Raw genomic sequence first — 52,224 nt, forward strand, 5'->3', positions numbered from 1 at the left:
CACGGTAAAAAAATTCAGACACAACCAAAATTTGATTTTGAATGAAACTCTAGCCAAATTACACATGATTAAAATTTAGTCTACCTTTCGGTGTAACCAAATAGGCCATTGAACCACCTTCGTCCCCCGTGGAAAAGATGTCAGGTTGGAGATGGCTCCCTTTTGACAATGATAGGAGAGACATAGGAAATATGTTGAGTTGACGCTATCGGTTGAAATTGAGATCTCGGTCCTTCTCTTTTACTTAAGAAAAAGGTTGTAAAGGGGAAAAGAAAAGGAGTGGGTTGGTGGTGTTATTCATGCATAGCCGCATAGGATTGTTGAAGATATTTCCGCCATTTCACACGGATATAAAAAGCACATGATTTAAATACTAATCAATGAAATTGAACCATATTTGATACTACGAAATGACTTGTTTCAACTTTATCTATATCATTAACTAGATTTGGCAATGGCATTTTAGATCTCCTGGAGCTTTCCAACAGCACTAAAACAGGTCTGTAACTCCGTACTATATATATGTGCATTAGAATCGGATCCTCTGACTTTACCCGTCGGTGAAGTCAGGTGACTTCAAACCTCCGTGGATCGTTAGACCGTGGATGGATGGATCAAATGCACTGCTACAGCGTAACGAAACAGTAAAATTGATATGGTAAATCAACGGAACCGGTACCACAGTACTTTGCTACAGTAATTAACGTCAGGAAACTGTTTATCTACTTACAATTTTCTATTCTCTCGTAACTTCATACCCCTGAAGTCAGGGGATTCGGATCCATGTGCATCCCGTTGGACAAATAACATGAAAAAAAACTTGTAAGAGACATGTAGGGAAAATATCTTAATAAATAATGTGACATCTGGGAGTTTTTTTTATATCGACACCAGCGAGTAACCCAACTATGAAACAAAAAATATATATGCAACAACAGAGAAGTGCGTATGCTATCCTTTTATTCACTCATAAAGTTGTGCCATACTAATGAGAAGCCTACATACATACATCCATTCATACATACATATATACATACACACAATGAGATTATTTTGCGCATATGTGCATAGTAGACTTGCGATGCGCGTTACCGACCGATTGAGCCAGCTTCTCCCTGCGTACCCCAGCCCTGCCTTCCATGAGTCAACAAACTAAGAGAGCTAATCCACCGAGTCATTATATATCCAACCCACCCAACAGAGCATACATATAGGAAATCTTTGTTGATTTTAATCGTTAAAATGTAATATCTCTAGAACTACGGATCTAATTTTCGATCCGTTTGAAACATATTATTATAAAAAATATACTTAATAAAATGAATCCATAAAGACTATATTTTGATGAAGTTTTAGTATTATAACGGAGTTAATGACAAATACTACAATTACAACATGACGAACAATACAATTACACAGTAGATTAGTTACAACATGTTAGACACTTTAGTTACAACATAATAAACACTATAGTTATAATATGTTAAACAATACAGTTACAACATTACTAATTGTAACATGATCACGATTAGTTTACTATCAGTAAACTTGGACAGTTAAGTTACAATCTCACTATGTATATAATTATAACCACTCAATATCTATAATTATAACTAATAGTTATAATCACTCTCTACTATATAATATAATTTGTTTATGCACGTAATTGCAATTGACTGCAATTGGCTGGCGCGCACATGGGATGCTGTTGGCTTGGTTGCTCGGTCCGCGCGCGGTTATGCGCATTCTACTACCTGCGAAATAATTTTTCACTATATACATATACGTGTGTGACGCAAGGAAAAGAGGACTTTGAGCGTCCCTTGGGCCAAGGAAAAGTCCCGGAGCCTGGCTGCTACACAAATCACAAATGACTCGCATAGGAGGCAGCCTGAACGGTGAACAGGAGGCGGCGTCCAGAATCTCTGTTTGAGATGCAGCTAAATCGCCGAATGCTGAAGGGGCACAAACAGATTGAAGGGGGACACCAAACAAAAAAGAACGTTTCGAAGTCACAAGGGTCTAAACTTGACCCATCCCAAGGGCCACTTGCCCCTTTGCTGCGTTGCAGCGCCACTGCGGCCAGCTCCAGGAGCTTCTGCAAAATCGAGTCTGCCCGCAAACGTCTTCGCAGCAGAACCCTTTTCACGCGCTACAGCGATGCGGAGGCAGCTAGCACAGTGCTGGCATCGGCAAATACGAGACACTCCCTCGTTCCTTTTAACACTATTCACATTCATGTGTCTTACATATAATTGTTATAGATAATACTTCATTCGTTCAGAAATAATAGACGTATTTTTTTTAAAAATCAAATTTTATGTACTTTAACTAATATTTAATCAAATTATAAGAAATTATATAACTAGATTCGTAATTTAAAATAACTTCATATTATATAGATTTTGTAACTACAAATGATATATTTTGTGAGAAAATTTTAATCAAAATTTAACTTCGAAGATGGAGATTAGAAAACAGCTACTGTTTCTGAATGGATGAAGTATATTGTATGAGTTGTTTTTATTAGTACCTAGAAATGACGTAGATGAATTTGAGAGACAACACATGTCTAGACCACTGTACATACCGTAATAACGATGGTTAATCTTGATCACGATGAGCTGTTAGACATAACCATCATGTGACCGGCTGACTCGTTTCCGGTGCCCCTAGTGACAGCTCAAACAGCAGCACCCAGATGTTAAGTGCAACTTCCTGTTACAGTGAGATGGTCTTCTGTTCAGAGTTCAGCCTTTTTTAGTTGCTTCCAGGGACCTTTTCTGTCAGTTGCAGAGAGGTTCTTCCGGCTGACATCCTCGATTCAGCTTTTCCACATGCACCAGAATTCAGGAGCGGAGGAACTGTCAGTTGACGGAGTATTACTGAAGCAGATGTGCACCCAGAAAAAAAATGAAACAAGTTGAGAAATGCAGAACTGGTTAACTAGATCGATTTACAAACACTAAATCGCACTGCAACCGTTGATGTCGTGACCGCTAAATCTAAACCACACAGGGGCTGCTAAATCCAAACCGCTTTTACATGCAGCAATATTGAGAGAAAAAAAGAAAGAAAAGAAAAGAAACGGAGAAGGAAAACAAATTAGTGTAGATGCAACAATGCAATGGCGCTGCTGCGTCTACCACGGCTTGAGGTCGCTCTCGAGCCCCGCGTTCCAGTCCAGAACCTTCTCCCCGGGCTTGAGGAACACGCCCTTGCCGTGCGGCAGCTTGCGCGCGAGCCCGTTCAGTATCTGGTGGAACGCGTCCCCGGGCCTGACGGGCTGGTGGAAGAGCAGGGCCTGCTTGACGGACGCGCCGGCGAGCAGGCGCTGCTTGCGGAGTATGTCGTGGAGCGGGATGGAGGTGAGGATGGAGTCGAGGCGCGGCACGTCGCGCTCGGCGACGAAGACGCTGATCTGGTCCCAGGGGATGGCGTCCGAGAAGGGCAGCACGATGTCGTCGGCGATGATGACGGGGATGCAGCCGAACACGACGGCCTCCACCAGGCGCGGGCTCCACGGCGCCCACCCCAGCGGGCACAGGCAGAAGATGGCGCGCTGCATGTCCTCGTAGTACGTCGACGGGTGCTCCGTCGAGATGTCGAACAGCGGGTTGTCCTTGAAGTTCTCCCACACCGACGCACGAGCGCCCCTGCATCCAATCCATCTCACAAATTAATACCAAACGCAATGCATACAACAGATGGCACCATCACTCATGCATGATTCTTGGCATCAACCAGGAGGTTGCTTAGTTTATTGATCAATGATCGATAGCGCGAGTGACGATTCTTGAGTCTGTTACCTTGCGTAGTAGCCGCCTTCGGGGTCGTTGCCCATGTCGTAGAAGAGGCCACGGAAGTAGACGAAGATGGAGCGCGGCGTGCCGGGGTTGATGAGGTGCGCCTGCATCTTGTGCGGGTTGGCGTAGGGCGGGATGGTGATGGACCCGTCCTGCAGGCAGACGTGGTTCCTCTGCCCGAACGTCTGCACCAGAGTCGCGCGCCGGAGCAGCGGCAGGATCCCGCGCTCCATCGCCCTCTCCTCCTGAACCACATTTCAAATGCCAATCAGATCACCATTTCAGTCTTGCATCCTGCATCCGGCAGCGCACTCTGGCGCACCTGATAGTGGAAGCATGCACCAAAGTCGTGGGGCGTGAGGAAGAAGTGGTCGGCGCCCTCCGTCCTGTTCCAGAACGGCCACGTCGTGGCGACGTACTGGATGGCGCTCCGCATGATCCGTGGTGCCCGGAACGGCAGCGGGAAGCCCTGCGGCGTTAGGTCGCAGGTCGTGTACACAGGCGTGAAGAACCAGTCGGCCTCCTCGGGGTGCAGCGTCCGCACCGCGCTGGACAGCAGGAACTGGTGCATGAAGATCTCGGCGGCGAACATGTGGTGCAGGCACCGGCTGTCCTTGGCCAGCAGGTTCAGGTTGTACTTCCGGGGCATCTCATACACGAACACCTTCAGCTTCCCCACCGGGTCGTCGTCCAGCACGCCGCCGGCGTTCCCTGACATCGTCCATTCACGTTAGGAAATCGTTTCATGAGATTCTTTCTTCAGAATAATAAATCGATTCATGTCGAAATCGCAATCGATCGATGCAATGCCCTAAGATTTGCAACAATTAAAGATGGGATCTTTACATGACCAGTTTCAGCACTGACTGTGACTGGAGTGCAGACTTCAGAAGTGGGTAAAATGAAGATGATAAGTTCATACTGCAAGAAATCAGTAATGCTGAGTACAATTGTTGGTGGAGTTGTTGATTTCAGCAGTCCACCAACCACAAATTTTGAACTTTAACCAATAAAAAACAATCCCTTTCAAGTGGTCTCTACTTTAATGATACGTTATTCTTATCCCCTTCCTTTATCAGTACTATTCCGGTAGTTGCCATGTCCGGTTCAAGAAAAAAAATTGAAGCAACCAGTGGTTAGTTGAGTGAGCGGATGGCCACCGCTCGATTTAGCTGCCACTTATCCTTTCTTTATAGTTATACCATTTCCAGCTCTTGCAGGAACCAAAATGCAGCTAATAAAACCCCAATTGTGCGAGTTAGGCGACACTCTCCAGTACTGCTCCTTACAAGAAACGCCAATAATGGCAACCATTGCGTGATTCTAGCTTGAAGCAACACTACGGATGCTTCATTGGGAAGAAGATGACGCTGAGACACAGATCTGAATCATGATCCAACCAAGCATGATGAAATGCACTGTAGGATCAGAGAAAGCTACAAGCTTCACTTCACCTACCGACCCACCGGTTCTGGAAAGCATTGCTTGATCCATACCATTCCAGATGGAAGCATTTGCTCTTACTGAAGTAGCAGTTCTGACAGGTGGTTACTTACTACTAGCTGCAAGCCTGCAACTAGTGCAGGTACAGCTCCTTACAGTTGGTGTCAGGTAGTGGCACATGGTGGATCACAGGGAGTGAGCGGCACACTGGAACCGTTGGCGACAACCCCCACGATTGATTGATCCCAGAAGGCTGTTCCAGCTGCGCGCCCGGTGGAAAACAAGCGATCGGGACCAGAGAAATGCGGTGGCAGCAAGCACAAAATTCGGATCAAATCAAAGCTTAGTTTTTTTTTCTGGATACAAAATTTGAGTGCAGATTGGCAGTAGGAAGCACTAAGCAAGCAGCTGCATTGCAACTTGCGGGAGTTGAAGCTTCTCAAATCTGAGTATCGAGGGGCGGATTGTCTCCTGCCACCCTCGCGCGCCGCCGGCTACGAAGTAATTCGAAAGGAATCCGGGAAGAGAAGAGGTAGGCACCTGGGATCCTCGGATGCTTGGGCTGCAGCGGCGCCGCCGCGACGCAGGAGACGACGAGAAGAAAAGCCGCCGCCGCGGCGGCGGCCCACGGCCTCCGCTCCCTCCCCATTGGTCTTGATCCTTCTGTACTCTGGCTGGCGCCCAAGAGTTGACCGAATCAAGCAGAGCTCTCTCCTCCCCTGACCCCCCTCGATTCCGCTCCAGCAACTCGAAAACTATCGAGCGCCGAGCGCTGCTGGCCTGCCGCTGTACGTGGACGATCGAGCACCGAGCAGCAGCGAGGCGCTGCCGGTTGCTTGCTTCAGTGCTTCTCCTGCGTGCGGTAGCCTGTCCCTTTCAGGAACTGATGGAACGGCCGAAAGGAGAGATCAGGAGGTGGTGGCGATGGATAAGGCAAGGCGGTGGTGATGGCGAGCCAATGGAGATATCAGATACAGAATTCGAAACTCTCTCCGCTCTGCTGTTGCAGCACGCAGCAAGAAGAAGAACGGGGAAGAAAAAAAAAAAAGGAGAGGTGGAGGTGGTAAAGTACGTGTCTTGCACGAGGCAGGTGGCGTCAACGAGCCGAGCTCGGGAAAGGCCTCAGGCTCGAGCTCGGTACAAAATCGAGCCGATCTCGAGCGAGTCTCGGCTCGACCAAATCTCAAAACGCCTCGAGTTCGGCTCGTATCAACGAAATCAAGATCCCAAAATATCAGGCAATGAAGTCACAAAGCATGAAAGGAATACTGCACATTGCTAGTATCCTCGCTTGGAGTCGGAGGTGAACAGGTGGAGGCGACCGGCGAGCTATGGCGCAGACATGCTTCCACCTAAACCTTGGAGTGGCGATGGCCATTGTAAACGAGCAGCCCAAGCAGAGCGGTGAAGCTAGTGGCAGCAGAAGTTGCGGGAGTAGATGCAGCCATTGGCGGCGCTAAAGAATGCTGAGAGATTTTATAAATAATATAGACTATGTCTACCTCTTGCGGATGATTCCGATTCAAATCCCACTCGAATTTTGGACCATCCGATCTTCCTTCTTTTATCTCACCAGCTTGATCCAATCTCCTTTTATTCTACCTCCTCCGCTCGATCTCGCCCGCCACCAAATCTGCTCAATCTCACTAGCCGTCGGCGAGATCACCCTCGTCCCGCCCTCCTGCCGTGTCTCCGGCGACTCCCTACCGCCGGATCCACCTCTGCCGCTCGCTCCCTCACTAACCCCTCCTGTTTTGACGCCCTCGCCGCTGACTCTCTCCACCGGTGTCCTCCACCACCCCGGTCAATGGCGCCCTCGCCGCACCGCCCACCAACCGTCTTCTCTACCGGACCAGCCTCCCTTCACAACAACTCTTTCTAAGCCCGAGGACCCCGAATCCCAGCCTCAAAACTCTAAAACCCAAACCCCGGCTCCGAAACTATAAAACCTGAAACCCTAACCTCTCGGCCTCACTAGAGCTCGTCGGAGGGGAGTAGATCGGGACGTGTCTCGCCGGAGATGGAGGAGTCGGGGGTAGATCTTGTCGGAGATGGAGAAGTCGGTTCGCCGAAGATAGAGAAGATGAAGGAGATAAAGAGAAAAATTCAGATGAAGAGATGCTTCAAATTATCCAAATAAGATATAGCAATCCCGACAATATTACGTTAAATATGTCATATGAGACCGGCTAGAGCCAATTGCTAATGCCTCCGTTGATCGGGCCTCGAACTTGGGCTTGGGTTTGCGTACGGGCTTAGCCACCCTGGTGATTACATACATGCATGATGTATCAAGGGCAAGACTGCTAGAGCTTTTATCGAATAGCTCGAGCTTGGCTCATGAAGCGAGCGAGCCGAGCTGGAATCAAACATACAACGAGTCGAGCTCTGCTCACGAGGCTCGAGATTTTTGACAACTCTTCTTGTTAAAAAACAAGCGACCGACCGGCCGGGTCCTTGCCTCTTTTGCACATGGTTTCTACTAGTGCTACTCAATTACTCAAGTTGCTACTAATCATGTGGCTACAGCCAGCCTTGAGTAATCGAGTCAGCCTACGCAGCTACAAAAATCTTGTTGCTACATCGGTTGCGGCCTCTAAGACGCAAATGACGCTTAATATTTGCCAAAAAAAAAAACCAAAAGCGTAATGATACATAGTGTTTGTAAAGGCGAATTTTTAGACACCATGCTTACGTATTCGAAATATTTATTAACTACACGTGCTGGAAACAACACCTTTTGTCTTTCTGAAAAGAGGTGCTCGTTTCGATTTGATTACTATTGGCCTTCTCAATCACACATGCAGCTCGTGCAGGCAGGTATGCAGAGCAGAGGCAGGCACGGCGCGGAGGCGTGCCTATGCGGTCACCTGCTCCTGCTCCTGCTCCCTCTCCCACCATGCGTGAGCGTGAGGCGGAGCTGTAAAGAAGAAAGGGACCACCAGTGTAATACGCCGTGCCGTTCGGTCGGGGTGGTTAGGCTACTCTAACTAAACCGCCGCGACCACCAGTGTACTCCATCCAATTCGGGTTAGTTTAAAAAGGCAGCAGCCGTGATCGAAAGCAAATGTTATAGGACTCTATTTTATAAAATATTCTCTTATGATATATATCTATTTTCTCTTTTATTTTTAGTTTAACTATTAGATCACGTGATGTATGATATGTATAGTGTCTCGTGAAAGTTTTTCTAGACAAAATCCTATAGAATTTGCTTTTGTCGTCATCTATGATGCATGTACTGCCGTTGATGACGCGCGCCCCTCAGAGTTGAGATGATGTTTTCTTATCTCTTTTGGAATATTCAAAATACATAATATTTTATAATTTTCAGATAATTTTAGCTCATATTTTTCAATGAACTCTCCCTATTAAATAATTTCTTTTCTGATACAAATCCTACTTTTTATACAATAATGATATTAAAAAATAAGATGATTATTTTTCTTTCATCTTTAATGTTTATAATTAATTTGAAAATGTCATCAAATTTTAAAATGGAAGAAGCACCACCCTAGCTTCCCTGCCGGTTCGCTTGCATCGCACAACGCAGATCACGCAGTCAGCGTCGTACTGCTGGAGTAGTAAATTTTTCTGTCGGTTCTCTGTATCGCGCCTCGTTGTGCAGCGCACAGGCTTGTTGCATGCGTTTGTAACCAGGAGTATGAATTATGAGGTCATTTGTATAATCTAGTTTTTAATTAGTTGGATTTTATGTTAAGATTGTAAGAGCAATTCTAATTTGGCTGTTATTTCTCCTATTTCCATGAGTAGAGAGTTTTCTACTCATATTCCCCTTCCTACTGTACAGTGTGCTTCAACATCTTAAATTTATTTTTTTATATGCTAATCAGCTCTATTTTATTATTATCTTGTAACCCGCTAGTAACCATTTATTTTAAATAATATTATTTCGACAACTATATTTTAAACGGCCAGTTTTACAACGACTATTTTTCAAATAGTTATTTTTTCGAACGACTATATTCTAATGGCTAATTTTGCAATGATTGTTTTTCTAACAACTATATTCGAACGGCTATTTTTCACTTCTATATATACATATGCATTCATCTAGTTGCTACACCAAATTATTGTGCTTGTTCTTTCTTCCTTGTCACCCAAATAAGTCATCAATCTCTCTTATATTTGTTGTCACCGGACAATGACGACGATAAACTCATTCTTGCTACACTACACGAAGCGCGCACACAATATCAGCTTATGAACGCTCTACGACCTGGCGGTTCTGTATCTGGATGTCAGTATATTTATAGCGATAGAGAAGCCAGGCATTAGAGGTTGTACAATGATTATTTTTCGGATGCTTCTACGTACGGTCTAACTTTTTTCTATGTAGGTTTGTAGTTAATCTATTTTTTGTTTGTCTTTTTTGTTAATTTATACTCTTTCTTCGTACATGTTTATTTATTGCTCTTTTTTAACTCAGATTTAGAATGAGTCATTCTCTATTTCTTCGTATTGTTTAAGCTACGGAGTAACATGATGATTATTTTATATAAAAAAAATAGAATTAGATGTCTTGGATTATCTACTTTGCAAAAGATTACTGTAGTTTTCATCATGATAGTTTATGTATTACCAGCGAACCATACGGATAAATATGTTGTATTAGTGAAAGTACTGCAATAGAGAAGTACCTTCATTAGATACCACTCTTCTCTCCTTTCTCATTAATTCTACGTCGAGTACATGGCAAGGTATTAATTCTATATTTGATACTACTACCACCGCAAGTAATCTAAGCTACCTCGAGTGCCATTAACGCATTAACTCCGTTCATGTGCTAACGCCTACTCCATGTACGACACGCAGGACGGTTTTAAAGGGGGGAAACGGTGTACGAATCGGCCACCTAATTCCACCATTCGTTGTCTCCACTCCTTTCGGTTTTCAAAGATTTTCTAACACCTTTTTTCTTTACGTTGTGTTATCTGCCTCTACTTTTAACCGCTTCGCTAATTTTCTTCCGTTATCTTCCAATCGCCTAAAATTACAACTATGTAGCTCGAAATTGCAATAGTACGTGAGTTGTTGGGTGTTAGAGTCTATTTGGTTCACTACTATAGATTATCGTATTTTAAGAAAATCATATTTAAGTGTAACGAATAAATTGCTCATCACATTTTAAATAAAATTTGATAAAGAAATTAATCTATGATAGGTAGAATCAAATGCTAAAATATTATGACACGCTAAAACTGTGACAGCAAACCAATTAGCTGTCAGAAAAAGTCTAATAAAATGCGGCAAAGTGGGTTAGCGAACCAAATATGTCTTTAATCTAGTAATTAAAAGTAACACTTTAAAATAACACTTAGAAAATTAGACGCTTCTCTCTTCCATGACGAGTCGGTGACCGTAGGGATATAAGTGGATACTCAATAGATAATTCTAGATAACTACTTAGTTTATTTTTTAATTAGATATGAGTGAATCTCTACTAGTTCATTTTTTAATTTTGGATCGATCTAACAATTATACAAAATTTACATACCTAGGTGATTGGCATTATCAAAGATGGTGATGACATTTTGCTGGAATGGGGATGGGCAGAAGATACAAAGATTGATGCAACACATCATAGTATATCAGCGGCACAAAAAGTATGACTATTTTTGGAACGGCAGAAAGTATATAATTTTTGGGAAAACTAGGAAAGGGGTAAGGCATCCTAACCTTTCTGGAAGTCGTCAGGTGACAGGTTGATTGGTCTAGTCCTCCTAACCTTTCTGGAACTCGTCAAGGCTGTGACCGCGCAACAAGCACAAGTATAACACAAAAGTCAAGAACATCATGGGTTGGTTTTGATTTTGTGTAGTTTAGTTAGTCTAGGAAAAATAGAAAAATAGATAATATATATTAGTGTATTTGTTAAAATAGATAATATATCAACGTATTTGTAAATTTAGCATCTATATTCGGTAATTTAAAATCCAAAAATCCATTTTTGACCTGAAACAGCGAAAAAAGACTGGCCCGGCCGTATACGAGAGGTGCCGAATACGACCTGCATGCTTTCGACACACATGGTGTTGTCCCTGCTTTCGGTGCCCTGTCAAATCGGTCGAATCGTGTCACTTGTTGTCTGTCTACTCTTCACTATAAAATGAGGGCAGCAGGTGATCATGCATCAGGGCAGCTACAACGCAAAGCAGAAGCGCGAGAGGAGAGCAAAAGCACAAAGGAGGAAGGATAGGAGAAGCAGCAGCTCAACGTGCGTGGAGAGGAGAGGAGAAACAGCACGAGGTGAGAAATAGCAGCAGCGTGAGGAGAGTAGAATCAGCATATGGCGAGGAGGAGCAGCAGCACGCGAGATACAATAAGTACTTAAATTATATTTTTAACTAGTACTTGCATCAATAATAGTAATTAGAGTGTTTAACCCGGTAATTATATTTGTTCAATTATTTGCTTAGTTTGATTATATGAATTTGATTATTTGCTTGTGTAGTGTAATATTAATTAGCATGAATTTGTATAATAATAATTAGCGCGTTGTTGTGTAATAGTAATTATTTGCTTCGTTTAGTAGATTGTATAATAGTAATTAGCGCGAAATTGATTAGTAAAAAAACTCGGGGCACCTTAGCTCAGCTCACTCAGAGAAAAAAAATCTACGAATAGGTTAATAGTGTAGTGTCAATTTATAATGAGATTGAATATTTGCTCAATGTAACTTTCAAGTTAATTTAAATAATATTTTAATTCAATATTAATTATTAATTATTTCATTTTTATTTAATAATAATGATTTAATTAGCATTGTTAATTATTTATATATTTAGCACGTGTATCATGCAAATATATAAGCAGTAATTTTATTAGATATATCTTTGTTTACCAGATACGATATGACTTTCCATATTTATTATGGAGAACACCCTGCAGTTTTGCACGAGAGGTTCGTAACAATTCATAACTACCAACACATAGAGAGTTCGGTTAAGATATTTAATAACATAGAAGATCTGAAATCATATGTTATGAGTCTTTTGCGTGTAAACTAGCAATTACATATTGTTTTTCTGGAGGGTATGCGGCCACGGGTTATTCCAAACAGCTTGGTCGTTGTCCATACGTTATTCAAGATAAGAAGAAACAACGCATGGACTTTGTACTCATGTAAGGTATTGGAGGAGAACTTTGATATGGAGGTGTACGTAAACATACTGCCATGACTGGTATATGGTGATGTAGTGAGTATCGTGTAAGGATCAGGCCAGAAGGTAATGCATGAAGATGATGGAGGGCATGTCGGGGAGGGCAATTTCGGTAGAGATGGAGCTAGAGTGGATCATTCTGATGTAGATATAGGATGCAAATAATCAAATCATTCCTCTCGTCTTTGCAATGATTGAGAGTGAGAACAATGATAGCTGGTTGTGGTTCCTCACTTTGTTGAGGACACGTGACATTCTGCATATGTTGGACGTGATGTACGATAGTATAAACTACTCTATTGCTTGGCCTGATATGGAGAGAATGTAGTGCATGCGCCACTTGAAAGCAAACATGTACACAAGGTACCGTGACAAGTCTTTTGTAAAGATATTCAAAGATTTGTGTCTGTAGAACTAGCAGACAAGTTCAATGAGATATGAAGAGAGTTAAATGAGATCACTCATAATATAATGGAAGATCAACAAGAACAGGAGGAGATAAAAACGAAAAGCAATGGAACTCGAAAAAGAGGTTTATGGCAAAAAGAATAAAAAGAGAGATAAAAATAAATTGTATTGATCTGATTGGATGTTGGATCCCTTCAATCAGTCGTGGCCCTATATATTTATTGGGAGGGATAGTTATGCTCCATTTTAAGTCAGAATCTATCAAAAATTTCCATTCAAATTTGACTATATATCTTCCCAAAATCTCATATCTGAGTTCGATGGAATGTTACAATTGAGAACATCAAAAGTTCTGATTGTACCAGAATATTCGGGTTTCCCCTAACATGATGCTCTCGATTTGATTTTAAATATTTAATTGGATATTTTGATCCTACAATTGGATGTTTCGATAATAGCCGAAAAGTCTGGTTTTACTTAAATATCGCCCTGTCGGTTTGGTAAAAAATATTTACTCGAAAATTTTGATTAAAAAAATTAAAAGTTCTATTCAACCGAAATATCTGATTTCATCCGGACATGAGGCTCTTAGATTGGACAAAGATATGTAACCGATAAAAAACTATATGTTCCGATAAAAACTCAAGTGAGAACAAATTTATAAACACCGAATGGTGTTAAAAATTGGGAAGTTCCGATATTACGACGAAATGTTCCGACCTGCTGAATTCTCCGGTTCCGAAATTCTTCGTACTATGTTAAATTTGGTTATCAACAAAGAGATAGACGGCAAAGATATGTGTGCGCAGAGGCATGATCCGCACGGGGAGTCCGCCCTTCATCCTCAGCGTCACCGTCATCTCGTACGGTGGAGGCGCCTCCATGCTCGCCGGCTGCACCGTCTCCGCGACAAACCTCCTGACCACGGCGGCCACCACGGCTTCATCTGCACGTACGCCATTTCCTTCCCGTGGCACGCCCGCGGGGAAGGCTGGGTACCTCGTCGCGTCCACCGCCACTAGCTCGCCGCCTCTGTCGAGCCACCGCTGGGGCCGGAACTCGCGGCAGTCGTCGCCCCACAGACGCGTCAGCCTCCCCATCGCGTACGCGGAGTAGTCCGCGAACCAGCCGGCGCGCACCGTCGTGCCGTCCGGCAGCACGTTCCCCGCAGCCGCCACACACGCGAGTTGATGGGCACCGGCGGGTACAGCCGCATCGCCTCGGTGATCGCGGCGTGCAGGTAGTGCATCACCTTTAGTTCGTCGTAGCCGTCGTCGTCGACACCGTGGTCGTCTCCGTGACACGACGCCGCCTCCTCATACACGCGCCGCTTGCAGCACGGATTGGCAGCGAGGAGCCAGAAGAACCACGTCAAACCGGAGGACGTGGTGTCCTTCCCGGCAAGCTCGAAGCTGACCACGATGTCGCTCAGGAACCGGCGCTTCGCCTCCGAACATGGTGCCGAGCTCGTTGCCGTCGTCTTCCTCCATCGCCGCCGTGAACCGCGAAAGCAGGTGCTGCTCGTCGTCGTCGTTCCCGCGCAACTGCTCTGACTCCATAATCGCCATCACGTACTCGTCGAAGACGCCGATGGCCTCGCGGAGTCGCCGCTCGCTCCCGACGTCGGCGAGCCTCATCGCCTTCCACACGACGGTCGCCGGGTGGAACATCCGGGCGAAGGAGATCTTGACGGCTTCATCGAGCGCCTTGAAGAACGCCTCGTGTCGGCGTCGATCCCCGCCTCCTCGAGCAGCGTGGAGCTCGCGTTCGTCCAGGCGTTCGCGCAGGGGCTGACGGAGAAACAACAACCACGGCAGGCGGCTCCCTGTTCATCGGCGGCACAGTTGCTCAAAATACCAGAAAAAATCGTGGACAATGGGAATTCATCGCAGAAGGATCCTGCAAAATTTCAGGCTCTGATTTGATCTGTGGACGGAGAAATGAAAAACAGAAAGTTTTGTCGGGTGGTCGGTAAATGAAACAACGACAGCCCCACGACCACCGAATCGCCATTTACGGGTAACACAGGCGCGCAAAAATCCCAGAAAAATCGTGAAGAAGGGAAATTAAGTTCCTTAAAATCTCAAAAAATATCAAGCTGTATTGTGATATGTAGAAGGAGAAACAAAATGGAGAATTTTTTTGGTTGGGGTGGTCAGTAAATGAAATAACGACCACCCCACGACCACATAATAATCCCCATTTGACGGTGGTAGAGGTGTGCAAAAATCCTAAATAAATTCATGCTGATGCAGGGTGGAGTCCCTTAAAATCTGACAAAATTTCAGGCCCTGATGTGATCTGTAGAGGGAGAAACGAAAGTGAGAAGCTTTGGCCTAGGGTGACGGTAAATGAAACATCGACCACCCCCGATCACTGGATAATCCCCATTTGCCGGTGGAACAGGCGCGCAAAAAATCATAGAAAATTCACGCAGATAGAAGATGGAGCGCTCAATTATCCTACGAAATCCATGCTCTTATGTGATCTGTAGTGAGAGAAATGAAAAGGGGAAATTGGGCATAAGAACTTGAGTGCAGATGCAGAACGGCTGAACGAGCAGCAGTAGCCTGCAGCAAGCAAGCAGAAGACATTGGCTCTACCAGTGAAACCGATAGGCTTTACTGACGCAATCTAGTTATATTAGCTGGTTTGCATTATGGCAATTAGTGCTTCAATTACTTTGAGATCAGCCCACTGGTCAGCCCTACGAAATCCAGAACGTTGCATGTGCATTAGGAATGCTCAACATTTTTTCGCTGAAGTTTTCATGATAGGGGGCAGATGGGCATGGTTTTCATAAGAACGAGTGAACTATATATTTTAATTGGCTAGTTGAGTCAATAATCAGTCTGGTAGAGAAGCTAGCTGACTGATGTTACAGGTAGTGCATTTCTGTTTTCTTGCTTCTTGTTCGATGGAACGTAGGCTTCAGTTCTCCTGTTGTCAACAACTTGTTTCGGAAACTGACGGATAAACATGGTACTGCAGCGAGGTTACCATCTTCACCGAATGGGATGCTAAATTAGGATAAATTTGATCCTTTCAGTATAACAATAATGTTTCGTGGTTTGTTAGGCACAACAAATACAAAAGGATATGCATTTGTAATCCAGCAATGTTTATATTATGGCTAATTGATCATTCTGAGTATTGATTGGTAGGAGAACGATACAAGATTCTTGTCTTGTGAAAAGAATGAATCCTGAACCCTCATGGAAGGTGTCTGAATTCAGGTGGGCTAGGAACTGGCTACTGAAAAGGCTCCAACTCATGGGCCTCAGTGTGCTAGTGCAAATGAGCAACAGTAAGTATTTCTAAGAGCTGTGATGAAGCAAAATTCTCTATTTTCTAGAGCAGTAATTGGATAGAGTGCCTTTTTTTGGAGAACAGGGTTTTTTATTAAGCTCCGACTTCTGTTGAAGCCAGACGAGCCAGCAAGCAAGGTTTGTTTACAAAAGCAAAATACAACCTAGCAATAATCCAACCGACCCACGCTAACAACGTGGCTAACATCGCCATAATATTTTGTCATAATAATTTTTTATTAAAAAAATAGTCTTTTAATTTTTAATAAGGTTAGTGTCATTTAGTTACAAAATAGAGGAAGAAAAACTTATTTATAGCCAAAGTATTTCCTCGGCTAGTTTTGTGTACTTGTTAGTTTTATGTACTCACTTCGATTGCAAATTCATATTTATATGCCTAATCAATAAATCTATTATCTAATTACTGAATTTGTATAACATTTCGGCCAAACATAGCTGTATAGGCATATTTTGATTATACAAAGACATGGATCATGCTCTTCGCTCGTTTGCCACTGCGACCGCAAGCTATCTTCCCCAAGTTCAGTTCTTACTAGTTGCATTCTATCTTATTAATTCTAGGCTTTGTAGATGTCCTTTGTAGCCATTATAGTCGTGGCTCCATCATCTGCAATATGTGGTTGTGCGTTGCTATGCCATTTGCCTGACATTATTATCTCATTTTGTGTAACAAATTTATTTAGATATTTTGAATTTTTTTTAAGACTATATTTAAACTCTTTATTTAGATGTTTTGCTTCCCAATCCATATGGAAATCGAAATGCTATTTTTCTATAATTTCTAATTCTGAACTTAGCTATATGTTAATTGTATTTAATATGGGCTTTTTAGTTTAATCTAGACGGATAGATGCTCATAATAATAAGTGATCTAGATTCTTTTTTATTTATTAATGTGATAACTTCATGAATTGACAGCGAATGTGATATCTCTTTTTAATACTCAAATAATAATATAATAGATTGTTATAATAAGAAGAAAACGAATAGAAGGAATTGGCAAAACGAGAAAACGTTTGAAAAAGAATAAAATTGGTCTAGAAGTTTCAGAGCAAAATAAGACTTAAAATGCGGTGAGCGTGGATCGAACACGCGACCTTCAGATCTTCAGTCTGACGCTCTCCCAACTGAGCTATCCCCGCCACATGCTCGTTCTGAGCTCTCATGATTTAAAAACGTTAAGTTTTCCAGCAGAAATCTGCATCTCGGTTCAGAAATCGGGTCTCGCTGGACAACGCACGGTGGACCAATCCAGACTGTCCTCCCGCGTTGAACGGTTACGGTTGAGGCCCAATCAATTATTCCTGATTCCCTGCCGGCCGGCCAGGCACCGGTGTTGGAGGAACGTGGCCGTCGATACGCACTACAACGCCCCTCTCTACTGCTGTTTTGGGCGCGCCTGTGCTTCCATTCCTTTCCACAGGACCACATTGTCAAACGCCGGATCGATCCGGCGAACAATCGAACAACAAGCAAAATCTGAAGAGAATTCAGACAGAAATTTGCACAAGAGGAGGATTCGGTCGAACTAGAGCAGCTACAGTAGCCCGTTGATAACAGATATGTGGTACTGGTTCATACAAATGACATTGATGCCCTTCTTTCCAACCCCACTCCTACATATATCCAGCTGGACCAACTTAGCTAACCACTCATTACAATAGTAATCACTGTGATTAAGAGCTAATAACCCAAAAGGAAAAGTTAAGAATGACTTAACAAGCTTAACTGTGCCTAACCGACAGTAAGCAAAAACATTGCTTCTCGGCGGGCCATGACACACGTTGCTGCTGCGAGTCGGGAACCTCCTCCGTAGCTCCCCACCGGGTAAGTGGCATCCCATTCTCACCTGGTACCTGTCTGCACCAGTGCATCATCAATCGATCATCAGATGACATCTCACCAGTTTCTTCGTCAAGATTTTCACCTGGCCAATGGTCTCTGTTGCATATTTTTCTGCCTCCTACCCAACTCCTGCACATCCTTGGCACTTTTGCCCAAACCTCTTGGTTTTGGATGCACGTATCCCTTTGGATTGGCAGATAATTTGAATAAGATCTGTTTTCCTACCAATCCGAAAGAATTGGGTTCAGCCCCAGCTTGTCAACAGACCAAGAATACATGACAGCATTTTAACTCGGTATCTTAAAAGCACAGCACTTAGCACATTTCTGGATTGGAGTTAACCAATATTTCCCCCCATCGTAAACGGCAACTGTATGATATAATACAACGGCCATACGTTACATGATCCACCATCTATAATAGGCTAACACTACAATGAAGGTCAAAACAGACAATGTCATACAGGGACGGCAGGCACATTGCCTCAAAAAGAAGCAAGGTAGGAGGAAGGGAAGGAGCTTTACATTTAATTGGCATGGCTTACTCATCATCATCGTCATTGATCAGCCTCTCGTATGGTTGAGTTGTGTCGTCTCCACAAGAACAGCAGCTATGGTGATGGTGCCATGCCACTACCTACCATGGCTTCAGGTCACCCCGGGGGCCCTCGGTCCAGTTCAGCACCTTCTGCCCAGGCTTTAGGAACACGTCCTTGCTGTGTGGTAGCTTCCTTGCGAGCCCGTTCAGTATCTGGTGGAAGGCGTCACCTGGCTGAGCGGGCTGCGGGAACAGCATGGCCTGCTTCATCGATGGGTTCGCGAGCAGCCTCTGCTTCCGAAGGATCACCTCCATTGGTATGGATGTTAGGATGGTGTCCAGCTTCGGGACATCGTCTTCGGCCACAAAGACACCGATCTCCTCCCATGGAATCGCGTCCGCAAAGGGAAGAACGATGTCATCAGCGATGATCACTGGGATGCAACCGAACACCACAGCCTCCACCAACCGGGGGCTCCACGGGGCCCAGCCCAGAGGGCACAAGCAGAAGATGGCACGCTGCATGTCCTCGTAGTAGGTAGGTGGGTGGTCCGTCGAGATGTCGAACAGCGGGTTGTTCTTGAAGTTCTCCCACACTGATGCACGGGCACCCCTGCATTGCATGTGGTAGGTGCATCAAGACTTTTGATTCAATAATTCATTAGGAATGCTTACCAGGTACCTGTTCTAGGTGCGTACCTTGCATAGTAACCACCCTCAGGATCATTTGCAGTATCATAGAATAGACCACGGAAATAGACAAAGATGGATCGAGGGGTCTCTGGGGGAACAAGGTGGGTTTTCATTTTTTGAGGAGGAGCAAATGGTGGGATGGTGATGGAGCCTTCCTTGAGGCAGACATGGTCCTTCTGCCCAAAGGTCTGGACCAGTGTAGCACGGCGAAGCAATGGAAGGACTCCCCGCTCGATAGCCTTCTCTTCCTGAACCATGGGAATTTTGAATGCACATTAGATGAATGAATAATGATCCTAGAAACAAACATGAATAAAAAAGATAACAGATGCTGAATGGGGAAATGAGTAGTCTGGAATTGCATTTAATGAGTTTGTGGAGTAGGTTCATTCTACATTTCAGTAGTACCAATATATAGGAAGATTCAGGGTTTATGGCTCTATGATTCTCACCTGGTAATGGAAGCATGCCCCAAAGTCATGTGGCACAACAAAGAAATGATCTGCTCCCTCCGTCCTGTTCCAGTAGGGCCAGCGCTTGGAAATGTACTGTATTGCACTTCTCATTATTCGTGGAGACTTGAAGGGCAAGGGATGACCCCATGGTGTAAGGTCGCATGTTGTGTATACTGGAGTATAGAACCAATCAGCTTCATCTGGATTTAAGGTCCGGATCGCACTTGACAATAGGAAGCGATGCATGAAAATCTCAGCAGCAAACATGTGGCTGAGGCATCTAGAATCTTTTGCCACCATCTTCTTGTTGTACTTGGTGGGCAACTCGTAGACATATACCTTGAGCCTCCCCACAGGATCATCTTCTAGCACATCACCAGCACTACCTGAAATTTGATCATAACCGCAGAGAAAATGTGAAGATCATTCACTGAAATACCACAATCATAATACAATGTATCAAACAGTTTTCCAGAATTACATTTTTTTCTTTTCAAGCAAAGCATAATTCAAACTAGAGTAACCAGTAGGCAGAGCATACAAGTTATGAATTTAGAAAATCCTAATCCAAATTCCAAACTATTAACCCAGTAGCCACATCATACAAGTTAGGAATTTTGATAAGCCACAGCAAAGCGTAATCCGAACGATAGTAACCAGCAAGCAGAATTCTTTTAGCAGGATGTAGCTAAATATCACATCAAGAGTTTTGACGATGTGTGGCTGTTTTATGAAGTCCAGAAGCTCAATAGGTGTAATTAGTGGAGAGCAATCCGAAATGATAGACAATACTAGCGAGCTAATCTATTGTGCTTTACTAAATAAGCAAGGGCACCTCAGGTAGCAGATACTAGTATAAAAGTTTGCTACCTGACAGTGCGTCGAGTTTGGGAATGCTTTTGAAAGAACCTAACTTTTCACTAATGCTCACTTGCTCAGCATAGAGCCAGAAACAAGGCAGGATCACAATCTAATGTAGACGCGCATATTTGAGAACACGATGCAGAATAATCACAGAAAAGTTAAACCTCTAGATCTCGGAGTACTTGCCGCTTTCGTTGCCGGGATGGAATTAATTGTGCATGTTGAGCAGTGAACCGAATGCAGCCCGCCCCAGAGCTAGTTTGGGAACAAAAAAAACGACCCATCGGTGCAACCAGCTGATCTAATGGCAGATCTCATCTCACCTACCCGCTTCTGTTCCCAATGATTCGTAGGATCTCCCACGCAAACCAGATCCCCCGTGAACCACCAAAACAAGCACGGGCTTGTCAGATCAACGGAACCCATCCTAACCGACGGCGGCAGGCAATGCATAATCCAAGCATAGCGCAAGCAAGAGAAAAGAGAGAGGCCGCGCCGCGTACCTTCGATCCGCTCGGTGTCCTGCGCCGTGACAAGAGCAACATCGGAGCAAGAGAGAAGCAAGGCGAGCGCCAGGGCTAGCGCCCGCGCGCTCCCCATCCCCATCAGTCACCGGCACCGCACCTATGTGTCTCTCTCTTACTCCACGCTCGGCGGCTCAGGAGGAACGGAGAGAGATCGAGAGGGTGGAGAATGGAAGTTAGTGGGATTCCTGGCAGGCAGGCATGGGTCAAAAGGAAGGGCAGAGGTGCTGAAGGATAATAAGAGAATGTACATGCGATCACTAGAGTAGGTGTTTATAGGGAAAAAATAGATTTTTTTAATTGTAGTAGCATACTTATTTAGATGAAAAATAAAGAAGTGGCTCGCTATCCGTTGACAGATTTGGATGGCCAAATCTGTTAAATTTTGAGTTATTCGATAGGTCTCGAACAGTCTAAATCTACATCTTTTATCTCTTTTAACTATTTTACTCGTCTTGATCTCATCCTCTCCGCTCACCTCCCTCCTCCCGAGCATCAGCCCGACCTCATCCACTCCCAAGGACTAGCAGTGCCATCGCCCCTCCCTCCTCCGATCCCGAGCACCGACCCACCCACCTCCACCACCTCCTCCCTCCCCCTCCACACCTCTCTTCCTGGCGCCCCTCCTCCTCGCGCTCTCTCACCGTAACTCCGCTTGATCTCACCAGCCGTTGGCGAACTCGCCCCCGCCCCACCCTCTTGCTGCGTCTCTAGTGGCTCCCTGTCGCTGGATCCGCCTCCATCTCCCGCTCCCTTGCTAACCCCTCTTGTTTTGACACCTTCGCCGCTGACCCTCCCTATCGGACGTCTTCCACCACCGCGACGGGCGGCACCCCTTCAGCCTCGTCGTCCTGTCCACTGTCTGCCACCACCGTCGGGTTGTTGGGCCTCCTAGGGCCTCCCTCTAAGACGGTAGCTCTCAAAAATCCAAACCCTAACCTTGAAAATCCCGAACTCTAACCCGATGGGAGTTCATCGGAGAAGAAGACCTCATCGGGGATGATGAAAGCTCGTTGGAGAAGAAGGGTGTGCACGAATCTACATGCAAATTGTAAGGTACGAAATTTGACAGATTTTCCACCTCTTTTTTGTCGACAGACAAATAGCAATTTTTGAAAAATAATTTGTTTACTTAAGCACCACTACTTATATTAATATTAATAATATAACTAATGCTATTTAAGCACATATAGTGAAAATTATAATCTTTATATATATACTTAATATTATTTCTCCTTAAACACCTGGCTATAAGCATCTATCATTGTTCGTATCCTTTTAAGTAACATGTGATTAGAGTATGGGCTTATTTTTCTGAACTACATTTGGACACGTATTTAAGTGGAGTACAATATGTTTACTTAAATATAACTATTTAAATTAATACTAAGCAGATAGTTAATCATAATAATTATAATTTTATATAAGTATTTAATATATCTTTTCTCAAGCACTTCATGCCTACGCGCGAGCGACTGAGATGGTGGTGCTGCTTGCTTGCGGGCTCTCCCTATCAACGACGAGCTGTCGGCGGAGGAGGTGGTGGGTGGCAGGTTCCCCTCAAGAACCTAGCACTTGACATACGTAGTACGACATACAGGTAGGTACTCTGTCTCTGCACCACCATACGCGTCCTTTTTACATCTTACAAGTACTGCGTCTCTTATATTTTGCTAATATTTTTTGCAAACCAGTTTAGTAAAAAAATGCATGGCTTATATAAAACATAAGCAAGAGTTTTAGTCGTAATCATGAATTTGCATTCCAACTAGCAAGTGTTTGTTTGCCCTGAATAATTCCAGGATAGTACAATTGCCACTAGTCTAGTATACTAGCACTTCATTAACCGCAACATCCGTACGTATGAAAGGGATACGGGCACGGCGTCCAGGTAATAAGCAAAAGCAATCAGGCACCAAATGGCTGCGGGTCAGTGAGGGAGGCAGCGTCAGGCAGACGAAACGAAGCAGCAGAACGATCAATCAGGCCGGGAGAAGCGGGAACGGGGATTAATTTCAGCTGCTGCTGCTGTCCTCTAATCCAGCCTTAATCTGCTGACCGTTTGCTTTCTGCGCTTCTTCTCTCTCCAACTACAAGCTCGTGATATTAAGAGGCTGTCGGTGGGCAGATTTTGACGGCAACGAACGAGACACTTCTTCTTCCTCCTCCTTCGCTTCTGGCCATCTTTCTCTGTTGCTTCGGTCACAACTCATGTCTCTTTCCTTCCTTCCTTCCTTCCTTCTTTCTTTCTTTCCCCTCTGGCTGCCCTACGGCTTTGACTTTGAGTCCGCCTCCGACATCTCACCGGCTCGTTTGGTATTGTTGGGTGGATTTTTTTTTTTTTGGCTTCTTCTTCAGCTAGTTAGGTCCCGGCAGACTGTTGTATCTTCAGCTAGTTAGGTTCCGGCTCGTTTGGTATAGTTGATAGTTCCGGTTCTGATATTTCGGTAGCTCGAAACGAGATTATAAATAGGATCTCATTATTAAATATAAATCATTCAAATTTAATTTTTTTAATTTGTTTTTAGATCGATATACACGGCATATAGGGCCTTTAGATTTTAGAGATTCGGAGCGATCGCACCGTCGACCCTTTTCCGGACCGGCCCTGATCCTTGACATCCCAACGGATTGCAGGTGCAGTGTACAATGGCGGATTAGTGGTGTCTGATGACCTCGTGGGCACAGAAGCCCTGACGTTGACTCCATTTTCTAATCGGTCTAGCCCCCTATTTACACGAACAACCAGCATCCCTGTCCATGTTACTGCACTCACATGCGCAACATGCTAGAACATTCCTTGAGAAATCAGCAACATTCTTTTTCTGAATAAAAAAATCAGCAACATTCAGACAGAGACAGCAGTTACATGCCTGATAAGCGAATCAGACAGGCTTCCCGGTGATCTTGCTTCAGGCAGCAGTTTCACCTTTACTGAATTGTTTAGAGAAGCCAAATCAGCCAGATCATGCCGCACAAAACATAAAGTTATTTCAGGTATTTCTGCAGTACGACAATTGGCAAGGCAGGAGGTTAATGAAATGGGATCAGACACAAAACAGGAGTAAAATCTTGTAAATTCTGATTAATATATCCACATATGATGGACAAGGCCCACAACGCCTGACATTCTCATCATCATCTAATGAATGAGATAAAGGGGAAAAAACGAGAGAAATGAAGATATATGGTATAATAGCTATAGGGAAAGAACATAAAAAAAATGTACATTTGGCTTATGGTCAGCACTATGCAACCATGGTAATTTAAAGGCGCAAGTATATCATGTCCTCAGTATTTCCTTTCCAAAAACTTTTATCCATCTCAAATCCGCGAGATGCTACCAAGGCTTCAGGTCGCCCGGTGGTCCGGCGGTCCAGTTCAGAACCCTCTCCCCGGGCTTCAAGAAGACATTGTCACTGTGCGGGAGCTTGCGCGCGAGCCCGTTCAAAATCTGGTGGAACGCATCTCCCGCTTGAGCAGGCTGGGGGAAGAGCATGGCCTGCTTCATCGACGGGTTCGCGAGGAGCCGTTGCTTCCTCAGTATAACATCTGTTGGAATGGATGTCAGGATGCTGTCCAGCTTCGGGACATCATCCTCGGCGATGAACACGCCAATCTCCTCCCACGGGATGGCATCCGCGAAGGGAAGGACGATGTCATCTGCGATGATCACCGGGATGCAGCCAAATACCACGGCTTCCACCAGCCTGGGACTCCATGGAGCCCAGCCCAATGGGCACAGGCAGAACACTGACCGCTGCATGTCTTCGTAATACGTAGGGGGGTGATCGGTTGAGATGTCGAAGAGCGGGTTGTTCTTAAAGTTCTCCCAGACAGACGCACGAGCACCCCTGTAGGAGATATAGAATCACCAGAGATCAGACCTAGGATGCAAGGGAGGAAAAACTAGAGGCAGGCATAAGGTGTGAATTCCATTGCTTGTCGACAGACAGGCAGAAAATTTACCTTGCGTAGTAACCGCCCTCGGGATCATTGCTGGTGTCATAGAACAGACCGCGGAAGTACACAAAGATGGACCGAGGCGTGTCTGGGGGAATAAGATGAGTCTGCATTTTCTGCGGAGGCGCATATGGTGGTATGGTGATGGATCCGTCCTTCAGGCAGACATGGTTTTTCTGTCCAAAGGTCTGAACCAGTGTTGCACGCTGAAGCAAGGGAAGGATTCCACGCCCAATTGCTTTCTCTTCCTGAAACAATGAAAGTTCTTGTTACAGAAAGACCAGGATGTTGAAGCAGCCAATGACAGAAGGCTTCTATCAGAAAATTCGAAAGTGGTTATTTTTATCAGGTGGTTGGTTAACAATGAATCTGAATATCAGTGTGGCTTCTAAAGAAAATCACAATCTGGGACATGTTTCTTCTACAAGGGACAAAGAACATGTGGAGTCTGAATTAATTAAGTCAGAGTAGTTCATTCATAAGAACGAATATTGGAACAAGCATCTTTATAACCCATTGCCCCCATGTTCTGTGCCGCAATTAGATATGTCCCAGTTGTTCCGAACGCTGGTATTCGGTGCTAAAATATTATTGCTGAACATCTAATCTTCAGTAGTAGAAGGATAAATAAATGTATGCAACAGCTACTTCATGTACTAGCGTTTGACTGTTTGTAGTTTGTACCTGATAATGAAAGCAAGCACCAAAATCGTGTGGTGTGACAAAGAAATGATCTGCGCCCTCTGATCTATTCCAGTAATGCCAGTTTGTGGCAATCAGCTCAATTGCGCTGCGCATCATTCGAGGAGACTTGAAAGGCAAGGGAAGACCTGAAGGAGTCAGATCACATGTTGTGTATACGGGTGTGTAAAACCAATCCGCTTCCTCAGGATTAAAAGTTCGGACAGCGCTTGACAACAGGAACCGATGCATGAAGATCTCAGCGGCAAACATGTGGTTCAGGCACCTAGGATCCTTCTTCAGCAGCTTCTTGTTGTATTTGCTGGGGAGATCATAGACATAGACCTTGAGCCTCCCAACAGGGTCATCTTCTAACACATCACCAGCACTTCCTGCATTTTATTGGCCACAACATTAAGGTTTTCACAAAAGTAGGGAAAGAATATACTTGGTTTTAGAACCATGCCAGGGATAACAGAATCAAATAGCACATTGATCAAAAGCAAGGTATGCTAGCTAAGCAATCTACAGGTCCAAAGTGAATTTTGCACCTATGCCAAAATTGAATGAATCATGATTATCATCATGTGTCGTTGACTGCTCCGTGGGTATGATTCTGTTTGTCAAAGTTTGATGAACTACAGAGAAGACCACTAAGGGGTACAGAAATTGCAGGCATGGATAATAGAACATAGGAACTAAGCATCATACTGAATTCTACATTTTCCACAACAGACACTATAGACTGATGGAGTGCATCAGTTAGTCAACCACAAAAATCCAACAATCAAGCATATCTGTGAATGGTATCAGGATGTTCAAGAAAAAGTGATTTTTTAACTGTATTAAGCCAGAACCGGATAAATAACTATGAACAGAACACCAAAAGGTACAACTCCATTCGACCTATATGTAACCCATTAAAATCTGAAACGGTTCACCTACGAATTCAGGACTCAGAAGCCTAACGAATCAAACTGTCATACCAATAGATGCCAAAATTCTTGCTTTACCAAATTACCAGATGTATTACTCGCATCACACTAAGAGTACTAGACAAATCAATCAGCTTGAGTTCTAAAACTGACAAGAATGTGCCTGTCAATATCAGAAGCAAGATGGAAGCAAACACAAGGAAAAGAAAAGGTCCCTCACCTGAGATCCTCTCTGTCTGGTGGCCCTGCTGGACCGCCTGGGCCTCAGCCCCAAGGAAGAGCTCTGCAGAAGCAGCAGCAAGAATGGCGATGGCCAAGACCCACCTCCTCATCTTCTTGATCCCCACAAACCTCTTCCCAACACCTGCGTCTGTGTCTCTACTCTACTCCCCCAACCCTCTCCCTGTTTGGTCTTATTAGCCAGACAATCGCCAGGGTGTAATTAAAGGAGAGATCCAAGCCAAGCCAAGGGGGAAGCTTTTCTGCCAAGAAGCGTTTGGTGGGGAGAAGGTGAGAGGTGGCTTTCCTAGGCTTCCTTCCTTCTTCCTCCTCTCCTTGTCCAGCTTCCGGGAGAAATAGGGGTCATGTTTACTTCATCATCAAAGGAAGAAAGGGATGAGAAAGACACAGGGTAGGAAGGCTGTCTGCTGCTGATTCTTTTGCTTCTTTTCTCTATGCCTCTCCCCTTTTCCTCCTGCTTTCCTAATCTTTTTCCATACACCAATGATGAGCTGTCGTCCTGCTCCTCTAATAGTACAGTGTAATTGTGTTCCATGAATGTTTGGTGAGGGGTTTACCTCCACATCAGATGTCAGGTTCCTTTCCTCCCTCCTTTCAACAAACTTGTACTGGACCTCTCACTTGTCTTACCTTAACATGTCAGTTCTTTACTTCTTCCTCTGCCTGATTTCTTTAACTAAGTACTAGTAGTACTCTGCTTTCTCTGTCATGATGTTTAATATTCTGCGTCTGCAGCCCTTTTCCTTTTCTCCCACTAGTAATCTTTTTTTTTTTTTTTGCGGGAAGTCTCCCACTAGTAGTCTGTTTTCTCCAGAATATAAGTTGTGTTATGGTGATTTGGATTGTTCCTTTGCACATGGGGCATGCATGATCATTCACTGTCATGACTCATTAGAGGATTTTGGGTGATAATAATTGCAGCCAAAGCGTGTTGTTTAATGCTTTCCTTTTTATTTATACAAAAGAAAAAGAAAAGCTGAAGGAAGAAAAGCAGAAAGCATGCTTGCGGATGGCACAGGGGATTTTGGGAAAGAGATTACTACCTGGAGGGACCAGGGTTTGGTACTTTGGTAAACGTTACCAGTAGAATTCACTTATTGCTGAGCACAATCAAAACGGGTCCCAGCAAACCAGAAATCGTACGATCCATGCTCTTCAACGTCACACCAATGTGATGAGATTCCCTCGTTAAGAGGGAATTTGTCCCTTTTTTAGCTGATCTTAATTGTCCTTTTTTTCGTTAGCTGTTCTTAATTGTCCCAAAATAAAGTAGTACAGTGTTGGACTTTGGAATCCTTTGGTTCAAGCAAAAATAAAAAATTGCGTTTTGTCTTTAACTGCTAGTCAGTTTGATAAGGAAATCAGACTCTGATCCAACGGCCTAGATGACAGGATCATGAAACCCATGGTACAAAGTAATTCCTGCATGTGCTTTCAAATTTCCACATGCTTCGATCTAGTTGACTTTTGGCCTAACGTTGTTCGAGTTCCTCGTCGCGGCAGACAAGGACATGCTCTGTAGCGTCGGTGGTGTATGAACCGGTCGTCGCATTGTCGTCCATATATGTGATGTTTAGACCGTTGACTTGGAAGACAAAGCACCGGCTAATTGGGGTTTGCGAGTTGAAAAGTTAAGGGGCGTTTGTAGCTGGAGACGGCAAAATCTGTGCCAAATGGTTGGGCGACGTAAGAAACAGAAAATGATGGAATCTAATAGTTTCTCGTTTTTGCACTGCCAAAGAGAAACAATCAATATATGGTTTCGCACTAAAATCACCTCCATCCTTTCCTACGACATCTTTTTCTTTACATACATTTTGTTCGTCGTCATGTCCTACTAGAACCTCCCTTCGCCAACCATCTGGCGAAACTCGATAGAGCACTTAGGGTTATACTTATACACAAGAGGGTACATTGGTCATTTCAATTGTCATCCTCTCTTTTAAGAATCAAAGTCTAAACTACGAGCCAAACCGTTTCAATAAATAATTCTGATTCACTATAATAAGTTTTTTTTTAAAAAAAAAACTTAATCTAGAACTCTGCCAAACCCATCTAACATAGATCGATGTCACGTGGCCAAGAGTTGAGGTCGTTTTTGAAGGAATCCTACACCTAGCTACTGGGGAGAAGGGATTAGTCAACTTTGTCAGTTGAAGATGACGACAAGGTTCATGTGCTGGCGTGTGGTTAATTACACGACGCTAGGATATGGTGTAGCTTCCGAGAATGTTGAAGCTGCCGATGTAGCGCTCGTGAGATTTCTCAACCGAGAGGGCGGCGCGGCGCAGCGCCGATCCAACGGCCGGCCGGTCGGACGCGGTGAGGTTGGTACGGGCGGCGTCCGGTGGGATGCATCTGATGGTTCGGATGATCTAGCTAGCATGCTCACTGACTACGTGATGGCCAGCGAGATCGGCGAGACGGGGCCAACAACTCACCGCGTCTTCTTCCTCAGTCCGGTAGCCGAAGCGGACTGACGCGGGCGGACTCGGACGACGACCCAGGTCGCTAAACCACCGACATGCATGTTGCAGGATTAAAGATTGCGATCACGCAATAACAAAGCTACTACCAGCGACACGCTTTCGTCGGTGGTTCTGTTGTAACTACTCCTCCAAAGTATTATAGTGATACTGTTTCCATTGTCAACACGGAAGAGAAGGCAGGACTGTTCGGACTGTTCGTCCTATCGTATCCTCTATGTTTATCTTTTTACTTTTTAGGACTGTAAAAAAAAATACGGGACTTACAAGCTATTTGAATTCAACTTGTAATAGATTCGATTTGAGCTCAGTTCAATATCTTAACCAGCCAAACTCAAATCTAACCACAAGCTCGTGAGCCTGTCGAACTCGAGCTCGAATAGCTCGTCAAAAGCCCAATCAATTCTAACTACTTTTCGTCGAGGCAAAACTTATATTTATTCACTTTAGCCAAGTTTATTTTTTTAATCTTATTATCTAACCTAAAGTCTAATCATCCAACCACAAGCTCATGTGACTATATACACATGTGACTCATAAATATGCCTATAAAAAAACTCGAGATTTACGAGCCACTCGAACTCAACTCGCTCTAGACTTTGATTCAAGCTCGACTTGAGACCCTACCAAGTTAAGCTCAAGTTTAATTATAACCTCAACCAAATCTTTGACTTGAATCGAGCTCGATTTAAATTTGTATCGAATTCAAAATTGAGACAACGAGTTTGCTCAAACTCGACTAGTTGACAACCCTATTCGTGACCATCTCTGGCAACCGAAAGAAAAATTCGGTCTTTCTCTTGCGTCTGCAAAGAATTCGATTTCCGGATCTGCGGATTCGGTCGGTTGGGCCTCTCTCTCCATAAGCTCCAGATCGATCGATAATTTGGGCCGCCTGTGTAGACTCGCTGCGATCCAACTGGGCCTTGAGGCATGGAACGTCGGCCTCGAGATCATGGGCTTCCATCATGAGCTGTGTTTTTGCTTCCTTTGCTGCTCCGTGGAGATGGGCTTCGCCACCTCCATGCTCGGCTCCATTGCATTTGTACGTCGTGCACGCCAACGAGGACTTGAGCGTCTCTCGATGCTATTAATGGTTAAAGCGTGTTTAATATCTGTATCGCATTAGAGAACCTGCTGATGATCCTCGAGTGCCCAGTTGACAGCCAGGATCAAACAGAACCTGTTCCATTGGGTTGCTGCAGGGGCCAAGCACCTCGGGAGTGCACTAACGCAGAGCTAAATAGAGTCTAGATCTCTAGTTGTTTCTATTGTGAGTAATCAGTTACCTCTAGGGCATTTACCCCCTGCGGCAAGCTTGATCTTGTGTTGTATCTAAACTTTCCGTGTATTGTTCATCTACGTATACTAGAGTTATCTACACTAGAGTACTACGTAGTTTTGTTACGTATTCGAAAAAAAATCAGAAAAAAAGAGAGATAGAGACAGCAGTGCTTTAGTCGTAGCAGTGCGTAACCTCAGAGAATTGACCCTCTGGTGAAGCCGGGATTTCCTACGCCTCATGTCCACGGGCTGCAAAGCATGGGATCGGAGTAGATTGTGATGAGCAGTATGCAGGGACCACGGTGGGTTAGATTGGACGCGTTTGGTTTCTCATACGAGGTTTCGTTGAGCTGTATCGTATAAGTAAGTTGAGAGAAAATAAATTAAATTTATTAAGAAAAAATATTTAGTTAGGTGTATATGTTTGGATAAGTTAAGCTGAGTTTATATTTAGTTGATTAAATTTGAGATTGTATGGATAAATGCAAGAGTTAATATTGTGATTAATTGCTAGTATAAATATGATTTTATAACATTGATAAGTAACTTATTTGTATGAACAAATTAAAATAAAATATATATTTACACCTATCGAGTCGGTCTATAATAATAAATGAAGACAATCAAATGAATGTCTTTTTAATATTCTGCGCATCTGTTAAATCAGAATGGGAGAGATACGGGAACCAACCAATGAGATGCCAACACGGCACGCGCACCGCAGCGTCAGAGTCGGATGCATTCCTCCTCCCGTCCGGGACCGAGAGCAGGGAACAAGACGACAATCACATCGGAAAATCATCGAGCTGACCCTATTAACTGAGCTGCTCGCGACGGCACAACTTAATAAAATAAAATAAAAGGACCTGAAGAAAACGCGCGCAAGGAAACAAGGTGCATGCGATGCGACCCAGGCTCGCTCATTGCTCGGTGGCACAGCCCCTCACAGCCCCTTCCTCCTCCACATGTTTTTTCTCCCTTTTCAATTGCCAGATACTAGTACTTCCTAGCGGCCCGCCGGCGCCGGCGCTCTGTTCGTTTATTTTTCTTTTCTTTTCTGAATGAAGCCCGGCCGGCTCTCTGCTCGCTTGATGCATCGATAGATTCGTATTCAAAATGTTGTTAAAATAATATTAATTTTATAGTAATTTAAAATATATTGTAAGAGAAATTAAAGGTCAAAATCTATTTTTGAAGACTTACATGGATGGACAGGGGGAATAAGATGCAATTTGTATAGCTAGAAATTTATTCACGCCACTAATGTCACTTATAAATTAACTTAACTCAATTTGGGCACTCATGACGCACTCACATCTTATTATTACTAATTAAAGGTTCTTTCTAAGCCTCCATATTTAATCCTAAAATAAGACGCATCGAAAAAAAAGAGAAATACTAAAAATTATCATAAAAAAGCAAAACATCTTACCACGATTTGGCGGACTCTAATCATCATTGACAACAATGGTCATTGGATCTAACATGTTTCTAAATTACTCACCTTTATCATTATGAAAAAAACTAACCAAAAGTACTCCAATACATGCTTCTAAATTGTTCACTTCTGCCATAATGAAAAAAAAATTCAAAAATACCCTAGTACAACCTGCTTCTAAATTACCCACATATGTCATTATGATTAACTAACCAAAAGAACGTAAATATCTGCTTCTAAATTACTCACATCAACTATTATAACAAAAATAACCTAAAGTGACGAAGGTTTGCAACGTTCTGTATGCTTTTCATCTAAATATTAATTTAGGTATCCCTCTTAATTATGTTGTGAAGTTTGGAGACAAATTAAAAAAAAAGAAAATATTATGTCGTGGATGACCACACACGTATTAATTAATATCATAAGCGTGAGAAAAAAGACTTTTTTTTGCAAGACTTCGATTAAGTAGAGAAATATAGTAAAGAGGCGTGGTCAATATACATACAATAGTCACTTCTAAATCATAATAAATCGTATCACAAAGTTCTGTTATCTATATATTCTCTAAAAATATTTGTACAGGTTCATGTACTAGTCAAATTAAATGACGCGCTCAAATTAAGCAGGAGGTGGACAACCTGACGCTGAGGAGGTTCCTGCGCGCGTGCGGCCACAACGTGGACAAAGCCTCCGCCATGTTCTTCAAGTGGAGGAAGGAGGTGGCGCCCGACGGCTTCGTGCCGGAGGAGCGGGTGCGAGGGGAGCTCTCGCAGGACAAGGCCTGCATGGGCGGCGTCGACAGGACCGGCCGCCCCATCCTCGTCGGCTTCATGGCCAAGCACTACTCCGCCAACCGCGACATGGCCTGGTTCAAAAGTATATGCAAAACGCGGCCTATATTTCTTTATGCATCACCTGAGAGATGCTGATAGTCTACCACTGCAATGGAACATAACAGTCGTTTCCATGCCTAGCACAAGCTTGTTTTGTAATTTATGGTGCAAAATGCAGGATCCCAAGAGGCCAGGAGAAGTTCCTGAGCATCATTGATCTTAAGGGCTGGGGGTACTCGAGCTGCGACATGCGGGCGTACATTGCAGCTATAGAGATCATGCAGGTCTGTTCCGCGTTCAGTTAAGAAACGACACGGAAGTTGCCTCGTACAATCGAACAAAGGAAGTTGGTTAATGATTATTTCAATTTTCTGCGTCAGAACTACTACCCGGAGCGGCTCGGCAAGGCGCTGATGATCCATGTGCCCTCCATCTTCATGAAGGCGTGGAAGATGATCTACCCGTTCATCGACAACAACACCAGGGACAAGGTGATCTCGATCTCTCTAAATCCCAGCCAGCGATGATGCGACTTTTGCCTGAGTTGGGAAACTGCTAGTGCAGACTGATCATTTGCTCCTCTTCTTTTTCCTGACTCCTTTGCGCAATGCGTTTGCAGTTTGTTTTCGTGGACGACAAGAGCCTGCAGGAGACGCTGCACCGGGAGATCGATGAGAGCCAGCTCCCGGAGTTTCTTGGCGGAAATATACCTTTGATTCCTCTCAAGGACTATGTCCAGCAGTCTCAGTCAGTTTAACCATACACGTCGCTAGTTTCCATTAGAGGTTACAGCACAGGATGATCCTTGATTACAAGAGAGGTGGTCTGTTCTACTGCTGCAGCAATGGGGTAATTGTAAATGCAGCTCCGTCTGCTTGCATTGTATGACTAATTGGCGTTTGGGCGGGGTCAGTGATACAGTTCAACTGCAAGTGAGCAAACATATGTGCCGAACTCTGGGCTATATGAACTATGGAATATGTTGCAGTCTGCTCTACATGATGTTCAGCTTAGCCAGGAAAACGATGTTGTGAGTTGGGCTCTTACTCCAAACAAGATATTCTCTAGTAGATCCGTATACCATTTTTTGTCTTTTGGGGGTATATCCAGTAAACTTGCGAAAAAGCTTTGGAGCTATAAAATCCCTTTGAAAATTAGAATTTTGCTTTGGCAATTATTCCAAGACAAGATCCAATCTGTGCATCAACTCAAGAATTAGCATTGGAAAGGAAGCGAGTGTTATGTGCTTTGTCAATCGATTGAAACTGCTGACAATATTTTTTTAATTGCCCGATTGCTTGCTTTATTTGGTATATGCTTAAGGAGATCTTTGGTTGGGATGGCTTTTTTGAGTCAAGTGAAGTCACTCTCAGTCTCTCACACATCTTTGATGTTTCTCTTTCTCTTTGATTAAGCTAATGGAAGCAGCAACCAAATATTCAATAGTTAATTACAACTTTGGGAGAAATTTCGGCACGGAAGCCGTCCTAGCTCAGTGGTAGAGCGCGTGGCTTTTAACACGTGGCCGTGGGTTCCACCCCAACGGATGGCTTTTTTTCTTCAAACAAAAAAGATGTTACTTTCTTTTTTCTTTTTGCACTGAGAATTCAGAATTACCTTTGCTCAGCAAAGGTTTTGTGCTTTGATCTTTTTTAGTTCCTCCTTTATGCAGTTCACGTTGGCTAAAGATGTCTGAATTTAGGTTCTCCTGCTCTTTGAAGTTTTCAAAAAAAAAAAAGAAAAAATGGCTCCAGTTTTTACCTTTATGTCGGTAACCTAGATCATGATGGTTAAGGCCTACTAGTAGGCAAAATAAATGAATTATTGTTGACGCTAGTTACGCGCATAATAAAAATCTTGGAAACGCACGGGTTAATTGTAGCTTTTTCACCTAGAGTATTCAAGTTTATCGTATCTATGGATATCAGCAAGCAAACTAGATAGCAAACTAATTCTATTCAAGAAATCAATTGCATAGAAGGTTAAGGTTGTTGATGATTATGATGGTATTTAAACATAAAGATTAAGTAACATATAGATCTATAAGCCTTAGCTAGAAATACAATAATTATTATCTCGATAACAAATAGTTATGGTCCGTAGCATAAATATATCAATGTATAATATATGGTGAGCTTCCCTAAATCCGTTGATCTCCCTCAACTATCACCTACTAAGTTCTCATGGTTCGCTCCCTATGATGTCACGTAGGAAGGGTATACGGACCCTTAGTTGTTTGTTCAATATAAGCTTAAGAATGATCAATATATGGTCAGTTTAGCTAGCTCAACTCATACATTAACTAATGCACTAATTTAGACTAATAGATCTAATCACCACAATTAGTTACCAGCTAGTTTTCGAATCGTGAACTAGACGAAGGATAAAGAACACGCATGATAATCAGAGTCAAAAAGGAATACATGATCATATATATTTAATATAAAAAACTATTGATACTTCATAAAACATAATATACAATCAGTATTGTAGCATACCTTGATGGCGATAGTTCTAGCTCTGAACCTCAATCTAATTACAGCCTCATGGTGTAATTAGATCATTTAAACTAGCCTAAAATAGTCTAAATAACTAAAGCTAAAGTTAAAGGTGTTTCACCGAGATTGACTCTGGACATGAGATCTTCCATATCAAAAATGTCGAGAGGGTCATCTTTATATAGTGTTGATAGTCAGTTGCCATAGAATGATGCAGTCCCATAGATTCTCACGCAGCACCAGGACTATCCTATTGTGTTGGCCACGGCCAACTCGTATGTCAGCTGTCCTCTTTACTAAAGATGTCAAGGGGCTTTCCATGTGGTCCCAATGCACATAGATTTTCTGAGATGGACTCACAAAAATAAGTTCAAATCTTTGACGATTCAGTTTCCATATTTGATACGTTGGAAATATCCTCAGGGATGTCAATTGTAGCTTCTAGAAGGTTTGTGTGAGGGGAATGTGCCTTGGCCTTGGACAGATCGAGGTGGGCTTCAAAATGGCAGTGCCACATGGCACCTTAGACCATGCCTTGCGTCATCACCAGTTTTCGAGCCACAAGTGACTCACTTTTTGGTGGACTGATGCCTGTCTTCCAAGATGATCCATTTGTGTCTGATTTTATCGTCTTTTCTACTGATTTTTGCAAGTTATAATCAAACGATATTATACATGAATATTGTTAATGTTAGCATTAATAATTAATAATGATGATGATAAATAATTAGTAATATATTAAGAGAGTATATCACTAATAAAGGTGTATAATGAACGTCATCAGTGGCATGGCCCTTTTGTTCCACAATTGTGGATGCTAAAGTTTAAATAACCAAATTTTAATAACTTTACAGAGTCCATTATGTTAGCTCACATAAAATGAACGTTTGGATGGGAATCGTAGATGCTTATGAATGAATTTTCGGAAAGGCAACCACGTTTTGGCTTCAAACAAAACTGTAGCCAAATTCCATTAGCACTATAAAACACACCTTTTCTACTTAGAAACAATTATTAAATGGGATTTTATAATAAAGGTTGATGTTCAAAGTCTAGCATTGAAAACTGCATTCAGTATTGAAAATTGCATCTTATCCAGATATCAGTGCGTCATACTTCTAGGTGGAAATGAATGAATGCTTTGTTTTCCTAGTAGAATTCAAGGAGTGGTTTCAAAATTCAGAACTAGAAATACTCAACATTTGTATTGGTGTTATGAATGAACGTTTGGGAAGACAATAAAGTTTTAGCTTTAAATAAAATTGTAGCCAAATTTCATTAGAACTATAAAACACATCTTTTGTTGCACAATGAAGGTTGATGGTCAAAGTACATCATTAGAAACTGCATTCAGTTTTGAAACCACGTCGTATCCAGATACCAATGCATCATACTTTTAGATTGAAATGAATATCTCCTTTATTTTCCTAGTACAATTCAAGGAGTGGTTTTAACATTCAGAACTAGAAACACCCAACAGATGTATTGACGTTATGAATGAACGTTTGGGAAGGCAATCAAGTTTTGGCTTTAAATCAAAATATAGCCAAATTCCATTATTAGCACTATAAAACACATATTTTGTTCCAAAAAAAAGTTGATGGTCAAAGTCTAGCATTGGAAAGTGCATTCAGTATTGAAAACCGCGTCGTATCCAGATACTAGTTGTCGGAGGGTTAACTCCTGTCGCAGGGATCCCTTTTTAGAGATTCGGCCGGAGGGATGATTCTGAATAAGTTTGCTGGAGAAATAAATGGATGTAAATGCAATGGCAGGTGGGGTGGAATGATCCAATGCAGAAAAGAGTAAATGCGCTGGGGGGATTTTTAGACAGGTTCGGGCCGCACTGCGCGTAACACCCTACTCCTGTGTGGATGCTATAAATGCCCTGAGAATGTCTCTCAGGAATGTGCTGGTTACAAGAATGTCTGTCTATCCTAGAGCCTCGGGCTCCTTGTTCTTCGGTTTCTATGCTCGTACGAAGGTGTTATTCGATCTCTGAGCGAGAGTCTGTTGGCTCTATGTGCGCTTGTCTGAGCTTGGGTTCACCGTAGACTTGGCCTTTGTCCGTGCTGCCGGCTGTTTTAAATACCCGTCGGCGGTAGCGTGTCCCGAAAGGGCGTCATAAATGGAAAGGGCATCATCATGGCCTCTGCGCGAAGTGACGGGGGTTGAAAACGCACCCCGCGCCCGGTCTTCAGTCATCATGATGGCGCTGGCAACAGGCGCCGTGGAGAGGGCCTACCGGGCAGCCGCAGAGCGGCCCGGCGTGCCCGCCCGGTCTTGTTCTCCTGCCACAGCAACGCGGCAGACGGAACATCTCGGGCCTCACGATGCTATCCCGAGGCGCGCCGAATGGTACGGGATGGGACCCGTGCATTAAATGTCCCCACGCCCTTCTGCCAGAATATGGCAGGAACTGACACCGAGCGTGGCGGGAGCAGTTAGAGGTGACAGGCCACGCACGCTCTTAAATGCGGCATCAGGCCTTTCACTGGCTGACACCTCATCGCTGGACCCCTGTGGGGGCCACTGACGGGGGGCTTCCTGGGTCGTCGGGGAACCGAGTGCTCGGGGGTCACTGTTCACCTCCCCGGGCACTCTCTCCCGAAAACGCTCTTTTCTTGGTCCTCGGGAAACCCAGTGCTCGGGGGTCACTGTTCATGGCCCGAGCACTCTCTCCCGGGCTTGACTGTACGGATCATCGGGGAACCGAGTGCTCGGGGGCTGCTGCTCGCAGCTCCGAGCACTCTCTCCTGGAACTACCTTCCTTGGGTCCTCAGGGTACTCGGGTGCCCGGGGGGGGCACTACTTGTAGCCCCGGGCACACCCCTCCCGGTACTCGGTTCTTCTGGTCGTCGGAGGACTTGGGTGCTCGGGGGTCACTGTTCACCTCATCGAGCACTTTCTTCCCAGCTACTTGGTCTTCGAAGATCATCGGGGAACCTGAGTGCTCGGGGACCACTAACGGTGGCCCCGAGCGCCCTCTCCCGAGACTTAGTCTTTTTTTTTTACCTCGCGAAGATGACCCCGCGGGAGAACGTCACGTGGCGGAATGCTGACCTAGCATCTGGATTCGAGGACCTCTGATTCCTGATTTACCGACGCTAGTGAATCATACTTCTAGGTGGAAATGAATGTCTGCTTTGTTTTCCTATTAGAATTCAAGGTGTGGTTTCAAAATTAAGAACTAGAAACGCTCAACAGCATTGGCATTGTGAACGAACGTTTGGGAGGGCAATTAGTTTTGTTCTTCAAATCAAATTGTATCAAGTGCCTTCCTAAATAAGATTGATGGTCAAAATTCAACATTGAAAACCGCATCTTATCCAAATACCAGTGCGTCGGGCTTCTAGTGGACTTGAATATCTTCTTTGTTTGGTAGTAAAATTTAAGGAGTGATTTCAAATTTCAAAAGTGAAAACGCGGTTGCCCCGAAAATCCAAGAAAGCATGATCCGGATCCTCTGCCTTAATTGCGATTAATGCAGAGAATCACTGTATAAATAATATAATGAGCCCAACCGCTACAGCTGTCTGCATTAAGTAATTAATAATACTGTAGTAAGTACTGTAGCAACAGTGATGTGACATACTGCAGCGCCGTATTTTTACTGTTCATATGTTGCTGTAGCGACAAATCTGAGCTGTCCGTTTTTATCGAACGGTGCAAGTTCATCTTAATACAGAGGACTGTAGCCTCTCAAAGTCACAAACGGAGACCTCAACCTGGCAGCCAAGCTTTGCCTTTGTAGCCCCTAGCAAGCAAACAGGGGACCAAAGGAAGGAGGGCAATCACCGCATTGGGCCGTTGGAGATTCTCGTGCACTGGCGCACCGATTTGACTACACCGGGTTCAAGGCAGCATCTCCAAATCGGACGGCGGTGCAGAGGCCTGCAATTTGAATCCCGAATCGTCAGCCGTCCAACGTTGCCAGCGTGCACCTCGCCCAAAATTCAAACTCGCCCGGGCTTTTCTCCTGCCAACCCAGCTAAGCGTGGCAGTGCAGGTAAAGATGCCCCAACACCCAGGGGCAGTATGGTCATCTCCTCTCCCAGCAAAAGAGGCCAAATACTTCGCAGCGCAGCCGTGCTCCTCTTGCCTATTTTGCTCTCCTCCTCCCTTCCCTCTTCCCTGTTCCCTCACCGCCATTTCCCACTCTCGCGGAGCTCTTCCTCTACTCGTCTCCGCGCTCCCGCGGCGTCAGAACGGTGGACTCCTCCTCTCTTTCTGCTTTTTCAGCGGTGATTGGGGCGTGAAGTCGATTGCTTCGCTCGTCTGGGCGTGGGGTTTTTTGGTCCTCATGTTTGGTGCTAACTTTCCTTTGGGGGTTTTGTTCTTGTGTAGTTCGCGGCGAACTGTGGTGGATGGAGACGATGAATTCGGTGGCTGTGATGGAGGTGGCGCCGGTGCCGGACCCGCCCTTCGAAAACGCCACACCCCTGACGCCACCGCCGCCGACGCCATTGGAGGCGCTTACGCTGCGCCGCAGCGCCCGTTGCCTCAACATGCCGCGTCGGCCCAGCTACGCGGAGCAGGAGCGGCCCAAACAGCCCAGCGGCCGGGGCCGCGGCGGCGACAAGAGGAAGATAGATGAAGAGAGTCCGGAGCCGCAGGTGACACAGGAAGCGAAGAAGCCGGGCAGGAAGGCCGCCAAGGCTGATCCAGGGGAGAGGGAGCCGATGCCGGTGATTGCGGCTGTACCTGTTTCTTGCGCCGGTGTTACCGGAGCTGCTGCAAAGGACGATGTGATGGGGAGTGGGAAGAGCGCGAAGCTAAGGGTGAAGGAGACATTGAGGGCATTCAACAGCCACTACCTCCACTTTGTGCAGGTTACCTTGTGTGTCTGAATGTTCAGGTTTTGTTCAGTTTAGGCTCTGTTTGTTTTCTGTTTTTGTTTTGCTTCTGCTGTGCTGTTGTTATAAATCAGAAGCTAGAATAAACGGGTTCTGGATAAGTGGATTCTAGAGAAGTTAGATAAGTTCGCTAAGAGACGTTTTTCTGAGAAACTATGTGCTGAAAAGCTAAAAATTTATTGCAGAAGGCAATAAACTATTTTCAAAAACAGCTTTTCAGACACATCAAAAATACAAATTTTCAGAAAAGCTCAAAAGCAAACATGCCCTTAGGGTGTTTTCAGCTGACATTGTGCTTATGTTGGTACAGGAGGAGCAGAAACGAGCACAAGCTGCGCTACAGGAGATTGAGGCTAAGGGATGCCTGAAACGTCAGACAAAGGGTGGTAAAAATAAGGTGTGAATTTTCGTATAGTCTTGAATTCTACCAACATATTTCTTCTTTTCTGTTTTGTTGCCAGTATATTTGTTTATGTATTGTGCTACGACTCGTGTCACTGTGATTAATGTTGGGTAAATCTGTGTGTTCCTTTGCCCTTGTAAATGTAGAAGGGCAGTAAGCAAGATGCTGAAGTTGAGGAGAAAGAGAAGCGCCCATCAAAGCGGCCTGACCTGAAGGCCATCACGAAGGTACTATATTGATCTTTGCCATTCTTCTCGGTGCTATTTTACCGAAGAGCATCCCTGTTTGAGTTCCCTGTACTTTCTGGGCTTATTATTGTTATTGTCGAAATCCTAGATGCAAGAAACGAACGCCGTGCTTTATCCAGAGAAGAGGATAGGGCATCTACCCGGTTAGTCTATTTTGTTTTCTTCAAGGAAGGAAAAAATTATAATTTGAAGTATTGAGGCGCATGAATTCAGTTATATAATTTCCCCATGTTTGCATTTTACTTTACGGATGTGCAATGTGAAGTTATTTTCTGTTCCTTCTCAGGGATCGACGTCGGGGATCGATTTTATTCTCGTGCTGAAATGGTTGTGTTGGGCATCCACAGCCATTGGCTTAATGGCATTGACTACATGGGAGTGAAATACGAAGGAAAGGTAACCCTAGCAGACATTTCCGTAGAATCTACTTTTTTTAATAAAAGGGCAGATTTCAAATATGGAATTTTTTCCCGGTTCTTCCTGCATCATTTGTTCATTTGGCGCTGGAACTAAAGCTTGGTTCAATCTTAGCATTTCCATTTCAGTATTCCCAAGTGTCTAATTCCTTATTGCTGCATTCTGTAGCTATTTCTGTGTATTTTCTAAATGATGAGCAAGTTACCTTCTATGCCATATCCAGCTTCCAAACCAAAGTAGAAACTGCTACTAAATGGACCTCATGTATCATTCCTTGTTATTTTGTAACTAATACTTTTGAATTTAATTAAGCAGAAGGAGTATGAGAACTTAACTTTCCCACTGGCCACCTGTATTGTAATGTCGGGGATATATGAAGATGATCTAGACAAGGCTGATGAAATTATTTATACTGGTCAAGGAGGAAATGATTTACTTGGTAACCATCGCCAAATTGGCTCTCAACAGTTGAAGCGTGGAAATTTGGCATTGAAGGTTGGTTTTGATGGTTCTTATTTGTTACTTTTTTAATTCAATGATATGTATTGGCCCCTCTTTTTTATATTTTCTAAAATGCTGAACATTTTGGTGTTTCTTTTTATATAATGTGTCGTATTTGAGTTCATTCAAGCCATGATATGTTTGATACATTTCTACATCTAAGTTCATACTCCCTCCGATTCCAAATATAAGTCCATCAACAATTCCAATGCACATTTTTGCTTCATTCTTTCATTGTCCCCCTCTTATTTAAATGCACCCTAATCAGTGCAATAAACATGTCACCCATCTTAACTCTAGCAATAGCTGATGAGCAATATTGTCATTGTACCCCTCGTCTTAATTCCTATGCCTAAGTCCAAATGAACTTATATTTGGGATCAGAGGGAGGAGTATATATTCAACCTTTAGTTTTCTTATCGATTACAAATGTTTTGCCTTGCAGTTTGTGGATTGCATTATTGATCTCTTGCATATATACTAAGAGAGATTTCTATCTCATGATAATCCCTTATGTACCTCATTTTCTTTTACCGTTGCAGAATAGCAGGGATAATGGTAATCCTATCCGAGTTATTCGAGGACATGTGTCAAAGAACAGCTATACTGGAAAAGTCTACACCTACGATGGGCTGTACAAGGTCTTTATATTTGACTTAATTGTCTTACCAATAAGGCTGTACAAGGCTATTTGCGGGCACCAGGAATTGATCCCTGGTGGGCTAGTTGCATCTGAACCCACCTAGTCAACTAGACCCTTCTAGTTCCCCAACTGTTGTAATTGTAGACTGAATCTTCTATTGATCCTGTGATAGTACCTTGGACCTTTTAAACTGTAATAGCATGGATATAGTACATATCTGTTTATAGCGTCAATTGGCTGAATCGTTATCCAGAAATTGTCCTTTGGGAACACATCAGAAATAACTTTCATAGTATCTGATTCTATTGCGTTTTGTCTGACTTTTTTTTTATTATTTCATGGGGTTATTCTGTAGGTTGTAGATGACTGGGTGCAGAACGGAGTGCAGGGTCACGTTGTTTTCAAATATAAACTGAAGCGGCTTGAGGGTCAGCCATCATTGACAACTTCTGAGGTATGCCTGAACAAACTGTGCAGGTTGTGCTGTTGGTACCTGCTGTCTTGTTATTGCTTGGATTTCACTATTTTTAAGGCTATCTCGTTGGAGTAAATTTCACACAACTATATTTTAACCTAATACCCACAAAACTACAACTATTTTGACTATCAGAAAACTACAACTATTTTGACATTGGTACCACACAACTACAACCTTATCACAAAACTACAATTATTTTGACACTGGATAGCTACAAGAAAGTTGTAGTTCGGTGGTACCTAGTGTCAAAATAGTTATAGTTTTGTAGGTATTAGGTCTAAATAATTGTAGTTTTATGAAATTTACTCACCTCGTTAACTGTGTGAAGAATAAATGGAAAAATGACATAACACAACTAAATTTTGTGTTGTTTGCTGCAATGGTCTGTACTTGTTTGCTAGTTGAATAGCTAAAACACTGCCGATTGCTAGTGCAGGTTGCCTTTTCGTTCAGAATATGCTTGTGACTTGTGTTGATGTACCTCTTAGAGAATAAGACAATCACCTTGTTGTACCTGACCAGTTGACCTTTGCTGAAGTGGATTCAAAATTCTCTTGAATGGTGTTTGTTTATTATTTCTTCTTGCGCCTCATTGCATGTCTGCATGTCCAGGTGCGATTTACTCGTGCTGAAGCTCCCACAACTATTTCTGAATTACCAGGGTATATGATCCAAACTCTTGAAGTTCCTATTTGTACCATTCACGATTACATATTTTCATGCATGAGTTAAGTATTCTAAATAAAGTAGCTCAAGCTGCGTATATGAGCGCATCACCATGGAGGGTAGAATAGTGCGATACAGCAGTTGGTTGTATTGCCTGAGCCTGGAGGGCAAATATATATAGTTTATAGTACAAGTGACTTGAAAACAAGTCAATCTACTAGAGTTATGGAAGAATCCGTACCAAATACAAATCCTACCGAATCTATCTCCAAAGACTTGTCTTACAAGACGTACTTTAATAGCATCAATGCTAGCGGTACTTCCACCATTGTGTTAGGCCACCATCAGTGTTACATGGACACACGTGTCCAAATTTTTTTTGCCACATCGATGTGTATCGCCGTGTCTACTCGCATCAGATGCGGTGCGACATGCATCCAACATGTGGCTATGTCCAAGGCTAGGGAGAGGAGGAGACGGACCTACAACATCAGAGAAGCCACGCCGAGGTGCCGAGCAAACCATCGTGCACTGGCGGCCTGACGCTTCAGTGCCCACCCCCTTTCACCGGTCGCTGTGGGGGAGAAGAGGAGGGTGTGATGGTGGGGGAGGAGAGGTGTGGGGGGAGGAGGCAGCAACGAGGGAGAGGAGGCAGCGCTGGTGACAGGGAGAATAGATGACTCTGGAGGGGAGGCAGCAGAGGAGATGAGGAGGTGGTGGCGTGCGTGATGCGTGCGTGGAAGAGATGCTAGAGGAGTTAGGGCAACCTTGGACATGGCTGATGGGCCAACAAATGACAACCCATTTCACATTTATTCTTTTCTATTTTATTTTTAGCCTTGACAAATCTAGTGGATCTGATTGTAAATCAGAACTATGATTTTATTTCCTCTTCTAGTTTATTAAAGAAGAGATAGATCTCTATGTTATACATATCTTTCATATATATATATTTAGGTTTAAAACATATAATAATAATAGTAGTAGTAGTAGCAGCAGCAACAACAACAGCAGCAGTATCAGCAGCAGAAGCAGCCCCGTACGACACTAATAACTTGTTGCGTGTAACTTTGATAGTTTGGTTTGTGACGACATCTCTGGAGGGCAAGAAAGTATTCCAATTCCTGCTACTAACTTGGTTGATGATCCACCTGTTCCTCCATCTGGTATGTTCAAATTATCCTTTTGCTATTTCGTAATTTCTTTGTTGGACTGCTCTTTGCATTGTTCCTTTAACTAGATCAATTGGCTCGAGCAATTGTGCAGGGTGATTGTTAAGATTTAGGATTTTTATTATCCCTAAGTCTAAATAAGTTGCAGCCTAGAATAAAAAGAACTCGATCACTGGGAGAAGATGTTCCCCTAGCTTTGCCTTAAGAGAGCAAAGTATCGAACCCTTTTTGATAGGTACTCACACGACTTGCGAGCCTGCAGCCTGGAATATGGGAAATGGTTGTGGTTTAGGCTTAGTTTGGGGTTGCTGTGGTGCCTGATGCTTTAAATTTGTAAATCTGCTATGGAAAAGCAGTTTAGAAAAAAATAGCAGTCTATATGGCAAATCGTATTATAGTTTTAAAAATTTCTGTTATCCAATGGTTGTTCCTCCTTCCACTGATTTTTTCTTCTTCTGTTAATTGGAACACAACAATATCCCCGTTCGCAGTTTGGTTTACAACAAAAATAGTTAGCCAAAGTGCCAAACACCGATAACTGAAAGCAATACTGCCATGGCAAAAATCCAAAATTAGACAACATACATAAGCGTATTTGCCGAATAGACAACATCTTGTCGTATTTACAAATTTAGCATCCGTATTCGGCGCATCATTTACCGAAAATGGATTTTCTGTACACCGTACGCCGAAAAACCCATATTCGTCCCACCGTGTGGTGAATACGACACTGCAGCCTGTATTTCGCACACCGTGTGTTGAATACGGGCTACAGTGCCGTATTCGCCACATGGTGTGGCAAATATGACCGTGTGCTAAATTAATGACCGCACGGCAGACAAATGCCATATTCGGCACACAGTGTGCCGAATATGACCGGATCTGCGGTTTTTCGACGTACGGTGTACCGAAAACTGTAATGTTTGGCAAGAAATTGAGTATATGATATGCAGACATGGGCTAAGAAAGTGTGGCGAGACAAAACTGTGGCATCGAGCCAAATGCAAACCTAAGAAATATGTTGCACGCCAATGTGTGGCGTGACAATGTTTAACTCTGAACCAAACAACCCCCAAGTCTGCCCAAATTCAGTGCTAAATGTTTCTCATTTTTATGAGAGTTTCGGCATTGATGGATGTTTGGTTCTGGCAGTTCTGCTTTGCTGTCGTCTTGTTCTACTGTTGTTTTTTGGTCTCTGTTCCCCTTTCTTTTTTCAAATTATGGAATAGCCATTAGTGGCTAATTGTTCGTGTGTTACCTTTGGCAACAAAGTAGGCTTCACGTACTCCAAATCTCTCAAAGTTCCTAAGGGCATCAAGATTCCGTCTAATATTATTGGCTGCGACTGTGAAGGAGATTGCGCTAGCAACAAAAATTGCTCATGTGCTCAGCGCAATGGTTCTGATCTACCTTACGTATCATATAAGAACATTGGCAGGTAAAGTGCAAGGTTCAAATGCTTTAACGTTTCTCATGTATTTTCCAACTATAGTTTACCACAATAATAAAAAACACCACTTATCCGCCCAACTTTATATTACGGGAGGGAGCAGGTATCCTGAACATCATATAGGCAGCACACATGTTCTTATAATAAGCGTTTTAAGCTGAAATATTAAACTCTTGGTTAATCTTTAGGTTGGTGGAGCCCAAAGCAGTTGTATTTGAATGTGGGGCTAACTGCAGCTGCAACCACGACTGTGTAAACAGAACATCTCAACAGGGTTTGCAGTATCGCCTAGAGGTTGGTATCTTTCTTAATACTCCCTCTAGCCTCTGTTGTTGTGTAGGATATCAATGTCTGCAACTAACACATTTGACACTACTTATCTTAATTATATGTAGTAAAAATTACAAAAAATGTAGTAATTATATCAAGGTCTGCAACTAACACTTTTGAATAAAAATGTAATTATATGATTTCAATAAGACATTTAAAACTTTTGTGTATATTAGTGGTCAAATTCTATAAGGTTGGCTTCGCAATGCAAAGTGCAAACTATGAATTTTCAATTCTTCCTAATGAGTCATAAACTGTGCCAACTCCTTGGAAAAACATAGATGAGAATGCAAAGTGCTCTTCCATTGGGAGTGACATCTCTTATTAGTATTGCTATCTAGCTATACTCTGCTTAACAATCTGAATCACGCAGGTATTCAAGACAGCTTCAAAAGGTTGGGGCGTCAGGACTTGGGACACTATCCTCCCCGGGGCCCCCATCTGTGAGTACACCGGGGTGTTGAGGAGGACTGAAGATTTGGATGGTTTGCAGAACAACTACGTCTTCGACATTGACTGTCTTCAAACCATGAAGGGATTGGATGGAAGGGAGGTAATAATTTTCTCGTTCGCAGAGCTTCTATGTCATTACCATCTCTGCTGTACAATAGAATAGATATTTTGTTTAGTCGTGTTGAAATGTTACCAGGTGCTTTTAAGGCACCAGTTCTTGAACGCTTATATATACTCTGTCCTGCAGAAAAGGGCTGGCTCTGAAATGCACCTGCCCAATCTTCATCCTGAGAATGATTCAGAGGCACCACCTGCGCCAGAGTACTGCATAGATGCTAGTTCTATTGGCAATTTTGCAAGGTTCATAAACCACAGTTGCCAACCTAACCTTTTTGTCCAGTGCGTCTTGAGCTCACATAATGACGTTAAGCTGGCCAAAGTGACGCTCTTTGCTGCTGACACTATACTTCCTCTTCAGGTGAGATGGGTTCGAATTTTCTTCGAGAAAACTTTAAATTCCATTACCCCCCCTCCACCACCAAAAAAAAGAAAAAAAAAAACTGACTACCATTTTCTTTTCAGGAGCTATCTTATGACTATGGTTATCGCTTGGACAGTGTTGTTGGCCCTGATGGAAATATTGTGAAGCTGCCTTGCTACTGTGGTGCTCCTGATTGCCGCAAGCGCCTCTACTAGACCTGCGGTGTATTTCTATTTGGATTTTGGAGGGAACAAATTATATTGTAGGAATGCAGTCATGGTATCTGTGTAGTTGACATGCTCTGATATTTAGCAAAAGATGAGCAACTTGATCTCCTTTTGGAACAATCTTTTTTTTTTGTCATGTGTAGAGGACATGCTCGACATGGTATCATATTTTGCTGAAAATTAACTGATATATCAGGTGGTGGAACACTTATCCCCTATAACACACACACACACACATGTTCCCTCCGTAGCTTGAATCTATGTTTTTTTTTTTTATCATTTGCTGCCGTTGGTTGTTCATGAACTTTATCCTTATTATTACAAGTGTTGCCTTTGTATATGGGTGCTGCCGGTGTCATAATTGTCAAATTGCGACAAATGCAATGTTGCTATTTATATAGCATTTTTAAGGAACTTTTATGTAGCATTATTGAACATTTTTTAGGTGCTACAATTGTCTGCAAGACACATCTAAAAATTATACGCGCATGCTTAAAACTTATAACATGCACACCAATTTAGTAAAAAAAATGTCTGAACACGAGCATTTTATTTTTAGACTTTTTTTATCCGCACATGCAACACTTATATGTGATCCACTTCAATGTGTGACAAAAAAAACAGAGAAAATATTTGACAAAAAATCCTGGATAGTCTACTTCATGAGCTGATAGCTACTGTGAGATTGTAAAGTGCACAGTCATTATGGTAACGGAGTTAGGAATAACTCCTCTACAATATATAATTTTGCAATAAAAACGGCGTTAAATTTGTATTTTTATGAAATTATTGTTTAAATTTGTAGTTTTATGATAATTTTACCAAAATATTTGTATTTTTGCGATAAAATTGGCACTAAATCTGTAATTTTATGAAACTATTGCTTAAATCTGTAGTTCTACGATAATTTTATCAAAATATCTATAGTTTTACAAAATTTACTCTTTTAGATTCTACCTAGTTTGTATTGCATCTCGGATCTTAAAATTCGATCTCTCAATATTGGCAAAAGCTGGAAAGACCTTGATGGTGCCATTGGATGCTTCGTTTTTTTTCTTTGAACGTCAAGCTTTGGATATTGATGGTGTTACTTGATGCTGGTTGCTGTTCCTCTTTTTCGGGGGAATAGGTTTATAGCCTAAGAATAGGGTCCATTAAGAGTTAGCCCAATCATATGTAATATCACAAGTTATAATTTATATGTGCTACTAAGAGTAAGAGCTGGTTGTTGTTCCTCTCAACATTGGAAGCCATTGGAAGTTATAATTTATAATAATTCAGACGGATTTTATTATTACACTGATTTGCATATCTCCCTGGATATACACAGTGAGATGTCATTTGATCATGAGAAATATTTGGTACAAACTAGCAAATAAGTGTAAACATGTAAACATTGAATGTCATTCTTTCTATCCCCATCCGTAGGTCTACAGTTGATCTTATAATCCCACCAATAGAGAGGTTATTTCGTGATATTTTATATTCATATGAAAGGTTTTCTGCAAATCAACTTCTCCACTGGTAGCATGGTGGGATCAATCATATCCTTCGGATGGAGATCGAACGGACGATACTTGTGTTGTGCTCCTACCTCACCTCGATCACACACTATTACGAGGTTGTTTATTCGATGATGACCCAGGATATATAAACAGCCTATAAAGCTCACGCTAGACTGTTTGTCTCGTCTTTTGCTTTTATTTATTTTCTAACGCTTACTTTGATCTGTTTTGATGTGTGTGACTACAACCTTGTATACTCAGAGACGATTTGACGACGACCAGCCAACAACTTAATCGAAGGTTGTCTGGGAAGCCAGACATAATTAACCCGTAGCCTCGTGAGGCCATGAGAACCGATAGAGACGAGCGCCGGAAACTCAATCAGATAGCGTATGCGTATGTGTGTGTGAGCAAATTGTAATATATGAAATTGTACTTTATGATTTCGATAATAAATGAATAAAGTTACGTGTTTTAATTCATTTTGTCTTATGTTTCTTTGGTATACGATGATATACTAGCATGCCCGCAGATGTTTTATTCAAAATTATATAATACATACACAATTCGAAAGACGAGTTTCGAATCCGTGAAACAGCTACTGAGAGTAACAGCTGGTTGGTGTTGCTGGTTGTTGTTCCTCTCAACATTGGAAGTTATAATTTATAATGATTCAGACGGATTTTATCATTACACTTATTTGCATATCTCTGTGGATATATGCAGTGAGATGTCATTTGATCATGAGGAAATCTTTGATGCAAACTAGTAAATAGGTGTAAACATGCAAACAATGAATGTTCTTCTATCTTCATCCGAAGGTCCACAGTTGATCTCATAATACCACCAGTGGAGAGGTAATTTTGTAATATTTTATATCCATATAAGAGGTTTTCTACAAATTAATCTCTCTACTGATAAGATGTAATAGTGGGATCAATCATAGCTTTCAAATAAGGATCGGACGGACGATATTAGTTGTTTGTACATTCGCAACTATTTACTTATTTTCACCAAAGATTTTTCCCATTGATCACGAGGTTTAATCCTTATTAATTGTTGCTCGTCGCTAATTGCCAGTATTATAACTCTGATGGATATTTACGATGAGAAGGCATTTACTGTGCAGGATTCAATTCTTGCTAATCTATGCTCGTTGCAGAAAATTGCAAGTTTTGATGCCGATTTAATGGCCAAGAAAGCATCTGATAAATCCCAGCTGGGGCTGCGCGAGGCCTTGACACACGTCGATCCTCGGAATCTCGACAGCGCATGATGTCTGCCAACGAGAACTCACCACCAATGGAGGCGGCCGCTGCCTCCACGCCGCGGTCGCGGCTGCCGCGGTGGACGCGGCACGAGACGCTGGTCCTCATCCAGGCGAGGCGCGCCATGGAGTGGCGTGGCCTGCAGCAGCCGGTGCGGCCGCGGCCCAAGTGGGCGGCGGTGTCGGCCTACTGCCGGCGGCACGGTGTAGAGCGCGGCCCCATGCAGTGCCGGAAGCGGTGGGGCAACCTCTCCTGGGACCTCAAGAAGATCGTCGCGTGGGAGGGGAAGGCCGCCGCTACGGGGCCTCAGCACGAGTCGTTCTGGGACATGCGCGGCGAGCAGCGGCGCGCCAGGCAGCTGCCGTCGTCCTTCGATCGCGAGGTGTACGACGCGCTCGTCTGCGGCACGGCTGCCGGCGCGGACGCCGCCGTGCTGCCGGACTTCGGCGAGGAGCTGGACGGGGTGTACGAGCAGCCGCCCATCATGGTCGTGCCCATATCAGGTCAGTACTCGTAGAGGCATGCATGCATGCATGCATGCGTCAGTAGCCGTACATGCACGTACGTTTGTTCAGCGATTGTCGTGTCATGTTATACCGGACTTGTTAAGCTCACCATACGTAACACGTTTCACGTTCGGTTTGCGTTGCATGCAGCAAGGAAGTACGAGTACGAGCCACCGCCACCTGCCTCTTCTGAACACGATTGCTCTGATCCTGGTGGGTAGAAAATGCAGTTCAGAATTTTCTACTAGGATTTTTTCATCAATACTTCATGGATTATATATACCATATGATTTATGAAGTAATTCTTATCCAAATGATTTGAGAATTGCATGATAATCTTTCTTTTCCGATATTACTATGCGTCAGACTGCTACTTAGCATTTTTGTGTGACCACGCCAGTTACAGAGTGTGAGAAGAAGGCCGGCGCGGCGTCGGACAAGAACTCGGCGTCGCAGCAGAACGGCGGCGGCGGCTTCAAAGGCAGCGACGCGACGTTCGTAGCCGGAGCCGAGGGCACCACTGCCGCCACGCCCGCGGCGACGGTGAGCATAGGGAAGCAGGTGATGGCGGCCCTGGAGAGGGGCAACCGTGCGCTAGCGCATCAGTTGGAGTCGCAGAGGACCAACTGGGACGCGGATAGGGAGCAGAGGACGGCTCTCCTCGCCGCCCTGGAGAGGCTCGCCGACGCCGTGGCCAGGATCGCCGATATGCTCTGAGGAAAGGCAGCCTGGTCGGAAACTTCCGTCGTCCTTCGCCGAGAACCGAGAGAAGCTCAAGTGCATGCATTCAGATACTAGTGCAGATCAAACAACGCCGATATATCTACAAGTAATTAATCATAATTTTGATATGCGTCAAATTATTGTAGTTGTGAATTACGAATTGGCAACTCTTGATCCCCGAATCTTGATGAAATAATGTGACTTCACCCATCTGTCGTCTCCTATTACTCTTATCTGAAACATTTTTCGAACTTGGGGATACGCTATTTCCATTAAGATTTTAACGGAATCCACCTAGTCCGTTGGTCTTCAGGTTCAAAAGCAGGCAAGCAAAGTATCAGAAACTTAGAAGCATAGACCTAAAAGACAGATAGGGAGAGACGAAACTTAACCAAACCAAGTCTTAGACAGTATTGAACTCTTAACTTCCCAGCCTAACCAAAAAACC

General features: G+C 43.5%; 6 protein-coding genes, 1 non-coding gene and 1 pseudogene across 11 annotated transcripts; 3 read left to right on the top strand and 5 right to left on the bottom strand.

Annotated features, from left to right (window-relative positions):
- Window positions 1–2,914: 2,914 nt before the first annotated feature.
- On the bottom strand, window positions 2,915–6,312 carry LOC133909512 (probable glucuronosyltransferase Os01g0926400). 2 transcript variants are annotated; one of them, XM_062351968.1, is made up of 4 exons: window positions 5,790–6,312; window positions 4,129–4,517; window positions 3,810–4,051; window positions 2,915–3,656 (listed from the first exon to the last, which is right to left on the bottom strand). In XM_062351968.1, the coding sequence occupies exons 1-4, from the start codon at window positions 5,896–5,898 to the stop codon at window positions 3,143–3,145; spliced, it is 1,254 nt and encodes a 417-aa protein (XP_062207952.1). In that variant the 5' UTR covers window positions 5,899–6,312; the 3' UTR covers window positions 2,915–3,142. The 2 variants fall into 2 exon arrangements, with proteins under 2 accessions (XP_062207952.1, XP_062207953.1); XM_062351969.1 differs by lacking the exon at window positions 5,790–6,312 and adding an exon at window positions 4,653–5,260.
- Window positions 6,313–13,569: 7,257 nt separating this feature from the next.
- LOC133910227 (cytochrome P450 CYP94D108-like) lies at window positions 13,570–14,670 on the bottom strand (annotated as a pseudogene).
- A 2,569-nt stretch (window positions 14,671–17,239) lies between these two features.
- TRNAF-GAA (transfer RNA phenylalanine (anticodon GAA)) lies at window positions 17,240–17,312 on the bottom strand. The gene has a single exon. It is a non-coding gene; the product is annotated as a tRNA-Phe (tRNA).
- A 1,034-nt stretch (window positions 17,313–18,346) lies between these two features.
- LOC133909513 (probable glucuronosyltransferase Os01g0926600) lies at window positions 18,347–21,340 on the bottom strand. The gene is made up of 4 exons (XM_062351970.1): window positions 21,068–21,340; window positions 19,698–20,086; window positions 19,252–19,493; window positions 18,347–19,165 (listed from the first exon to the last, which is right to left on the bottom strand). Exons 1-4 carry the CDS (start codon window positions 21,168–21,170, stop codon window positions 18,652–18,654), a joined length of 1,248 nt encoding a protein of 415 aa, XP_062207954.1. The 5' UTR covers window positions 21,171–21,340; the 3' UTR covers window positions 18,347–18,651.
- Window positions 21,341–24,149: 2,809 nt separating this feature from the next.
- On the bottom strand, window positions 24,150–27,436 carry LOC133909514 (probable glucuronosyltransferase Os01g0926700). Its single transcript, XM_062351971.1, has 4 exons — window positions 26,888–27,436; window positions 25,736–26,124; window positions 25,058–25,299; window positions 24,150–24,942 (listed from the first exon to the last, which is right to left on the bottom strand). Exons 1-4 carry the CDS (start codon window positions 26,997–26,999, stop codon window positions 24,429–24,431), a joined length of 1,257 nt encoding a protein of 418 aa, XP_062207955.1. The 5' UTR covers window positions 27,000–27,436; the 3' UTR covers window positions 24,150–24,428.
- A 1,630-nt stretch (window positions 27,437–29,066) lies between these two features.
- LOC133908312 (uncharacterized) lies at window positions 29,067–34,128 on the top strand. The gene is made up of 5 exons (XM_062350302.1): window positions 29,067–29,364; window positions 32,745–32,994; window positions 33,130–33,235; window positions 33,332–33,442; window positions 33,571–34,128. Exons 1-5 carry the CDS (start codon window positions 29,067–29,069, stop codon window positions 33,706–33,708), a joined length of 903 nt encoding a protein of 300 aa, XP_062206286.1. The 3' UTR covers window positions 33,709–34,128.
- A 5,413-nt stretch (window positions 34,129–39,541) lies between these two features.
- Window positions 39,542–48,001, top strand: LOC133909515 (histone-lysine N-methyltransferase, H3 lysine-9 specific SUVH4-like). 4 transcript variants are annotated; one of them, XM_062351972.1, is made up of 16 exons: window positions 39,542–39,660; window positions 39,797–40,281; window positions 40,616–40,702; window positions 40,855–40,935; window positions 41,045–41,099; window positions 41,243–41,352; window positions 41,689–41,868; window positions 42,417–42,515; window positions 42,873–42,971; window positions 43,608–43,657; window positions 44,739–44,827; window positions 46,106–46,271; window positions 46,472–46,577; window positions 46,987–47,166; window positions 47,314–47,544; window positions 47,649–48,001. In XM_062351972.1, the coding sequence occupies exons 2-16, from the start codon at window positions 39,817–39,819 to the stop codon at window positions 47,760–47,762; spliced, it is 2,112 nt and encodes a 703-aa protein (XP_062207956.1). In that variant the 5' UTR covers window positions 39,542–39,660; window positions 39,797–39,816; the 3' UTR covers window positions 47,763–48,001. The 4 variants fall into 4 exon arrangements, with proteins under 4 accessions (XP_062207956.1, XP_062207957.1, XP_062207958.1 ...); XM_062351973.1 differs by having other exon boundaries at window positions 46,109–46,271; XM_062351974.1 differs by having other exon boundaries at window positions 40,858–40,935.
- Window positions 48,002–50,554: 2,553 nt separating this feature from the next.
- LOC133910229 (trihelix transcription factor ASR3-like) lies at window positions 50,555–51,770 on the top strand. Its single transcript, XM_062352739.1, has 3 exons — window positions 50,555–51,050; window positions 51,204–51,266; window positions 51,454–51,770. Exons 1-3 carry the CDS (start codon window positions 50,555–50,557, stop codon window positions 51,768–51,770), a joined length of 876 nt encoding a protein of 291 aa, XP_062208723.1.
- The last annotated feature ends 454 nt before the right edge of the window (window positions 51,771–52,224 follow it).

This window comes from Phragmites australis, chromosome 2 (assembly GCF_958298935.1).
Source record: "Phragmites australis chromosome 2, lpPhrAust1.1, whole genome shotgun sequence".
Taxonomy (NCBI): Eukaryota; Viridiplantae; Streptophyta; class Magnoliopsida; order Poales; family Poaceae; genus Phragmites; species Phragmites australis.

Bases quoted from the DNA above. Each gene is read 5' to 3' on its own strand.
- LOC133909512 (XM_062351968.1), bottom strand. From the start codon at position 5,898: ATGGGGAGGGAGCGGAGGCCGTGGGCCGCCGCCGCGGCGGCGGCTTTT. The intron at 4,518-5,789 runs GTGCCTACCTCT...GGACGATGTCAG, and splicing joins CAAGCATCCGAGGATCCCAG to GGAACGCCGGCGGCGTGCTG. The intron at 3,657-3,809 runs GTAACAGACTCA...GATTGGATGCAG, and splicing joins GAAGGCGGCTACTACGCAAG to GGGCGCTCGTGCGTCGGTGT.
- LOC133909513 (XM_062351970.1), bottom strand. From the start codon at position 21,170: ATGGGGATGGGGAGCGCGCGGGCGCTAGCCCTGGCGCTCGCCTTGCTT. The intron at 20,087-21,067 runs GTACGCGGCGCG...ATCAAATTTCAG, and splicing joins GGACACCGAGCGGATCGAAG to GTAGTGCTGGTGATGTGCTA. The intron at 19,494-19,697 runs GTGAGAATCATA...CCCATGGTTCAG, and splicing joins GGGCATGCTTCCATTACCAG to GAAGAGAAGGCTATCGAGCG.
- LOC133909514 (XM_062351971.1), bottom strand. From the start codon at position 26,999: ATGAGGAGGTGGGTCTTGGCCATCGCCATTCTTGCTGCTGCTTCTGCA. The intron at 26,125-26,887 runs GTGAGGGACCTT...AATAAAATGCAG, and splicing joins CCAGACAGAGAGGATCTCAG to GAAGTGCTGGTGATGTGTTA. The intron at 25,300-25,735 runs GTACAAACTACA...TCATTGTTTCAG, and splicing joins GTGCTTGCTTTCATTATCAG to GAAGAGAAAGCAATTGGGCG.
- LOC133908312 (XM_062350302.1), top strand. From the start codon at position 29,067: ATGACGACAAGGTTCATGTGCTGGCGTGTGGTTAATTACACGACGCTA. The intron at 33,236-33,331 runs GTCTGTTCCGCG...TTTCTGCGTCAG, and splicing joins CAGCTATAGAGATCATGCAG to AACTACTACCCGGAGCGGCT. The intron at 33,443-33,570 runs GTGATCTCGATC...ATGCGTTTGCAG, and splicing joins ACAACAACACCAGGGACAAG to TTTGTTTTCGTGGACGACAA.
- LOC133909515 (XM_062351972.1), top strand. From the start codon at position 39,817: ATGGAGACGATGAATTCGGTGGCTGTGATGGAGGTGGCGCCGGTGCCG. The intron at 43,658-44,738 runs GTATATGATCCA...TAACTTTGATAG, and splicing joins ACTATTTCTGAATTACCAGG to TTTGGTTTGTGACGACATCT. The intron at 47,545-47,648 runs GTGAGATGGGTT...TTTTCTTTTCAG, and splicing joins ACACTATACTTCCTCTTCAG to GAGCTATCTTATGACTATGG.
- LOC133910229 (XM_062352739.1), top strand. From the start codon at position 50,555: ATGTCTGCCAACGAGAACTCACCACCAATGGAGGCGGCCGCTGCCTCC. The intron at 51,051-51,203 runs GTCAGTACTCGT...CGTTGCATGCAG, and splicing joins CATGGTCGTGCCCATATCAG to CAAGGAAGTACGAGTACGAG. The intron at 51,267-51,453 runs GTGGGTAGAAAA...TGACCACGCCAG, and splicing joins ACACGATTGCTCTGATCCTG to TTACAGAGTGTGAGAAGAAG.